General features: G+C 36.5%; 1 protein-coding gene and 2 long non-coding RNA genes across 8 annotated transcripts; 2 read left to right on the forward strand and 1 right to left on the reverse strand.

The window, feature by feature from the left end:
* Positions 1-10,391: 10,391 nt before the first annotated feature.
* LOC109180697 lies at positions 10,392-16,280 on the reverse strand. Of its 6 annotated transcripts, none has more exons than XR_002054100.1 (15): positions 16,018-16,280; positions 15,757-15,943; positions 15,586-15,637; positions 15,438-15,477; positions 14,764-14,874; positions 13,928-14,040; positions 13,783-13,848; positions 13,555-13,694; positions 13,186-13,288; positions 13,042-13,103; positions 12,048-12,152; positions 11,553-11,628; positions 11,079-11,195; positions 10,898-10,957; positions 10,392-10,780 (listed from the first exon to the last, which is right to left on the reverse strand). XR_002054100.1 is itself a non-coding variant. In XM_019330402.1 (15 exons), the coding sequence occupies exons 1-15, from the start codon at positions 16,103-16,105 to the stop codon at positions 10,678-10,680; spliced, it is 1,419 nt and encodes a 472-aa protein (XP_019185947.1). In that variant the 5' UTR covers positions 16,106-16,279; the 3' UTR covers positions 10,392-10,677. The 6 variants fall into 6 exon arrangements, 5 of the variants coding, with proteins under 5 accessions (XP_019185947.1, XP_019185948.1, XP_019185949.1 ...); XM_019330402.1 differs by having other exon boundaries at positions 11,079-11,191; positions 16,018-16,279; XM_019330403.1 differs by having other exon boundaries at positions 11,079-11,191; positions 14,782-14,874; positions 16,018-16,278.
* On the forward strand, positions 15,457-22,934 carry LOC109180699. The gene is made up of 3 exons (XR_002054101.1): positions 15,457-15,533; positions 16,617-16,619; positions 22,923-22,934. It is a non-coding gene; the product is annotated as an uncharacterized LOC109180699 (long non-coding RNA).
* Positions 22,935-56,621: 33,687 nt separating this feature from the next.
* LOC109180777 lies at positions 56,622-57,704 on the forward strand. Its single transcript, XR_002054117.1, has 3 exons — positions 56,622-56,744; positions 56,957-56,992; positions 57,072-57,704. It is a non-coding gene; the product is annotated as an uncharacterized LOC109180777 (long non-coding RNA).
* The last annotated feature ends 14,385 nt before the right edge of the window (positions 57,705-72,089 follow it).

Consider the following 72,089-nt stretch of genomic DNA (forward strand, 5'->3'; position numbering starts at 1 on the left):
AACTCGACAGAAATTGACGAATTAACTCGGCGTAATCGGCTGAGTTAGGCGCTAGGCGGCCGCTCTCCTAGGCGGGAGCCTAGGGAGGAAATCGCCACGGCCTAGGGGCGCCTAGCGCCTAGGCGCCGATTACTCGGTGCCTAGGCGAGATTTTTGCAACCCTGATATATATATATATATATATATATATATATATATATATATATATATATATATATATATATATATATATATATACACACACACACACACACATAATATATATACATAATATGACATATATATACACCCGTAGACTAGTTTGATACGTTGAATCTTTAGATGATTGAAGTATTTGAGCATTTCATATTTGAGTATTTTTAATTTTTAATATTGTTTTGATGTTATGACTTATGAATTATCATTATTTTATTTATTTGGAGGTGTTATTTGATTTAATGTTGAAGATTTAAAATTGTCAAATTGCAAGTCTGCCACTGTTTTTTTGGCTCCCGCCTAGGGCCGTCTAGATTCCACCTAGGCACCGCCTAAGCGCTAGGCGCTGCCCGAGCGCCTAGCGCCTACTGCAACCATGGTGTCACCATTATAATAACCTATTAAAATGTTTAGCTACATTGTGACCCACTACCATGGTTGCAAATCGCGCCTAGGCGCTAGGCAGCCGCCGGTCGCCGCGAGGAAGGCCGGAATCGGCCTCCTCCGCGGCCGGCCGGCTAGGCGGTCTAGGCGGCCGGTTCGGCGATTTATTTTATTTTATTTTATTTGCGTTGTAAAGTGTTACAAGTTCGGGAAGGCGGTTTGGCCCTCTAATTTCTCCAAAAAATGCTTATTTTGCTCTTATTTTTATTTTATTTTTATTTATTTAGATGGTTTCAACAATATTCAAAACGATTTTACAACCACTTACGTAAATAATTTGTAAGAAAAAACTAGAGGAACCTTATGTTTTATTAGTGAATTTTACAATTTTTAATTTAATTTTTTTTAAAAAAATTAAAAAATTTAAAAAATTTAAAAAATTTTAAAAAAATAATAATAAATCGGCGCCTAGGGGGCGCTTAACGTTTTTTGCAACCTTGGCCACTACCTTTCTTCAAATTGGAAATGTAAATTAAAACAAAAGGCAATTCGTACATACACCACCGGGGCATACCCTTGACCACGGACGAAATGTAAATACTAAAGTCAAATGTGGAAATGGGTAGAACTTTTGGGATGAGGTTTGGAGGATTGCTTAAGTTTGAGCAGGAGCAAACACTTGGGCTAAGAGCTAAGGTTTGAGCTTGAAGGAGCAAATACTTGGGCTAAGAGCTAAGGTTTGTGCTTGAAGAAGAAAAGCTTAAGCTTAAGCAAGAGCAGATCGGAAATGCTTGCTCATTCTTAGGCTTGAGAAGGAGCAAGGGGAAATGCCTGCTCATTCTTAAGAAAGAGCAAAGGAAAATGCCTACTCATTCTTAAGAAAGAGCAAGGGGAATTTGCAAGAGTGGGTTTGCTATAAATAGACAACTCCTCTTCATTGTAATCTCATCCCATTCCACCAGGAATCATCCCATTAGCATAGCAAAAATATAGAAAGTAGAATAGAGAGTTATACTTATAATTCCTATTGTAATATCATTTTGCCAATACAGAAAATCCTTCTTCAAATTGCCTTTATTTTGTGTATGATTTATTTTAAATCTTACACTAGAAATATTCTCATTATTTTTAGTCAAAGTTGCTATTGTATTTTGGTGTTGTGAATCGTGTCGATCCTAACACCTAAACCACCCAAAACGACTGAAAAAATCAAGGATAGTTGGAGAGATTAAAGGAACCACCCAATACCATCTCCAACTCAATCCAAACTCCAGACGCCATTTCAGATTAGTAATAGTAATATACAGAAACAGGGGTCAAGCAAAATGGAGCAACACACGCCGGACGCATGCCTTTCACCGGAAAGAACTCCCGACGCTAGAAAACGGCGGGAGGAGACACCACCAGAAACTGTGAACCCACCATTGCATACAACAATCATGTTAACTGGAGAGTCTCGTTTGAGAAGCCTAGAAAAAAAGACAAAAATGCAGTCTCATAAATCATTTTTAATTCGAACAACCAAAGCAATGAATTTTAAAAACAGAAGAAATCAGATTAAAGCCAAAATATGAAACTTCATAATGTAAACAATATTCATTGTTTAGTGGAGAAGCACGACAAAAGAGCACATATATAGTGGTATGACACTCTAGAGAAAAGTCAAAGAATTATATTCTTTCTACAAAGAGAAACACTCTAGTCATACTAAGCACTATGATCTACCCAAACTATCCTTTCTTTTCTTTTCTTTTTTATATACATGCACCAATGCTTTTTCTTGTTACTAACCTAATTCTATCCTATTAGTACAATGGTAATGTTTTAGCTTCACCATAACCACCTATCATCTATAGAATTACTTTCCAAGTTTTGAGTCTTTGACTAACTTGCTTCACATTTTTCCCTTATGTTTCTACTCTTTCAAAGAATATAATACTATAGGTATATTCTAACAGTAAATATTTAATTAGATATATGCTTGAGAAATTGACTAGCTAACTATATTTTTTTAAAAATCTTACACTATATACTCCTCTGTCCCATTTTATGACTTTGATTCAGTTAATGAGACTTGATTGAAGTTATTTTTAATTCAAGATTTCATAATATTAAGTTAAGTATTAATATATAAAATTTATATATTTAGAAACTACATTAAGGCTCTGTTTGGCAAACCTAGCTGAAAAGCTATAAGCTAGGAGCTGAAAGCTGAAAAGCTATAAGCTCGGAGGTGAAAACTGAAGAGCTGTTAAGCTAACTGTTATGATTGAAAGTGTTTGGCAAAATTAACTTTTTGATAAGCGGATAAATGTAAAAAGACTAAAAAGGACATCTTCATAAAATTTAAATTAGTTTGTTTACATATTACAATTTAACATTTTGAAATAAAACTATTAGCATAATCATGATCTAGCATCTCATAATGAAGTAGCAATATTGTTACAAATCTCATAATAATAATAATAATAATAATAATAATAATAATAATAATAATAATAATAATAATAATAATAATAATAATAATAATAATAATAATATTTGCGGTGAAAGTTGCGGATAAAGGAGAAGAGAAAAGGGTTTTAATTGGGAATGATAAATTATGTCATTTCTTTAAAATAATAAGGATAAAGATGAAAAAAAAGTTAGGAAGCTAGAAACTTATTTTGAAACGCTACCTAAGGTAGCATTCCAAAATAAGATCTTATTTTAAGCTAGGAGCTTATTTTGGGAGAATTACCAAATAGAGCTTATAGCTTATTAGTAGCTTAAAAGAAGCTATGAGCTCTGCCAAACAGAGCCTAAAAGTATTATTAAATGCAAAAAATTTAAAAAATAATAAAGAAAGTAAATAAAGAAAAAAGAATTGGTTTGACCAATAAATAGTAAATAAGATATAGATGGATAGAGTATACTAGAAAAGAAGGTACTTCAAGGATGAGATAGAAAAGCTTGTACAAATCTGAAAATAATAATAATAATAAGGGAAAAGGGTCAAATAGACCCTCAAACTATTGCTCAAAAGTCAATTAGGCCCTCCAACTTTTTTAAGAGGCAATTACACCCCTGAACAATGTATTTTGATGCAATGAAGCCCAAATACATGTAAATGACCTGCTATCCCAGGTCATTACAAATCCGGCGACATTCCGACATATTTTCAGGCAAAAAAAAGTGACCGGCGACCGGAAATCCCTCCCGGAGAAGGCCACCCAAATCTGGGTTGCCTTCTCCGGTTGAGAAGGCCACAACAGTGGTGGCCTTCTCGCCGGAGAAGGCAACCCAAATCTGGGTGCCTTCTCCGGCGAGAAGGCCACCACACTGGTGGCCTTCTCGACTGGAGAAGGCAACCCAGATTTGGGTTGCCTTCAGTGGCCTTCTCAACCGGAGAAGGCAACCCAGATTTGGGTTGCCTTCTCCGGCGGGTGGCCTTCTCCGAGAGGGATTTCAGTGACCGGCGACCGATCGTCGGTCACTTTTTTTGCCTGAAAATATGTCGGATTTGTAATGACCTGGGATAACAGGTCATTTACCTGTATTTGGGCTTCATTGCATCAAAATACATTGTTCAGGGGTGTAATTGCCTCTTAAAAAAGTTGGAGGATCTAATTGACTTTTGAGCAATAGTTTGAGGGTCTATTTGACCCTTTTCTCTAATAATAATAATTCCTGACCAACTTAGCGTGTAAATCTTCATACGTTTTAAGCCTCAAAATTGCTCTATTATGAATTCCACCTCAAGATAAAAGAAAATCAAAATGATACAAATAACAGTTCTAAGCCTCGAAAGAGTGAAAAGTCACAATTCAAAAAATGTAAATTAAAATCTGCTTTGGAGCTGTTTGCATCCTGCAAGCATGTTGCACGTACAGATAGCATATGCTACTAAATTATTCAAAGATAGAATAAAGATTCAATTTATAAATTACAGAACAAAATGCTATGATATAAAGGTTACTGATAATAAAGGATAGTAAATAGACTCCATAATCAAGTTCTTCACGTACTCAAACTACTCACTGTGGCACCTATTGTTGGGAAAAGACATTCAAATTAGAAGTCAACATTCTTGTCCTAACTTCTAGGCTCCACATACTCCTTGTCCACAAAAGTGGTGTGAACGTGGGTATGACAAAGTAGAGTAATAGTCTAAGGATTCCATTATTTGCGTGAGTGTATGTGGTCATGGTTAGAGCTCCTTGACTATAAATATAGTATCCTTCACGATTCATCAATACACTCAAAAAGGAAGTTTCCTTTTTTGGCTTTTCTTCACTTCGTGCATACCCTCTAGTCTGAACATATATATAGTCAGGTCGCCTACGTGGTTGCTAGTGCAAGCAATCCGTAGTAGGTCTATGTAGCCTGTCGAAAGCGTGCCAGGGTTCTAACTGCACCGTTACCGGGCAAATAACGCTTTTAAGGTAGTGTTATTATAACACGGCACATATTTCCTTCTACCATACACCCGTTGTGTCCGTGCTTCTTAAAAGGTTTCCCGCTCGCGCGTTGACGTTGCGAATATTCTCCAACAGTTAAAAGCGTTATTTTAGCAACAGTCAACTACTCGAATCATGAAGAAGATTATAATAATTTTCTGGCGACATGATGGTGCAACAACAACAGAGATTAGAAGTGGAAGGCAGCAGCTTCATAAAGAACAATACTGGTGAAGCACACTGTTTCGGCTTATGTGTAACCTTTAAGCAAGGGATTACAACAAAAATAATTATTGGGTTCATATCGGAGCTTTGACCATACTCCGATGAGGTTTGTCTTCTCATATTTTAATATGACACATGCATATTTATATGATAATAGACTATCATATGCAAATGATTATTTTGAGCACAAGTAGTCATATATTATTGGGCATTGACCATATTCCCTTAAAATTATCATAATGGCATAATTTAGAAGATGGTTTGCCTATATCTTTGCATCCATTCGATTATTATGTTGAGAGCATTTGAAACGTGAAATATATATATTGTGACAAGCATTTTGGAAATCATGCTTTTATATTTTATATGGTGAGTGCTTTGAATATTATAGAGAAAATTAACAACGGTGTACACAAGGATAAGTTAATTGTTATTTTTCACGTGGATGAGCTTTATTATTTTGTTGTGTCAGAAGTGTTGAATTAACACTACTGGAAAGTGATTAAATCATCAATCTGACTAAAAGCTTATAAATTGTGTACTTATGCACATATTGAATTTATAACATTATGTGTTATATTGTGGATATGTTACAAACTTTGCTCTATTTGATGAGATACATATATGCTTTACAGTCACTTAATCTTAAATATCTAAATTGTGTATTGAGACTAAATTCCAAGGCTTTACTCAAATTGTGGTGGTAGCATAGAAAAGTCATCCATCTTGAATACTCTGTCTAGGAAGATGGTTTTTAAGTAAACTTCGGTTTCACCACTCGACCTGGGAGTTTTTAAGAAGTAGGGTGTTGATCATGCAGGCTAGTTAGAGCGTCACTTGATCTTTACCTGAAATGAGGTTGACTTTCATATGTTGCTGAACAATCAAAGCCTTGCAATAGAAATTGTTGAAGTACTGCAATAGTAATATTGATCTGCATCATGTGAATGCTTTATATGAGTCTCAATCTCCTCAAGTGAAGGAAGAGTTGTGCAGGTGGCAACTTTGAGTGTTAAAATTATACTTGTTGAATTCACCTTGTTGAGAGATATTTCCTAATAAATGTTAGTTTGAACATATCATTTGCGTATGAGATTAATTTCTTGTAAAAATATGATGTGAAATTTGTGATTATGTTGTCCAACTTGAAGTAGCATACAGACAACATTATCTCTATGGCTTACTAACAATGAGCATTTGTATATATATTATTTAAATTCTTGGTTGAGTCATCTTGAAAGACCTCTAATACCTGTTTAAAAGGGTAATTATGATGGATTGAGATAACCAATTTTGTTGAAATATATTCAACTATTGAGTATGTATCAGGCAAAGTGCGAAGCTACTATAATGCTCCACAAAGAAAATCGACAAAACTCAGTCTACAAAGGAGCTAATGTTGGGCACCAAAGAGCAGTCTGGGTAAGAGATCAAACACATTTGATAAAGATATTTGTAAGTGTTGCATTGTGGGGGTGATTAACTCCTTATATTTTCACCAAAAGTTTCTCTGTGGTATTGAGAATAATGATGAAAGAGGATGTTTCATGTTAAGCATGAAAATCTCAAGGGATTATTTACGAGTAAACAAAGTACTTGTCAAAGTGCATGTAAGTTTGATCAAGTGAATAAACTTACTTGAGGGCTAATTATGAGGATTAGTCGCTGACTCATTGGAAGGACTTAAAGTCCAAGTGGTAATGAATTCGTGGTGGATCCCACTTCTGTGGTCAAACGAAGCCATGAAAAGAGTTACAAAATAGTACACTAGTTGGTCATTCCGACAGTGTGTGTACTTGTGAGGTTGAGCTACAGCTCTTAATGAATTCATAACTCTTTGAGAAAGGGTGGTTTTGTTGAGACAAACCTAATGAATTCACCGCATAATGACTTGAGTACAAAAGTGCTCTTAGTGACTTATACTCAATTGGGGTGGTCTATTTTGAGGTAGACCTAACAAGATCCCTGACTTGAGTGAAAAGGGGTTAACTGCCTCTTATGAAAGATATTGGGGGTATCCCAATAAGCTGAGTGGCTAAGAAATATGTTGATAAACGTGGAGTTGTGGGGGTGTCTAGCTAACACCTTCACTACATATACATTGTGATTCACGAATTGTCGTTTGTATTGCCAAAGACAGTGTCGTCTATGATAGAAAGAAAAAACTTACAACTGATTTATGTCTTTAACTATTCTATAAGCCTTAATGGTGGTCTATACTGAGATAGACCTGATAGAGTTAAAAGTCTGTATTGAGATGGACTTCACAAGACGTAAAAATCTATAATGTTGTAAGACTTGTCAGAGTTAAAAGTCTATGTTGTGATAGACTTTGACAGGGTATAGTAGAAGTCTATATTTGAGACAGACGTAACATTCCTTAATACTAAGGGTGTTCATAAGAAGTCAAAGAGTTTGACTTTTGTAGGACCTGCCTTTTGAGTTGGTGTGTGCATTCGAGTTCAAAATTTATCTAACCGGTGAGTTCAAGATTCACATCACTCCCGGGAAGAAAATTACTCAGTGTCACTACGTGTCAGTTCAAGTTCTCAAACACTGACATTAAGATCAACTCATTTGTATTGCTAAGACATTGTTTCCTTCTAGCCTTCAACTTGGAACGTGTGGGAGATTGTTGGGAAAAGACATTCAAATTAGAAGTCAACATTCTTGTCCTAACTTCTAGGCTCCACATACTCCTTGTCCACAAAAGTGGTGTGAACGTGGGTATGACAAAGTAGAGTAATGGTCTAAGGATTCCATTATTTGCGTGAGTGTATGTGGTCATGGTTAGAGCTCCTTGACTATAAATATAGTATCCTTCACGATTCATCAATACACTCAAAAAGGAAGTTTCCTTTTTTGGCTTTTCTTCACTTCGTGCATACCCTCTAGTCTGAGCATATATATAGTCAGGTTCGCCTAAGTGGTTGCTAGTGCAAGCAATCCGTAGTAGGTCTGTGTAGCCTGTCGAAAGCGTGCCAGGGTTCTAACTGCACCGTTACCGGGCAAATAACGCTTTTAAGGTAGTGTTATTATAACACGGCACATATTTCCTTCTACCATACACCCGTTGTGTCCGTGCTTCTTAAAAGGTTTCCCGCTCGCGCGTTGACGTTGCGAATATTCTCCAACACCTATAACTTTATTCATAATCAACACATAAACATATGATCCATGTACATATTAGATTGTGTAGTATTGGATTTTATACACTGCTCTGAAATCTTCAAGGATCCAGAGTTCAAGACCATTATTATAATAATAGTAACAGATTGTCACTTTTATCTCGTCATCTCTATTATTTGTAACAGCTCAAGTATTTGAAAGTGCAGAAGTTTTAAAGTAAGCATAGTGTATATAATATAAAGTTATAAAGTAATGTAATTCTTTTTCCTCTTTGATTTTTGTTGATCAAAACACAAGTAATTCAAACTTTTGTTCTTTACTTGCCATGTCTAAGAGTAAATGAATATTTAATTTATTTCGTTTCTCGTCTCAACTCTATGATTTTTTTTTATTTTTTTTTGTGTGTTTTAAATATTTTCAGAAACACCAATACTTTATTGTCTTAAATCTAATTTTGTTCTATTAGTACAATGAGTAATGGTATAGGCACATCGTCGATCATCTACAAAAAATTTTCCCATGTTTTGGTTAACTGCTTTGTACATACTGTGTTTTTTCCTCCTGTTTCTACTTCTTCAAAGAGTATTACTATAGGAATATTCTTATAATAAATATTTGATTGGATATGATACATGAAAATAACTAACCAATCGAACAAATAGCCTATAATTTGTTCAATATACGAAGTAATAAAGTAATAGTGTATATATAATAAAGTAATATTGATGGAGAAAATAGAATTCTCCATAAAGAAGAAGAATGATAATAAGGTGATTGCAGTGAACCAATAAACAATAACACAACAATTTAACATGGAAACTAAAACGGTAAAAATCACGGGTCATGACCACAGGCCGGAGCTGTCCCCCTCCCCCCATATATTATAAAAATAGATAAATATTGACAAGAAATAAGGTAGATTAGATGGTAAAACACTTGTGCAAATTTTAAGTAAAGTTAAGGGTTCGAATCCTGACTTCTATTTAGTATTGTGGACAAGGTTTAAATTTTTTGATTTCCACGTTAAATATCTTTGTATACTTATTTTTTCTTCTTCCTCTAACACTTTATTTTATTTGGAGAATTCTATTTTCTCCATCAAATATAATTCAAATTTCTGTTCTTTACTTGTCATGTCTAAGAGTAAATGAATCTTTATTTTGTTCTTTCTTACATCTCAATTATAGAAAATGCCAATATTTTATTTGTTTTTTACTTAATTCCATCATATTAGTACAATGAGTAATGCTATAGGTATGCCACCCATCATCTAAAAAATTGCTTTCCAAACTTTACTCTTGTGAGTAATACTATGTACATTCTTATAATAAATATTTGATTGGATATGCAACTTGAAATTGCCTAGCTAATTATTTGATCAAAGAGCTCTATAATTCAACCGTTAATTAGTTATAACGCATTACAAGAAGTATGTTTTTATGATCAAGAATTATTTCACCATTTTCTTTTGGCAAATTCAAGACTACAAAAATAAACGTGGAGAAAGTTGGGTTTAATCCATAGTAATAACATTTTTTCACACATATTTTGATATTATAGCTCAGTCAGTCTAAATCCACCTAAATCTTAAAGCATCTACAATAGGAATGGTTTTTTTGTGATTTTTGAGGTATCAACTCGGAGAGAGATGAAGTAAAGAAAAAAAGGAAAAAAAAAAAAAAACATGATCTTGTCAGGCAAAAAATAAAAATAAAAAAGGGGCATTAACGCGCCCAGAGGGGTGCGCAGAGTGTTTTTCACGCAAAAACAGAGAAAGATTTAACCAACAAAAAAAAAAAAAAATACCCACAAAAAACTTTAAATACTACAAATATATTTAAGGATATTTTCATCTCTCTCCTCCACATCATGCCCTTTTTCCTCCATGTCACCAAAAAAACCATTAAAATTCACTAATAGTGTTGCGGTGTTGCTGTTGCCTTTAGTTAACTCTATAAATTCACTAGTACCATAATGAATATCAATAGTTGTAAAAACACTTCCCTTCAAAAAAAATAGTTGTAAAAACACTTGTGTATAAACTTTAGTGTGCAAATAAAAATATTTCCTTGCAATAATATCATCAGCAAACAAAGAGGATATCATACTCTCCAGTCGCATACAAAAGGATATTCCATCACCAATTAGACTTCAAAATTCAAATCTCGGTGCATACAATGCATGTCGGATCCGGTGGCTTCCTCGGAATGTAGCCCTCAAACTAGAAGTCCATTCATTCTTTCCTTTTTCCCCAAAAGGTTGAATCCCCAACCCAAGAGCCCGGCAGCTGCTTGTCATTACATCTTCAAAAGATGAAGTCACTCAAGGCACAGTTGTCATTTGGGGAGTGTTTCTTAATGATGTATGCACTATCTTCGACGCCAGCATTTAAGCAATTTATCCTGTGCCTGGAGCATTGGGAGTCATCGATTAGGTCATTGGTGTCCAATATTTTAACTCTAAGTAACAACGATTAGGTCATTGGTGTCCAATATTTTAACTCTAAGTAACTGATGCATACGTACCATTCAAAATGGTCTTCACAGCAAATAGAACCCCATATAATTGAAAATCCTGCACCCTTCCTGCAATTGTGAATCCATTTTACACATAGCAACAATGATGGGCAACCTTTTGCGAATAGGACCAAACTTGGTAATACTTTCAACTTTGCAAATGGGAAAAAAAAGGGGGAAATTTACATACCAGGTCGCAGTGTACATATCATAGTACTTGTCAAATGCTTTATTCAAACAATGGTGGCAAGCCAAAAGATCCTGGATATCAGTCACTTTGCATGTTGACTTACAGCATTTCACCTGTCTCCAGTGTAAAATGGTACTATTAACACAAAAGGACACATTTCCATAAGACAATATATGAAGCTACATTTAATCAAATTACAATATATTATATTTAACCACAGAGAATGATCTCATTAGAGCTATATTAAATTAATTTGTGATGTGGAGTTTATTTAGCTCTTGTCAAGCTTGTACAGTTGAGTATGATATATTTCACTATTTACTCTCTCAACCACCTCTATATTATAGATTTATAATGGATCACAGCAGGTACCCTGCCTCCCGATAATATAATCCTGGGAGAGGGGTTCTGACTGAGCTGCTATTTAAACAAAGTTTTCTCAAACGAACACCAAATAGCCAAGTGAAACCTTACCAAACGATTGAGCTTATAGGAATAGTACTGTTGATGAGAGGGGTGCGTGCTGATATGCTTGCTCAAATGACCTGCACTAAAATTACAATAAGTTCAGTTAGGTTAGATCAGATTTACTTTACTACACACACTTTCAACACAACTGTTTTCTGAAATCAGTAAAAAACTACAAGAGATTACAAATCGAGTTTCCTTCACTAAGATCCTTTTTAATGGAAAACTACATTGTCTAAAAGATTTTTGCACCTAATGACCTACATTGCATAGCATTGAGCTACAACATTTGTTGTACAGGAAAATGGAGGATGGGGGGAGTATGTAGAAGCAGTGTACTAGCAACCCAAGTTTCCCTTAACAAGCCTCATCCATCTTCAGTACAGTATAGTAGTATACAGAAACTGATTTGAAATAATCAATACTAGCAGACATACACAAAACATGATTATTCATCAATGATAACTACATCGCTGAATTGGTGAAAAGCACCAAATATACCTGTCACAAAAGGTATTACTACATCTAAGACATGTGGCCAAAGATGTAGACCTACGGCAAGAATCGCATTGTGCTGAAAGTGATTTTTTTCTAATTTCACGGCATCTGCAAATAGAAAAAAGAAAGGGTAGTTTTAAATGAATAACTTCAATTTTTATATTTAAACACAATATCAATGGATTAATTGTAGCATCTAAAACTAAAATTGCCAGTGTACCACATTGTATAAAAGAGTTGAAATTCAATGAAGAATAACTAACTGCTAATAATGGGTCAGTTAATTGTTCTTACAGTATGGAAAAAAAATTATAGATTAGAGTTACATCAGTGTTCTTGTTTAATAGTGTCAATGATCAGGATATACATACTGAAGAAAATTGATAGGTTATCTGGAAGGTCCAAGTACAAGAATAACTTTGGAAGAAAAAAAGTACCAAAAAAATTAAGAAGAAAAAAAAAAAAAAAAAAAGAGAACCCAAAAAAAAAAAAAAACAAAACAAAACAAAACAAAAGGGCATAAACATGAACCCACTGCCACACAAATGATACCATAACACTTTGAAGCTACAATAAAATTCATCAGAACTGTTCAAATTGGTGAAAATAAAAAATGGAGTAAAACCACCTTGCATCAAATGCTACTGTGTTGTTCCACATTACTCTCTTTAACTTATACCATATTTAGTTATTTACATGTTGCCAGCTCTTTCATTGATTGTTAGGTAATTGATAGGGGCCCTAAAAATTGAAAATTTCTCTTAAGAAGAAAATTAATGTTGGGTACATCTTTGATCTTCCTTCTATATAGACTTGCATGATGCAGAAGCCTTGTACAGAGGATCATGCCTTCATTTAACTTTTGTGGGAAGAGAGGAAAGAAGATGAGGGTGATCATCCACTTACAGAGAATATACACTTGAAATAAAGTATGCATTTATGCAATGAAAAAAAAAAAAAAAAAAAAAAAAAGTGAAGTAAACAATGCACACTACACCTTTTATATAATTCGAGAAGATCTCTGGATATAGAACAGGATTTACTTGGAAACACTGCAACCTGTACGAAAGGGATGGGTATAATAAGCTTCATTTTGCCACTGGCATATCTTAAGTTTCACTGCACACAAAGAAACTAATACCTGGTTTCTCGTTTCACCTGATTGACCAGATGGATGAGATTGATTTGCAGATGCCATAACCAAACAATCATCAGGAAGATGCCCAGGCCTTTGACATTTCCAACTACAGAAGTAAAAGCATAATTATGTAAAAAAACAAACACATAACAAAAAAGTTTTGCATTAACTTTTCTCTCCTAAAACATGGTTCTCAAGCACCAAGCAACAATTGGTCTAACTGGAGTTTAGTAGCATAAACTTGCATTGACTGCTCCACTCATTTCTCATTTTCTTTTTGACATGCATAGGGTTAGGCCACTGTGCTAAAGACCTTGGGGTTGAGGAGACATGTCATCAGTCATTACCAAATAGATTATGATGAATACCTACCATTCATAAGCACAAAGACCAGATCTCTTCTTGGACCACCGATGATTCTCATAATCCCAGATGTCCCCTCCAGATTCAGGAACTTCTGAGTAGCATTTATTGCCAAAGGGCTCTACTGGGGATTGAGCATTTAAGGGCCCCTGAAGCATCCTCGAAAAATTGTTGAGTTAAAGAAACAGAAAGGAGCTGAAGAGCTTAGGAAATGACCGGATGGAAGTGCAAAAATACCTGTTGCGGCTTAAGGTTTTCAAGAAGCTCAGATTTGCAATCAATGCTGCATATGTCATCTTCAGTCTGCAAGCAAAAGATATATGGTTGTTAGGTTACACAGAGACTATAATGGAAAAATTGTTACATGTCCCAGATAACCCACCTCATTGCAAATGTACTCCCCATACTTCCCACACACCACACAAACAGGCTCTCCAGGAAGAGGGGACCGCTGCTCACTCCAGGTCTTAACTCTATCATCTTCATTTGTACTACCTGAAGTACCAATGAAATAAATTGCAAAACAAAGAAACAGTCAGTGATAAGCTTGAGAAAATCAAAGAATATAATCTGTAAACTTTATAGTGAATAACAGATATTCACATGTTAGGTGACAATGTGACATTTGGATTAACCAGAACATAACCCAAGTCTAGGCATCAAGCTACATTGTTTATAATAGTTATTACTTTGCCATGTGGAAAACAAACGAAATTAAAGAAAATTTACAGCTCCATTAATTTCCCAAATGGCATAACATGCAGTTAGGTAAAGCATGATTTCTAATCCAGAATATATGTAGAGCGTAGAATGTTTAACGGGCTTTACTCTCTGTTGTTTTTCCTTGTTTGTGCAGAGCAGGGTATTGATTCTTGCTAGAAGAGTCAGGTTTGGTTGAGAGATAACATAAATACATACTTTACACACTTTACATTACAATTCTTAAAAAATGGCCTAACAAAATTCATCTAGTGGAATTAATTCATCGAAGCAGTTGGTTTATAATGTCCAGATCCTGGCTTTCAATTTGTTTGATGAGTCAAGGATAAAGGTTGGTGGACTTATGTATATCCTTAATCTGTTCACAAATTAAATGCCAACAAGTATCACAGAAAAGTAGTTCATTCATGGTTAATCATCTGTAAGTTTGGATAGGCAAGATGTAAAGGATTAAATGCAACTATCTAACAATTGAGTAAATAAACAAGACAAGAATACAAGAATTAAGAAAGAAACCAAGTGGCTGGGAACTCTGATTTTCAGCTAGCATGCTAGAGTTGGTACGACAGTGCTTGTTTTCACATTCTGATGAACTACTTGAAGTTGAACCTGAAATTTTAAGAATTGCGTTTCAGGTGAGCCAAAAAATAAAAATATAAAAAACTATCGTAGTCTTTCCTCACTCAAGGGAAGTTGATAATATAAGAAGAAAAGAAAAACAGAGAATGTGCAGCTACAGAACCAGGTTTATAAGATAGACCAGATAACACAAGTGAAACATACACGTTCATACATTATAGGAGTTCACCAATTTCATATAAGTATCTTACCCTATACAATATTTTCACATTAGCTACCAAAACTCGCATAAAATGCATTGGAATCATGAAAATGATTATAATTAGACTAAACCTGAATTAGCAACCCCCTTTTTTCACTCTACCAATTTGCACAACTGAATCTTCTCATATGCAACCTTCTTTACACAAAATGCCAAAACTTGCATCAAACACATTGCAATTGTTTTGTTTTTTGGGGCTTACATTTGAGGTGAGTGGGGATTGAACAAATGACCTCCTACAAATTATCACTGGCTGCTAAACTACAAGGCCTTTGACAAACACATTGCATTTTTTACAATAATTATAATTACACTAAAATAACAAACTCACTTTCATACTCTACCAACTGCATAACTGAAGTCGATGTTTCCTGCAGCAAAACTCACCCCCATAAGCTTATTCAAGAAGTGCGGAATCAAATAAAAAGTTTAAAACTTGTTACAGGTTTACAGCACACAGTTAAGCAATTACTCCATACCAATACATCCGCACTCAATTCTTCATAAGGACGACTTGAAGCAACTTCCTTCCTGTTTCAATCACTCACCGATTAACATTACTATTCCAAACTTTAAAAAAAAAAAAAAAAAAAAAAGAGAGAGAGAGACCAAAATCTTCCCCAAAAAGCGTGGTAGTAATTCAAATTCACCTTCTTTCTTCAATGTAGTCCTGGTGAGACATAGGCTTATCATTCACTTTCACCTCAATTTCATTGTTCCGTAGAGGTTGTCGTCTCTCCATCCTTCGGCGTTTATGGTGTCCGATATCATTATTGTCGGAATCCGGCTTGACGGTGGAAGGAGCCGTGGAAACATTGCCGGTGACGACATTGTAAGCTGAAAGTTTAAGAAATTGAGCTTTAAAAATTGGCGGAAAAAAATTAAATTGAGAAATAAATTGTGCAGATCACCATTGAGATTCTGAAGAACGGAGTTAAGATTGAAGGATTTGTTGTAGACAAAGGAAGGATTCTTGTACAAGTTGCTCCTTGTTCCCATCTTTCCCCAACTTTTTTGATCGATGAACGAATTGGTTGTGCTCTGTTTTAAGAAAAGTGGCCCTCAACAATTATTTTGGAAAAATACTACTCCGTATTTGTAAAACCATATGCACCATTTACTACTTGAATTTGGTTAATTTCAAACTTAGATTTTTATTTGGTGTGCATCGGCCACTAGGTGCTCAATATCTACACGAATTTAGCTATTTAAGAGAAGAGACCAAGATTTAACTTCAATGATTTCAACTTTAAGCATAGCAGGTTATTATTATTATTATTATTAAAAAGAAGAGATTAGATGATGATGGTTATGGTGATGGTAATTATTATTATTATTATTATTATTATTATTATTATTATTATTATTATTATTTGCACCCGTACGATACACGGTCATAAATATAATTAGTATAATATATAGTATTATATTAAAAAAATCCAAAAAAGTGAATTTTATTAGACATTATTAAAGACTTCTTTATATACGACATTTGTAGTCGTATTTTTAGATTGTTTTCAGGCTGACGGTGTGCGTTTACTAAAATAAAAATAATTAATAATCTATCATCTATTATTAAACACTAAGTAGCTAAGTGACTAAAAAAACAGAAATGAAAATATTTTACCATTTGATATATCTTGTAGAGGTTCTCTTGTGATTTTTGTCAGTTGTACGTTACTTTTTACATAGAATTTTATGAAAATTCAAAAATATTCTTTGAATAGGTTATTAGAAATGCCAAAATCATGGTATTAAATATTAAGTACGATGTAAACTAATTAATTGAACTAACCAGTAGATATTGCGCTTGTTCCCGTAGGTAAAAAAGGGCTTCTTGTTCCTAATACAAACTTGTTACATTTGTTTTTGCTTGTTGAATATTCCATGTTAGGGGTACTTAGATAAGTTAGATGTATACTAAAAGAGTCGTGTTTGACTACAAATAACAAAAATAAATATTAGAAAAGTTTTTAAATAATTAAATGAAAATAAATATTAACATATATCAAACTAATTAAAATGTATCCATTTACCGTTAATAACGACACTCTTTGGTGTATCATTTGTATTAGAATCTAACATTGGTGTACATCTCGTGTATGAATTAGTTTGATTTTCTTTCCCAATACCATTGCAATTTTTTTCAACCGTTGAATTTTCAACATTTTCTGCAACTCAAAAAAAAAATCATATACAATAAAAAAAAAAAAGTTTAGTAAGTAATTACATAATTAGATATTTCTTTCGTAAAAAAAGAATCATAAAAACTAAAACCAATCTATTATTATGACCTTTGATGATAGATATGTTAAACAAAAATGTCTTACAATATAACAAATGAAAAAATTACATTACATATAATTTTAATATATGAATTTGTTTGATTTTAGGCCCAAACCAGCCAAGTACTAAAACTACCCAAACCCGGCCCAATTGTTATGCATGGAACCGTGTTCACCATGGATGGTGAACACGGTTCCATACGACACCGTTTTACATGAGTGGTAGTAACGGTGCCCGTAAGTGGCACCGTTAACTCCCACCACTCACATTTTTTTTTTTAAAATTAAACGCGCCATATAGCGTTTCACTTTCCCACTACACCGGTTTCACTTCCTCTCCACGCAACCTCCATCCCTCTGCTCTCTACTCTCGAACTCTCTGCTCTCACTTCGTCTTCCCAAGCGCCATTTCCTGCGATCATTCTCGAACTCTCTGTTCCACAGCCATTCCCTCTACTCTCGTGTTCCATTTCCCCGTTCTCGCATTTCTCGAACAAAACTTCGCGTCCTCCCGTAGTTATCAAAGGAGACAGCCTCTCCATCGCTCATTCTCAACGTTGCTTCACTTGTCTTACAGGTATTTTGTACCTGATGTGTTTATATTTTAGGGTTTTTGTATTCTGTGTACAGATTTTGAAATTTTAAAATGGGGTTTTGAATGTAATGTTATGAACTTATGAATGTATATCTGTAACATTATGTATGTGTAGATTAACCATTATGAATTGATTCGTAGATTGTTTTTACTGCTGTTTATTTACTATCTATGCAAGCTTTGAATGTCCATAATGTCACAACTGTTATTGATACTCTATTCTCTTATGAATTTTCTGTTAAACACTTATGTATTTTATGTCATGCAAATATGTATTCTCTGTGTGAGATTATGAATTTTCTCATATGAGATTATGAATTTTCTATTGTGACTATATGAAATTACGGTTTTGATGTTATGAACTTTGTGATATGAGATTATGTATTTTCTGTGTGAGATTATGAATTTTCTCATATGAGATTATGAATTTTCTATTGTGAGTTATGAATTTTTTGTTCTGCAGTTATGAATTTTCTTTGTGATATTATGAATTTTATGTTATGATATTATGAATTATGTGTGACTGTTATTGATGGACAATATATTCTTTTCGGCAGAGCATGGCTGCATTTATTCGGCACTCCCTTCCCCCCTCTACTAAAATAAAGAATATATTTCCATCAAACTCATGTCAGTTTTGTGCTATATTATATGTTGTATATGAATTACTTGCTTTCTAACATTTTTAATAAAAGCAATGGACACTGCTCAACGCAAGAGAACACGCTCTCAAACAAAGGCAATCTTAAGCTCTCAAGCTGCACAGCCATCACAACCCTCTCAAGCTGCAGATGAACAAAACAAGGTAGTCAAAACTAAGACAAAAACCAAAAGACAACGAACAACAAGGGCCGTACTTGACTCGCAAGCTGCTGAACCATCCCAGCAGCAGCTTGAGGACCTGCTCCAATATGAAGTAATTAGAGAAAAAAGATCAAAACAAATAAATGATAGACAGAGGGGCAAAACAGCCATTGTCCCAAATACTGAAGCAGATGAAGGTGAACATGTAGAAGGGAGTTCTACTCCCTACTTCAGCACACGGATGGGGCCGAAGACCATGTTCAGGCGTGTACAACAACTAACGCCAGAACAAAAACAATCTGTCCGTGATATCGGTTTTGGAGCCCTGTTGGACCTTCAACTGTGTGCAAATGAGTCACAATTAGTACAGTATTTGCTGAACAACTTTGAGCTTTACCAAATACATTTCAAACTGGAGAATGACAAGCTCACTGTTGAAGAAGAGGACATTGAGTACACTCTTGGCATTCCAAGAGGAGAAAGCGTTGTTGTTGAGGCCCCAAAATATGATGAACAGGGAACACCAGAGTACAGGGCTTTCTTGCAAAGCTGGAGGCAAAGGTGGAATATTAAACTTGGTTCCCCAATCACAACCAAGATGGGGGATGTGATAGTTAATAGGGGAGATTATGGTGATGAATTTAAGAGGGACTTCATGGTCTTAACTGTTTCATGCATGATGCGGGGATTTCAGACACGCTACTGCAACAACAGAATCCTCAACTCCTTGATTAATGTTGATGAGATAAAGGAATACAACTGGTGTAGCTACACCTACAACTCTCTGATCAAATCCATTGAGAAGTACAAGAAGAAAAGTAGTAGTTTTTTTACTCGACCAATGACATTCATATTGGTAAATTCTAGTTCCACTTATGAATCTTATGATATTTAGATTGTGAATTATGTGTCAGATTATGAATTTTCCTTTATCAGTTTATGAATTTTCCTTTATGTGATTATGAATTTTCCTCTATGTGATTATGAATTTAAAGTATGTACTTATGAATTTTATGCTATTTAGATTTTAAGAGAATTATATGTGTCAGATTATGAATTTTCCTTTATCAGTTTATGAATTTTCCTTTATGTGATTATGAATTTTCCTCTATGTGATTATGAATTTACAGTATGTACTTACGAATTTTATGCTATTTAGATTTTATGAGAATTATATGTGTCAGATTATGAATTTTCCTTTATTTGATTATGAATGTTCCTTTATGTGATTATGAATTTTCCTTGTTGTCATTATGAATGTTCTTTTAATGTTATGTAATAATGAATTTACATTTATAATTGACAACTATACATTCATAATCTCATAATAGAAAGTTCATAATTGCATAACAGAAAATTCATAATATGGTAGTTGAATATAGTGTTCATATTATGAATATAGTGTTCATATGGATTATGAATTTTCTATTATGGTATTATGAATTTTCTGTAATGTAATTATGAATTTTGTGTTAGGATATTATGAATTTATAGTTATAGAATTATGATTATAACCTTTTTATTTTACCTTTTTCTTGAACATTGTAGCTATTCTACTTTGATCGGGTCCAATTCAAAGGGATGAGGGTTTAGAGAACATATCCAAGCATAACTGCATGGACAAAAAAGCTTGCAAGACAAAGAGTTTCTGCTGAAAAAGGTCGGGTGGATATGGTAAAGGGAAAGTTATCCCGCGTGTTGCAAAGCCTACTGCTGACTGTACCACTCATGCTATTGCTTCTACTTCAAACCAACCTGCTGCTCCTGATGCTCATCATACGGTCCCAACAGTCTCTGTGCCGCCATCCAGTGTTGACAGGGTCACACAAGCGCTACAGTGCCTTGCTGCTGATGTCTTGGAGTTTGGGGAGGCAATGGCTGAAGTTGGCAAACAAAATGCCTCTGTGGATGTTATGAAGGCCGCATTTTCTGGAATTTCTACCATGATTGGCGTGGCAAGTACGATAGACAGACCACCAACCCCAACCTCCTCTCAACTTGATGACATCTTCTTCGCCCAGGAGTCTTTCACAAAGGCCGTTGATGCTTTGGTTGAAGCCTTCCAAAAGACCACCAGGAAAATGGAGTTTCACCCTCCATCGTTTGACTTAGGAATTTCTTATACCCCGGTGCCATTGGTTGAAGAACAACAAGAGCAGGGCGCGTTGGATGAAGATCAATTGGATGCCCTTGTTCAAAACATTGTGAAAGATGCTCCTGGTGCTGCTGATGCTGCTACACTCGCTGCTACTCCTGCTGCTACTCCTGCTGCTACACATGCTGCTACCCTGTTGCTACAACTTCTGAAACCCCTGCTGCTCCAACTTCTGAAACCCAAGAAATAACTCCATTGATTAAGGTGCCATTCCCCAAAGATGTCCCTGGTGCTGCTGATGCTGCTACACCTGCTGCTACACTTGCTGCTAACCTTGATGATATTGATAGGTAAACTAATGAGGTTATGAAATTGTGAATTTTATATTATGTCATTATGAACTTTCTGATATTATATTATGAATTTTTTTCTGAAAGGTTACGAATTTTCACATATGGGATTATGAATTTTCACATATGGGATTATGAATTTTCTATTGTGAGTATGAAATTAAAGTTTTGATATTATGAATTTTCTGATATGCAATTATGTATTTTCAGTTATGCCATTATGAATTTACAGTTATCCAAATATGAATTTTCTGATATGAGATTATGCAATTATGATAATGTTAACTAGCTTCATGTGTTTATAGAGCATTTCTGGACAGCGAATTTGATGTTGAGGATGTCACCGTCTGAAAGAGACCAATCCGAAAATACAAAAACATCCCGCTAAATTTGAGGTCACCTTTCTGGACAAAGAATGCACCGTTTGTCCATAATGCTAGTGTCACAGAGAGGGCCGTATCAAAATATGCCTTCATGGATGCTTCTACAAATCATCCAATAGAGTATGTTTAAATCTGACTATTTAATAAACTTTTTATTTTCATGAATATTTCACATTTATAAACAAGTATTAATTTATTTACTTATTTATCTAACTTTTTTGTTGATGTAGTGAAACTCTATTTAGCTTTGATGATTTCTCTATGACACGGGGAGATTTCCACACCCTAAGCAGCGGTGAAATTTTTAGCACCTTCATTGATGTATGGGCGTTGAGGCTTACACTCTTCAACACAAAACGCGCATTGGGGACGCCAAAATGCATCTATTTTAGCACGTTGGTACATGTAAGTTCAGACCAAAATTTTTTACTCTGTTCTCTTATGAATTTTCTGTTAAACAATTATGTATTTTATGTCATGCAAATATGTATTTTCTGTGTGAGATTATGAATTTTCTCATATGAGATTATGAATTTTCTATTGTGAGTTTATGAAATATGGTTTTGATATTATGAACTTTCTGATGTGAGATTATGTATTTTCTGTGTGAGATTATAAATTTCTCATATGAGATTATGAATTTCTCATATGAGATTATGAATTTTCTATTGTGAGTTATGAAATTACAATTTTGATATTATGAACTTTCTGTTCTGCAGTTATGTATTTTCTTTGTGATATTATGAATTTTATATTATGATATTATGAATTATGTATGACTGTCATTACATATTGCACAACTTATCGTTAATACGTATTTTTTCCCCTTAGCTTCAACTTGACCCGACTGAACAGTGGATGAAGGATCTTCCGCTTCAAAAGTGGAAGGAGAATTTCAATGAGCGGTTACAGTATGAAATTTCCAAATTTGGAAATATTGACATCAATGATGCTGATCTGGTAATTTATAATTACCCACGTTCAACTTTTATTCATTAATGACATATTTCTTCTCTATTCTAACTTCTTCTTCTTTTGACGTTAGATATTTTTCCCCGTGCTTCGACACGGACACTACTTTATTGTCTGCATCAACACCATCACAAAAAGTGTTGAAATCATTGACAACAAGACCCTGCCTACTGGTGTTACCGAAGCTGACAAATATCAAGATTACCCAGTCTACTGGTAACTTAACATTAAACTTGAACTTCCAATCATTTGTTATACATTTTCTATGAATCATTATCACACTAGTTTCATTTTTGTCCAGATGACTGCTTTGAAAGAGTACTTGACTGCAGAAAAATCACCCCTACTACGTAAGATACAAAAGCTTCATGTATCATACTTGGCCCTTCACTGGAAGGAGCTTGACAATGTCATCGACTGTGGCATATATGTCATGCGACACATGGAATCGTACAAGGGGGATATTCAAGATTGGAATAATGGGTTCAAGAGAAACACCCATGTAAATGTAAGAGTATAACATATATTAATTTCAACTTAGATTTACTTTTTTTGTTTTTTAACATCCCATTAAACTGATTGTTTTAATGTTTTTTTTTTTTGAAGGCTGACTTCATTTGGGAACTTAGAGCTAAATATGCGTCAAACATTATCACATGGTGTAGGAACACTGAAAGATCACGGGTTATGAAGGCAGCAAAGGATCTCTCAAAGAATAAATGAAACTATACCGTTTTTGTTGTTTGAAAATGTTGTGAACATGAAGCATTAATTTTGTCAATACTTCATTTTGAAATCTTGACTGTTGGTACCCTAGATTAAGAATCTCTCATTTTGTATTGTGCACAGATATTTTGCACCTGTGAATATACAATCTATTACTCTTAATTCAGATTACATATGGATCATATTGATTTATGAATTTTCAACTACCATATTATGAATTTTCTATTAAGCAATTATGAACTTTCTATTATGAGATTATGAATGTATATTTGTCAATTATAACTGTAAATTCATTATTACAAAACATTAAAGGAACATTCATAATGACAACAAGAAAAATTCATAATCACATAAAGGAATATTCATAATCAAATAAATGAAAATTCATAATATGACACATAATTCTCATAAAATCTAAATAGCATAAAATTCATAAGTACATACTGTAAATTCATAATCACATATAGGAAAATTCATAATCACATAAAGGAAAATTCATAAACTGATAAAGGAAAATTCATAATCTGACACATATAATTCTCAATCTAAATATAATAAGATTCATAAGTACATACTGTAAGTTCATAATGACATAAAGGAAAATTCATAATGACATAAAGGAAAATGCATAATCACATAAATGAAAATTCATAATCTGACACATATAATGCAAAACTGCAGATGTACACATCAAACATATTGCAACTATATAGTTCAAATCTAAATATTTTGCATAGTATTCATCACATCACTGCTAAACATATGAAGTTCTATTAACACAATCTCAATCTATATCTACATTGTGGTCTACATTCTTATTAAAATGAACAAATTGTGAACCCCCAAAGCTTGGATGTACGAGATATCCATCACGAGCAATCTCTGAAATATTTTCCAAGACCAATGATTGGACAGAGCCCTTTGTAATTGAAGCAAGCTTGTTTGCAGCACTCTTTCTCCCCCCTTGCTGCATTGTACTTCTTCTCAATAACACTACTACTCCTTTTATTTCTCACACCTTTACTCCTCCGGCTTGAAGGGTCTTGGACAATACCACTTGACGAAGACACAGCACCCTCCTCAATATTCACATCCCCAATCTCAGCTTCAATGTTTTTCCTTGCATTCTCAACAGCTTCATCACAGAATTGTCTAGCAACACTGTTATCTTGGCTACAAACAATAAGCCTTTGAAATTTCCTACTAATCTCAACAGCCCAAATTGAAGAAGGGACACCACCATTATAAAACACGGATGCAATGTCCACATTTCTACCCTCAACAATCTTTTTAGTCCATCTTTTTAGAATGTATTTATCAGGAATACTAGAAACACAGTGCACATGAAGTATACATAAGCAATGACAGCAAAGTATTCCCAATTCTGAAAACAGCTTGCAACTACAGCATATATCCAAATTGATTGGCTTAAAAGTTACTTCATGCCTTATGATATCTATGTCTGGTCGCCATACGTGATACTTGCACTTACATCCATCATTCAACACCATTTCTTGATAACAAGAACTACCTTTCATAAATTGTTCCTCGAACAAAAAATATATCTCAATCGTATAAACCTCTCTAGCATGTGAAAGGAGTTTCACATGATCCATCATCATGGCAGGTACTCCTTGAGAACACCGGAAATCCTCACCATTTTCCTTACTTCTCCATTCAGAAATAACACTCACAAAGGATGAATAAAAATCACATAAACCAGCAGTCTTGGACAACCTCCTAGAAATTGAATGATTTGTAGTTTCACTCCTTTAAGAAGATAAAATACCCCCGGAGAAATAATCCTTGTTGAACGCAGGACACCACTTCTCCCTACAGTCATAAAGCCTCTCTAGCCATGTATTCTTATGACACTTATATTTTGTAACCATCATGAAAAAGTTAAAACACATGTTTACTAAGCATATTCTGAAAATTCATAATCTCATATTACAAAGTTCATAATCATATAACAAAAAATACATAATGACATAACAGAAAATTCAGAATTGTATAACTGTGAATTCATAATCTCATATTAGAAAGTTCATAATCATATAACAGAAAATACATAATGACATAACAGAAAATTCAGAATTATATAATGTAAATTCATAATTTTTATCCCCTGTTGAATACACAGAATAAATGACTAAACATACCAAAATATGATACTGTACCCAATGAACAAAGTAAATAATAACATACCTTGTCCAATAAACTTCAAACTCAGCTTCAGTCTCGGTGTATTTCAACACACAATTGAACATATCCAGAAAATCCTTATGATTCCTTAATGCCTTGATATGCTTCTTCGAATTCTCACCAATATGCCATATGCAAAGACGGTGGCGTGATGTAGGAAACACCATAGAAATGTCAGCAGCCATAGCTGAACATTGATCCGTCATGATAGTCTGTGGACACTTGCCATCCATGGTTCTTAAAAACGCTCTAAACAACCACGTAAATGACTCTATCCTCTCATTCATCAAAAACCCACATCCAAACATTACATTCATGCAATGATGGTTCATCCCTACAAAAGGACCACAAATCATATCATATTTGTTAGTGCGATATGTTGTATCAGGCACTAACAAATCACCAAACACCTCATAATCCCTTCTCATTTGACCATCCCTCCAAAAAAAACTACACAATCTTCCATCCAAATCAACTTCAAAATCAAAAAAGAAATCAGCCTCATTAGATTGCCTCCTCTTGAATATTTCAATCAAAGAATTGGAATCAGTTCCATCCAAACACTTCAAACTCTCAGAAGCCATCGAATTGTAAGCATCGCGGTTGGTAAAGCCAACCAATGGAGAACCCCCTGACTGATGTTTCAAAAACCTCATACCATCCGCCAATGCAACACCACTATTCTTCATATCTTTTAAATATTCAAGATGATTATTTCCCACTCTTCTATGCGAACGGAGCATATGACTCTTGCCAAATGAACATAACTCATGATTGTGCTCTTTCACATGTTTTGTAACTGTCCACATCCCATCACCCCCCACATCAAACTGAACAAGTGCACCACAACCAGTCCTTATATCAATTTTTGAATAAAGCTTAACACCACTATTTGGTTTCTCCTTATACCCAGCCTTAGCACAGAAGAACCTCTTCATCTGAAATGACTTAGTAGATGCCTTATAACGTTGTTAGCCTTTCCTCACACTAAAACCCACTCTGTGTGCATATCCATTATATAACTCAAAAGCTTCATCACCATTGCTTACTACAACTCCAACCAAGTATTCATCAACTGCAATTGCAACAAAAATATAACCACACATATACCAACTACTAAAATATGAATGTGCAGTTCACCTATAATGAATATAATATGCTACAATAGAAAATTCATAATCTCATGTGAGAAAATTCAAAATCACACAGAATAAAATTCATAATATCATATCAGAAAGTTCATAACAGAGACAGAGTATCAATAACATTTGTGACATTATGGACATTCAAAGCTGCATAGATAGTGAATAATATCATAACAGAAATAAGTTTGATGGAAATATATTCTTCATTTAAGTAGAGGGGAGACGAGGAATGCCGAATAAATCCAGCCATGCTCTACATAAGAAGAACATATTGTCCATCAATAACAGATACACATAATTCATATGCTCATAGCATAAAATTCATAATCTCATAACATAAAATTCATAATCTCATATAGAAAATTCATAATAACATAACAGAAAATTCATAACCTCAAAACTGTAAATTCATAACATGAACAGAGTATTAATACCAATCACAACATTACTGACATTCAAATTGCATATAATCACCATGAATCAGTACCTACAACTACCAGAAACCACATTCATGATACACAAACTAATAAAAAGAACCTGGACTTGAAGACGAGCCAGCAATGTCAATGTTTAACCCTGCTTGATCAGTGCTTATTGAATCACCAACAAAGTCTTCATTCACTGAGTATATGCAAACAGTGTAACATACCAGTTAATATGTCATGAACATAGTACTATTACATTATGAATATTCATACCACATGCATGAATAGAGTATCAAAATTCATAATTGCGTAACAGAAAATACATAATCTCATATTGTAAAATTCATAACAGAAACATGGTACTAATACATAATTACGACATTATGAACATTCAAACTGCATAGATACTGAACAAATACCAATAAAAACAACTAAATCTTCAACATGCTATATCTCATAAATCAAACGAAATCAAACGCATAAAATCGAACGAACCTGGAATCGCAGAAATCAGATCGGTGGAATCTTCTCCTCGAACCGCCGTCTCCTCCATCGCGAATAGGAAAGAATCGCGAATGTCGGATCGAATCAACCGCAAAGAATTGTGAAACTGCCAAATCAGAACTGCCGTCAAACTCGGTGCTAACGCCGTTAATAGAACAATAACGTATTTTTTTTTAATTTTTTTTAAAAAAAATACACCAAAAACGACGTCGTTTGGAAACGTGTTCACCAAGCATGGTGAACACGTTTCCACTTGGTGAACACGTTTCCACGGCATAATTTGCGAACCCGGCCTGGGGAGATGTTTTGTTTGACTAACTCTAACTCTCTCGAACATTGTTGACCGCCATTTCCGATTGTCTCTCTATGGATCTCTCTGTGTCTGTGTATTCTCTCTTCTCGTCTTAGCTCGTATAATCTATGCTTTCCAATCCGATTTCCTTGTCTACAACCTTCATCCTAAATACTTAAATCCACGAAATTGATTTCTACATATATTTGTTGTTATTTATTACCCAGCGATGATCATAAGATTTTGCTGATTACAAAAACCTAGTTGCAATCGGCAGATGGGCATAGTTTTAGACCTTCGATCTTCGTTTTTAGTTACAGATCTGGTGTTTTACCCATAGATCTTCGTCTAAACTGCTACTAAGAGATGTGGATTCTTCACCGTTCTCATCAACTATAAAGTATAAGGTAAAATTTCTACACAAATTTGTTTCTATATACTTATCTGTGTGCATGTATCAATTTCACTGTACGCAATCTTAAAGTTTCATATACTTAGTATGGTTCCGATTTGTTAAGGTATTTTTTGTGCAATTTACAGTGCCATTTTTTCTTTGTTAAACTAAAAAGTAGGGTTCTGATAATTTATCTGTAAAAGCATCAGAAATGTAAACATATATATGTTTGGAATTAGCACGGGTTTAAACATTTATGTTATTTGTTTGAATTTCAGGGATCTATTATTCATATGTATACAAATGTAATCAAGTTTGCAAGTGAAGCATGCATGAAAGCTTTAAAACAGGTATACATACTGTACAGGTAAACCTTCAATTACAGTATTTAATTTGGGTATGGTACCTTGGCTCTGAAGTGGCTTCTTCCTTTTGCTCCCTATAATTGTAGAAGCCAGTATTTTCCTCATGTCTGCTGTGTGTAATTAGTTTGTGGGAATAGGAAAACTGGCAAAGTGGTGGTAGTTGTAGCTTATATATAAGCTCTTAGGTGTTGGTTTTTCTTGGTTGCATAAAAATAACACTTTTTTTTTTTGAAAAGTTAATGATCTATAATCATTAAAATGACTATTCAGTTTTAATTGAGAAATCCACAATTTCAGTTGATTTGTATGTAAATGATTTTAGTTTTTTGTTTTATTTATTTATTTATATTTACTAACATTTTTATTTAAGGGTTTGGCAAATGATGAATTGGTTATTTCTGATGCCCTTTTTGTAAGTGAAGTCCTTGAGTTGTCATTAAAATGATTACATTTTGAATATGTCAATATTTGTTCTTTATATGGGGATGATGTCCTCCTTTTGCCTGCAAATGAAGATATATAAAATCAGATGCTGCTTTTTGATTTAGTTCTTTAACAGAGTTTTGGATTATTTGTGATCTTAAGATGCTTAAGATGTGATGCCAAAAAGTGTGTGAATTCTATGAATTTAGTTTATCCCTTGGGTCATATGAAAGCTGTAATTGTAAACAATAGTCCATAGTGATCGCAAAGGGAGCATTTAATATATCATTTTAGTTTAGTTTTGCAGTTAAATGATGACCTTGAAAGTCTGATGCCAAATTGCGTGTTTCATTACAGTCTGATGCCAAATTGGCTGTTTCATTATATAAATTAGAAAGCTATTATTATTTACATTTATAATTTTGCAGAAAATGGTTTGAGGCTTTAAAATCTGCCTCCAAAATTTGAATCATTATTATATGTTTAGTTTAGTTCTTTCATCTCAAAGTTCTGATTGTACACATGAGTTAATTTGATAGGCAAATGATGATATATAAAATCTGATGCCAAAATTACTTTGAATTTCAAAAATGTAGTTTAGTCATTTGACAGTAAAGGACTGATTGTACATAGCAGTTTTTTTGCCAGGCAAATGATGATATTTTCAATCTGATGCCAAAAATAGTTTCAATTTCATGAATTGAGTTCAGTGATTTCACAATAAATCACTGATTGTACACAGCATTTCATTTGGGATGCAAATGATGAAATTTAAATTTTGATAGCCAAATTGCTATTGAAGGTGTAATTAAGATTGTTATAGTTAATTTTTTTAGTACTATCTTTTATTTGTCAAGGTTACAAATATATATCTAAAACTGTAATTTAACTATTGTTTTTGTAAATTAGGATTGTTTATAATTGCAATGATTTAAAAACCATTTCAGTAAGTAAAGAAATCTATGAGAATATGTTTTTTAGGAGTTGTGTGATTTTGGTGTTTTTAGATGCATGTTATAAGGCATTTAGCTGGTAGAAATATTAAAATGTGTTATTTGAATAGCCAATAAAAATTTTACAATATTAATAAACACTTGTACAATACATTCTACTTTAGACTACATAGTTGTTAGACACTAATTTCATTGTATTCCTTCCCTTTTCTTGCTACATCTTGCTTGTTTCTGCTTCATTGACAAAGTTGCTTCTGCTTCATTGACAAAGTTCCTTGTCTGGCTGATTATTGATAAATCCTGTTTGCATTTAGACATATAATAACAAAATATAAAAACTGTCAGCCTGACAGCACTAACACAGTCATCTGATAGTGATCACTGATTCCATATCATCAGCATCTGCTCCTTCATCTCCTCAGTATCATCGTCCACAAAAACCAATAGTCTAACATTGGAAAATAGAAAAGAAACCAAACATGAATATATAGTAGTAATTGAACAAAACAAAAACTGAATAATTAGTAGATAATATAGGTGAGAATAGAAATGTTTCCAGAAAACTATGCTACCAATTTTGTCTGTCCACATGCATAATCCAAAAAAAATCTCAATACAATTTTCAAAAAAAAAAAAACAAACAAACAAATGTGCAGGTGTTCTCACCGTAATCTTCAAGCAACTGTGTTTTATCAATACTGAGATGGCAGTGGCAGGTGGCAGGTGGCAGGTGTTCTCACCGTAATCGCAACTGTGTTTAATCAATATTGAGATGACATAGTATCTTTGCCCAGATATTTGGTTATTTGTTTGCGTATTTGCAAGTGGTTCGAACTGGAGAGATGGTTTACTTGTGAGTGAATATTGATATCAAGGGAGCTTTATATAGAGGCTGAGATTTGTTTTTCAATTTTGAATATTGTCTTGGAACTATGAATGCTGCTTGAAATGTTTCAAAGCTCAAGATTACATTCAATAGATTATTTTTTCGAAGCATTTTCTCGTATATAGATGTGTAATAGCTGTATGTGTATATCTGTATCTTTATATATGTAAATAAATGTAGATTATAGGTTAGCTTCTCAATGTAATTAGAACTTTTTTGACTATTAGAAGTCTTTATTTACATCGGTAATAGACTATTAGCCACTGATGGAATAATATAATATGCCTGCCATATTATTATTATTATTATTATTATTATTATTATTATTATTATGTATAATAATAATAATAATAATGATATTAATTAGTCAAAGAGAAGAGGTCATCATGGCAAGAAAATAGGGAAGGCTACGGGAAGTTACAACTGATGACATTATATAAAGATTCCGGGATGCAGACAAAAGGGGGGGCCAGTCTCAAATATAAACATCTCTTATACATACTCTTTCTCTCAACCAATTCCATGGCTATGGCCATCTATGTACATGTACTACTCCTACAACCTAGTGAATTTCGGCTTGGCTTAGCCCAAAAAGGCTCGTGGTTTTCACCGTATTGGTTTCCACGTTAAATATCTTTGTGTCCTGCATATTTAATTCTTATTTATTGATTCCCTGCCATCCTTTTATCATTCATATTTTTTCCATGGAGATGTTTATTCATTAATTGGATTAATTAACACGGACCCCCGGGTTAATTAATTCCATCAATGGTTCTCTTGTTGAGAGCGGCTATACAAGCTTAAGCGTGCTCTCTCTCCTATCTATCCCTAGCTGATTAAACACTCAAGTTTAATTTCTTCTCCATTCATATCTCACAGCAAGATATGTTATTCGTCTTTACATCTTTTGTAACCAAACCTTATTTCACTTACTCCATCCAGTACATTTATCTCCAATATACATGCAAATAATACAAGTTTCTTAAGATACATTCTATCCTTTCATACCACTCTCAATCTCCCTTTTAAGGAAAAAAAAAAAAACAAACAAAAAACAAAAAAACTCAAATAATTATTGAAAATGGAGTCTAGAATCATCTTCTTCTTCCTGGCGTCATTCTCCATTCTGGTGTGGAGTTGCAGTGCCTTCAATGTGACCACCATGCTTGACAAGTACCCGAATTTCAGCAACTTCAACCAGTACTTGACGGAGACCCATCTCGCCGGCGAGATCAACTCGCGGGGAACCATCACGGTTTTACCGGTGGACAACGGCGGCACGAGGGCTCTGTCGGGGAAGTCCAAGGACGTGATCAAGAATGTCATGGCGGTTCATATCGTTCCTGAATGTCATGGCGGTTCATATCGTTCCTGATTACTACGACAATCTAGCCATCCAGTGGTTGTATGCTATTTAAAGTTGAAGACAATCCACTGATATAGTGATTGTATGCTATTTGAAGTCGAAGGCTTTAGGTTGTCATGATTCTTTGCGTGAGAATTTATCTCCCCCTCCTGAAGATAAGTGTTATTATTATTATTATTATTATTATTATTATTATTATTAGTCGAATTGTGAGTGTGACCCACTCCCAATTTATTCGAAAATTGTTGTTGTCATTTACATAACGTAATATGGTAAGCTCTGTGCTACCAATTATATTGCGAGGCAAGCCCTGCGCTGCCACCACCGAAATTTTACGGTAAGCTCAGCGCTACCTCTTAAATTTCACGGCAGCTCCGCACTACCTCTTACAACAACAATCCCGAACAATAAGTTTGGTGTTGGTCGCAATAAATTAAAAGGAAGATAGAGGATTCTGAACCTATCTTCTATTTTAATTTTATATTTAAATCAATACTAGTGGCATGACCCACTAATCATGTGTTATTTAGCATGCAGGGAACAACTTTCGTGACTCTTGGGTAGTGCTTCGTGCATCTAACCGTAACTTCCATATGGTCTTCAATGCACTGAGCGAGGAAGGTCACAACTTTGGTGCTCCGTGCACAAACAAACTTTGGTGCTCCGCGCACTAACACGCAGTCCTGACTACATTGCTCATTAATGATGCACTCCGAGTGTTATCATTTTCATTCGGTGAACATTTGTTTTTCTACTTTCTTATACCGAAAAATACTTGCGGTTAAGAAAGTGGGGGACTCATGATGGAATAATATAATATGCCTGCCAATATTATTATTATTATTATTATTATTATTATTATTATTATTATTATTATTATTATTATTATTATGTATAATAATAATGATATTAATTAGTCAAAGAGAAGAGGTCATCATGGCAAGAAAATAGGGAAGGCTACGGGAAGTTACAACTGATGACATTATATAAAGATTCCGGGATGCAGACAAAAGGGGGTCCAGTCTCAAATATAAACATCTCTTATACATACTCTTTCTCTCAACCAATTCCATGGCTATGGCCATCTATGTACATGTACTACTCCTACAACCTAGTGAATTTCGGCTTGGCTTAGCCCAAAAAGGCTCGTGGTTTTCACCGTATTGGTTTCCACGTTAAATATCTTTGTGTCCTGCATATTTATTTCTTATTTATTGATTCCCTGCAATCCTTTTATCATTCATATTTTCTCCATGGAGATGTTTATTCATTAATTGGATTAATTAACACGGACCCCCGGGTTAATTAATTCCATCAATTAATTTGACTGTTGAGTTATCTTATTAAAACGACGCCGGTTAGTGTGGGCGGGAAAATGTTTTAGGCCAAAAGTTACTGCTTTATTATAATGATAGATTATTATTAGGGAAAAGGGTCAAATAGCCCCCTGAACTATACGCGAGAAGTCAATTAGGCCCTCAAACTATCAAATGTTGCAATTAAATACACAAACTCTTCGTTTTAAATCATCGAAGTCCTATGACTGGTTAGTTCCCGGTAATTGTCTGTAAATGCCTCCGTGGCAGCTGACTGGATAATATACTTATTATTTTTTAATTGCCACATAAGCAAACTAAAAACAAACAAATAAATAAAATTAAAGGAATTTATAAATGTCATCGTCCCTGTGCTTTCACGATGAAATCAGTTCGTTCGCCCTAGTTGCTTCCTCTTTCAACACAGATTCTTCAAGCTCTTCTTCTCTTCAAGTTCTTCTTCTCCTCCTTCTCCACCTTCTCCTCCTCCTCCTCCTTCTTTTCCTACGTTTGTCTCATCTTTTCTATTCTTGGAGATGGCATCTTCATCTTCTTCTTCTCCTTGTATTGTCATTGTGGATTGAAATCACCACTATGTGTATCACGAGACAATGGACAACAATTTTTTGGGTGTCAACGGTGGAAGGTACAAGTATTTATAAATTTTTAGATTTTAAAATTTTATGAGTTATTGTTTTATAAATTTTAGGTTATTGTTTTAAATTTGTTTGGATTTTCAACATTTTCGTTGTTTTCAAATTTATGATTCTCTTGAATGGTTCAATTTTTCAAGGAAGGTGGTTGTGGGTATTTTGTGGAAAAGTGTATTATGGAAGGATGATGAGCTTGAATCTGATTTGAATATGAAGATTAAATTAGAGTTGAAGAAAATGAAGTATGAAGTTATGGAAGAAATTCAGCGATTACGAAATGATGTTGAGAAGGCTATTCAAACTGAAGTTGAAAGCAAAAGAAGACATAGAAATACAATAATTTGTTTAGTAATTGTTGTAGTAATAGTCGTGTATGTAAATTTGCAGCAAAGGGCAATACCATACCCATATGAAGCTATGTTGCCTTTGTTGTAGTTTAATATAATGTTTTTTGTTAACATATAATCAATGTTGTTGATCTAGTTTGTATTGGCTTTGTTATTGCCAATTCAAGTATAATTTACGATTTATTTAGTGTTTTAATGATTAATCTTCTATTTATGTTTTTAATATGAAAAAGATCACAAGATTGTACATTGATTTATTCTCATTATTGAACATAAAAAGCTGCCAAAAAAGCACAAGATTAAAATTCATAATCTACACAAGATTGAATACACCAATAGAGAAGCCATACATTTTCATTAACATGTTTGCCAAAGCAGAGTCAATGTACACATTTGTCAAAGACATAATTCAACATCTACGTACATACAACTTAAGTCAACTGCTAAACTATACCAAAAAAGCAGTTTGTAATGGCAGTGTTATACTGTTATGTTCCAAAAACTATCTATTGGCAAACAGTACCAAAAACCAACTACAAAATTCTACTTTCTAAATGCAGCTGTGTGCTATGTCACTTCATTGGTGTTTGGTTGAATGACTCCAGTAGCAACATGTTGAGCATTCCTTCTACGGCATCTTGTTTTATTATGGCCCGGGTTCTTACACAAAGAACAATGCATTGCTTTTCCCTGTTTTGATACCCTTTTCTTAGCACTGGCAGTGGTAGTAGAAGTTGATTTGTCGCGGCGTGATGGAGCTTCACTTGCCTCACAGTTTCTTTTTCTTTTCGGTCTCCCAGTCATTTTTTTTTGGGATTGGAGCAAGTATCTCCTCAGATTGTGTCTTTGGCCAGAATAAATCTCCATTCATTGGCTGAAGTGCATGTGCGTAGGTCTTTAGGTACACTTCCTTTGAATAACAGGAGTCAATGTAGTCCTCTGGGTCCCTTCCAGTATCGAATATGGCACAGATAGCGTGTGGACATGGTATACCAGAAAGATCCCATGACCTGCATGAGCAGCTTCTAGCTGCAAGTTTCACTTTGAATTGTTGTCTCCCTTTCTTAATTTCCTAACCATCATCTCCATTGAAAACAACCTATCATGAGATATTAATCAAGGCCACAATTGAGAATTGTGTAGTGATATAATCTAAGTGCATATTTAACACTGTGAGTAACTTAAAATTCAGCAGCTTAAATTGCATAAATATGACGAGTAACATTAAAATTCAGCAGCTTAAAATTCAGCAAATAATCACTGCATAATCTGATTTCAAGAAGAAATATAATTACCTTCCATCCCATACTTTCAACTATATTTGCATTCAGCTTCTTCATTATCAGTGGTCCATAATTTCCTGTCCACCTTTCAACAGCCTTTATTTTTTTTGCAATCATCTTCATTACCCCTACTCGAATGTCTTCCAACGTAGGGATAATGGGCTTTACTCTTGCTTTCACCAAAGTGCCATTAAAAGCCTCACACAAATTATTATCTACAATGTCACACTTGACAGTTGTCCTAAAGAAAGCCTTACACCACAACCTTGGAGGGTACCTTAACACACATAGACACACATATACTTTAAATTATTGCACAAAACCTGTATGAATCATAAATATGTAATTGCTTACCTTTCTAAATCAGTTTTTGTTGTGATGCCAATGACACCCGCTTTGGTTCATTATTCACATAGTGAATATTCCTCTTCGAGTACACTGCATAATTGAACATTGCGTTCTTGAATTGCTTCCCATCATCGTATAGAGTCCCTACTTCAAGCTCAATTGGCTGAACATTGGGATTATACGAAGTGTTTTTAAATCTACTTGTTGCCTTCTTGGACTGCTCAAATGGTGCTTCATCATTGTCTTGTTCAAAATGATAGCTTGGGGGGTCTTCAGAGTCATAATACTCACTCTGCACTTTTTCATTCACACCCCTATCCAAATTTTCAGTTTCAACCTCTACCCTTGCACTTTTAGCCCTTCTATTTTCCTCCTCATCATTAGACGAGGCAATATCGCACTCAACATCAACAAAGGCATCTTCATTCCCTTCCAAATCATCCCCAACCATGCATTCATCTTCATCATCATCATTGTATTCATCTTCTTCCCCTTCCCAAAGCATCAAAGCATCACCAACTAACTGATTTTCATCACCTTGTTTTTCCAAATCATCACATCGATTTTCATTCTCTGGCTGTGTAACCACCCCAGGATCTTCTACAATGGAATGCATTCTTAAAATAAATAAATAAATAAATATTTTAGAGGTTGAAGGTAGTACACTGCCACACTGGTCAACATATTTAGTTCAAAAAGCATCAAATTACAGCTTTCTCATAGCATAGCATACATTTAAGTATTTATACACAACACACTTCAGACAAACAACATGTGCAATGGGACCACAACAAAACAATTGTTGAAATGTAGTACAAGTACATTAAACTAAAATGCATTCAAGTGACCCACACCAACCCAATTGGTCTCCATTGTTAACTATATATGGGACCCAAATCACAAAGCTTCTAAATTCACACCATCCAGTTGAAAATTTTCACTGTCAGAATATCAAATATACAAATACACATATCTCAATTATCAAATATACAAATACCCATATCTCCACTTTCAAATGTAGAAAACCCATATCTCAAAAAGCTTATTACAATTAGCTACCAATTATCTAAACAATTTAGTTCCTAAAAAGTAAAAGCAGTATACTTTTAAGGTTTGATAATAGGAAAGATTCGGTCCAGCAAGGGATAGTTCATGGAAAGCTAAGGTTACCTCTCTACAGAAACGTTTCGCCTGCTCCAGTCTGTTACATACCCTCCTAGTTGGTGAAAAATTTCTTCGAACTGTTACGATAGATGTCTGTCTACTACCAACAATATGGCTTTCAAGCTCACTAGATCTTAGCCTTTGTCTTGCTGCAATGGTTCACCATCACTTCGCTACCCTGAGTTCGCAATTAAGGAATACGCTGAGTTCAGACTTTAATTTGGGTTAGGGTTAGGGGGTTTAAGATTTTAGTTCGTATTTCGTATGTATGTTAATCTTTTAACTTTATTTGTTTTTTTTACTTCTTATTTCACTATCACAACACTGCCACGTTATTATTTATTTTATTATTAATGTTTAAAACTTTTGTTTTTAGTTTGCTCATGTGGCAATTAAAAACTAATAAGTATATTGTCCAGTCAGCTGCCACGGAGACATTTACAGGCAATTATCGGGAACTAACCAGTCATAGGGCTTCGATGATTTAAAATGAAGAGTTTGTGTGTTTAATTGCAACATTTGATAGTTTGAGGGCCTAATTGACTTCTCGCGTATAGTTCAGGGGCCTATTTGACCATTTTCCCTCATTATTATTATTATTATTATTATTATTATTATTAAAAAAGATGGAATTTCACACTTTTTTCACCATCCCACATCGGTGGGAAGCGAGGGAATGGAGTCTTGAAACTCTTTCTATTATTTAAAGAGTTTCTAGGCTCCTTTCAAATTAGCATTTCATTGCTTTGGACAATCATGGATGTTTTAAAAAAATTAAATTAAATTTTTTCCACGATTGCAAAAATCGCTAGGCGCTCCTAGGCGTCCGGGGGCGCTAGCGCCAATTAATCGGTAGGCACCCGATTTTGGTTAAAGGAGTAAAGGATATTTCCCTATACTATACTAACTTTAAGCATAACATTTTCCACCATCATTTTCCTCTGACACATGCCCCATCTTTTCACCCCATCAAGTCTAAACTAACTTTAAGCATACCATTAATTTTCCTCCAGCATTTTCTTCTATCGTCAAATCGATTCTATTGCTGGAGTGCCTAACGGAAAGGCATACAACGAAATCGGCGACCTACTCGGCACCCAACTGGAGTATTCTTTTCTTGGTTTCCTCCTCGGCGACCGCGACTCCTCTAGTGGCGTCATCTTTCCTCGGTTTCCTCTCAACTCTGTCCATCTAGCGTATGGCGGAGGTGGAGCAGAGGCAGAGGCGGAGAACTAATCTGATCTGGTCTGAAGTGTGTAGGAGACTGGAGGGGCCCAGATGGCGGCTTCTAGTCTGAACTCTCAAGTCCCGAAGAATTGCGAATGATCCTTAAAAAAAAAAAAAAACAAAAAAGGGTGGGGGTTGCGACTATTCAGCCAGCTAGGCGGTCTAGGCGCCGCTAATCGGCTGTCCACGAAGGAGGTCGATTTCGGCATTTCTCGACGCGCCTAGGCACTGCCTAGCTCCTAGGCGCGATTTTTGCAACACTGAATTTTATCCAAAATGTCAATTGCAAACGTTTCAAATTGCAACGTTTGCAAAAGCAGAGGCTTTTTAGCGTTTTGAGTTAAAAAATGAAAAATTTGTCAAAAAAATTTGTGGATCTGTCATTTACCAAATATGGCCAATATATTCTTTCTTACTTTCCTATTCCTAATACAATTTTAGATTAAAATTACTAATCGTAATAATACAGTGCATATACTTCCCAACAATACGAAATAAATACCACAATGCAGGTTTAATTTTTTATTTACAAAATTATTTTAATAATGTGTGTTATATGGGGAATCTAACTGCATCACCTACATAGTTGTAATTCCTACTCACAGTGTTCTCATGTACTCATCTACTTCTCCCTATTGTTGATGTTATTTATGGGTTAATTTTGCTGTTATCTTAAATTGTGTATGGATAATAAATAGTCTCATTTAGTTTTTTTTTTTCAAAACATAGTCTCATTTATTTAAACAATTAATCATTGACAATACATAATTTACGCGGTTATATTAGTATAATTACCTAATAATTACATACTACAATTCTACATTAAAATTTCTTTTCGTAATACAATTCTAGAAAATCGGAGACCCTCAAATAAACAACAATATTATTCCGCCAACAACAATACCATATACCACTATTCCAATTCGTATAAAAATACAATACATATACTTCCCTGTTATTCATAAACAACAATATTATTTTTTCGAATCTGCAAATCATAAACAACAACATTTTTCTTTCGATTCTACAAATCGTAAACAACACTATTATTCTTTCACTAATGGGGTCTATTTTTGTCTCTACTTCCGACCTATCCCCCAAGACGAGAAAAAAGTTATATAAAGCTCCGACTAATGCGTTGTTATTTGTCCAAGGAATATCAACATTCCACAGTCAACCAACAGACACTAGAGTGCTTACTCCATGGCTCCCATGTGAATGCTATTATGTTCAACTATGAATGCCTGAGTTCCTCAATTTCAAGGATATGTATTGTGGCAGTTCATCTTTTTCCACTCTATATCATATTTTATTTTAAACGTGTTCGATGATTATGGGTAATCCGTTTAAATCAGTATGTCTAGGTTCTTGACTCCAATACAGAGTATAAGCTCAAGTTCAAGAATCACTAGATCTGTATCATTAGAAGCTTTATCGAGTGAAAATGTCACAATAACTTCTTTGAAGAATATTTATGACAACAATAAGGTAAAAATCACAGGTTTAGAGTTTGTACTGAAATCATTTGAAAAACCACTCTTTATATTTCTCACGTATTGTGTAATTAATTTTTAGGTCGTAGAATTTTGGGTACTTGGAGAAATTTTAGACATAGAAGGTGAATGGTACTTCAGTGCTTGTAAGAGTAAGGGGTGTGGGAAGAAGCTTCAAGACTATATGGGCAAAATATATTGTAAGGCATGCGATAAACATTGGCTAGACGGAATAATTAAGTACAAAGTGGTGATTGTTGTCTTAGACGATGACCAGGATGTCCATCTTCTACTTTGGGACAATGTTTGCTCGACACTGTTAGGAGTTACTGCTAGCGAGTTGAAGGAAAAGTATTTGAAGTACGTGAATCCATATATCTTAGCAATCAATTATTCGGTTTTGAATGTATTAATATTATCCTGTGTATAATATTTTTATCTGTGTTGGTTGACATAGGATTGTTGCATGTCAAATGAAATTGAGGGCTTGATTGGGAAAACAATGATGTTTAGGATTGTCACACGAAAAGACCAATTTAAATATAGTGGAAACGCTGCTTTTACCGTGCTTGGAGTGAAAAAGATGAAGCTATTGTGCAGACACATCAAGCCAAAATAATCAATAAAGGTGATGAAGGAACAGTGGTTAGGAAGCTTGCTGATGAAACTGAGTTCAATGACAATTTAAAACAAGTAAGTCCTCATTAAACATGTTTCTACATCCTTCAATAATGTTTTTGACTTTTTTTCCACCTTACTTTTTTAATTAGTTTCATCCAGCGTATACCACCACGGGAAGGTACATCTTCATCACCCCAGAAGTCATCTTGGTTGATGAGAGCACTTCCGAGCAACAGTCTTTAAAGAAAACAAATGTAGACTGTTCATCATCTTCAAAGGGTATGAAGAAGCCTAAGATCGAGCCCAAAAATTAATTTCCTATTTCCATACCATTAGACTATGTTTTTCTTTTTTCTTTGTTTAAGTGGAGTTGATGGTTTTATTGGGACTAGGTCCACCATAAACCGGGTATAGGAACATAGGACGGGGGTAGGAAAGAGTAACTTTATTACCCAGGGCGCTAGGCCCAAAATAATGCGTACAAAGCCCGAGGTACATGCCCAGAATGGCGGCCCAAATACAAAGAACAAGGCCCACGGGATGGGTTATAGCTAACTATGCTACTGAGATGAATCGAACCAAGGTGGCTGGGTTGAAAGTATAGACCAGAGACCACTAGACCGTAGTGCTTGTTGTGTCTGGGTTACCCTTTGCCAGGAGTCCAGAACCCCTATTTATGCTTGCCCCCTCCCCTTCCAGATTTCCACGTGTCCCACGTTATTCAAACACCACTCCCCATTTTCCCGTACACCACCCCGCACGTTCACCACACCTCCGAAACTCCCGCTCTCCTACACGCACCCCCGCACACACGTGCACCCTCCCAACCCCCAAGCGACCCTCGCCTGGAGACCGCCCCCGCGATGGGGCGCCGAGCCCGCGCCCGACCGCACGCCGAGCCCTTCAGGAGAGCACCCACTCGATCCCCCACGCAGTGGAGGTAGACGAAACACCGGTCGCGGTGTGTTAGAGCCGCCTGCCTCAGTTTGTGCCGAAGACGGGAGACGGGAAAGCGGTGAGCGAGCCAACGTTATCCACGCCGGGCAGCCCCCGTTGGGCCCGCTCGTGGTGCCACGTGGTTAGGAGTCACGAAGGCGTGGCACCCGCGACGAAGGTCTGGATGAAGCCGAGGGCGAAAGCGCATATCGCCCCTCGGGGACGGCGGTCCGGGTCAACCCCCCGACAGAGTGGTTGGACGCGATGAACACCAAGATAGATGAGTTGGTGCGGTGGAAGGAGTATGGTGCTAACGCCGTGGTACCTAGTATTTCCCTCACCCCGCCTTTCACCCCCAATATCATGAATGAACCGCTCCCCCCTAACTTTAAAGCCCCCGACATTAGGAGATATGACGGGACGGATGATCCCCAAGAGCACATCTTGACATACCAGGCGGCCATGATGCTCATGAGGTCGTCGGACGCCCTGATGTGTCGCGCATTTTTCTCCACGCTGTCGGGAGGGGCGCAGCGATGGTTCACAAGCTTGAAGGGTAGCTCGTTAAATTCATTCCAGCACCTGGCCATAGGTTTATCACCCATTTCATGAGGGGAAAAAGGCGCAGGAAGCACTTCACGCACCTTGCCAGCGTCAAACAGGGAAGAGATAAAACTCTTACTGAATTCATCTTGTGGTGGAGGAAAGAAGAGGCCGAGGTCGAAGATATGGATGGCGGATCGGTGATGGCCATGTTCGTTGCGGCGCTCCGCCCCGGAGACTTATACAAGAGCCTACGGCGCAAAACCCCGAGGTCGTACTCGGCATTGATGATGAAGGCAGATCGGTACGCCGAGGCGGAGGAAGCTAATCGCCTAAAGTATCTAGAGGAGGGTGAGGGTGGTAAGAGGCCACGGCTCGAAGGGCCACCAAAAACCTAGGAAAGGGGCCAACCGCCCATCCGGAGGCTTAGATGGAAGAATAAGGTAGCTTGCATAGCTTTACCACTTTACGTTACATCATGCGAATAATAATATCAGTACCCTTTTCCAAAACATGTGCTCCTATGTGCTATGCATGCGTGACCTATGGTTACCTCAACTATGTGCTCCTATGTGCTACGCATGCATGGCCTACGGCCACCTCAATTATGTGCTCCTATCACTACTACAAAAATACCTTTTAACGTCGGTTATTTTAGGCATACGACGTCGGTTATTTACCGACGTAGACCCAGGGGACGTTGTAAATAAATTATACGACGTCGGTCGTATATTATTTTTAATTTTTTAAATAATACATACGACGTCGGTTTTTCCAAAAACCCGACGTTGTATGTTGTTTTTTTTTTAAAAATAGAGATACGACTATCTCATTCTTAAAAAATATATATATATATATATAGATACGACGTCGATTTTTTATACAAATCGACGTCGTATCAATTTTTAATTTAAAAAAAAAAAACTGTAAAAAGAAGCCGACAATCAATTTTTACAAGCAAAGAAGAGATAATTTGAAAAGCAAAGGATTACTAAAACATAAAACAGAAAGAAAAAAATAGATCCAAGCATATAAAATAGAAAAAAAAAATATAGATCCAAGCATAAAACAAAAAAAAAAATTATAGATACAAGCATAAAACAAAAAATCTAAAGCAAGCAGGAGAGAGATAATTTGAGAGGCATCTGATCCACACTCTCTCTAACTCATCTTCATCCACTCTCATAAGCATACAACCAAAAATCAAAAGCATGAATCGAAAAAAAAAAAAACAAAAACAAAAATACAAGTATACGTACGGAGCAATATTTGTAGATCGAAGATTCGAAGCAAGCAACCTCCATGCTGGACCTACTATGCTTGCCGCCTTACAATCGAGGTCGTCGGAGAAAGCTCGTCGCCATACAGTCGTGGTCACCGGAGATAACTCGTCGACACTCCAAGCTGGAAGTTCGTCGTCACCGGAGAACGTAGATCTACATCGAATCGTTGTTGTCCAAGTCGCAAGTTGTTGCTGCTGCTGGACGCTGGTACACCGTGACGAAGAAGATGGTGTACTGTAGGAGCGGATGAAGAAGACCATGGTGAAAGAAGGAATGAAGAACGAAGATGATAGCTTCTTTTTCTTTTCTATTTTATGCTTCTGAGAAATGGATGAAGGAGAGCGAGAAAGAGAGTGTGCGAGAAAGATGGTGTACTGTAGGAGCGGACATATCCAGATCTAGATCTGCATTAAATAAGAAAAATATTTTTTTTTAATTTTATTTAAAGAATACGACGTCGGTTCTCCCGAGAACCGACGTCGTATGTCTTTTTTTTTTTTTTTTAAATAAATTATTTATAATCTACGACGTCGGTCTTTTTGCATAACCGACGTCGTATGTCTTAATATTTAAAAAAAAATATTTACGACCTCGGTTTTTTCGGAGAACCGACGTCGTAACTAATATAAATTACTTTTACTTTATTTTATTGACATATAACGTCGGTCTTTCAAAAACCGACGTTAATTAGGGGACGCAATATCCTTTTTCTGTAGTAGTGTATGTGCTACGCATGCATGGCCTACGGCCACCTCACTTATTTGCTCCTATGTGCTATGCATGCTGGCCCTACGGCCATGGCGGACAGGGCGTGTGGGTTATCGCAACCCACATGCGCGGACTTGCCGCCGGCAAGCCGCATGGTGTTGGCGGATGGGGTGTGTGGGTTATCACAACCCACATGCGCGGACTTGCCCCCGCCAAGCCGCATGGTGTTGGCGGATGGGGCGTGTGAGTTATCGCAATCCACATGCGCGAACTTGCCCCTGGCAAGCCGCATGGTGTTGGGGGATGGAGCGTGTGGGTTATCGCAACCCACATGCGCGAACTTGCCCCCAGCAAGTCGCATGGTGTTGGCGGATGGGGCGTGTGGGTTATCGCAACCCACATGCGTGGACTTTCCCCCAGCAAGCCGCATGGTGTTGGCGGATGGGCATGTGGGTCATCGCAACCCACATGCGTGGACTTGCCCCTAGCAAGCCGCATGGTTTTGATGGAAGGGGCGTGCAGGCATCGCATCTCGCACTGCGCCATCCTACAATCATCAGTTATACTCATCAGTTATATTCCTAACAAAAAAAAAGAGGAGGAAACTTACCCATAGGTTGACTGGTACTGAGTTGGTGGAGCCGGCAAGGATCATGATATCTACGATGGTCATGGGGACCGTCAGCACACAGTCGCGCCCTGTCGACAGCCATACCCGAGTAAGCCGGGGCGTATAAAGAGGAGGGTATTGCAACCACACATTGCTAAATCCCAGCCCAGAAGCATCTGTAGGATAGCAAAGGTACACGAATTTTTCTTTCCAGTTCTTGGGAAGAGATAATAAAGGAGTCACGAAGGAATAGTTAGGGACAGGTTGGAGGTGGAGAAAAGATGACCCGCTCTGACTTACGTTGAAAACATGCAGAAGTAAGGAAAGGGAAGGTGTTACTTTAGCTTCCCGGCATCGGGTGAGAAAACAAGCGATAAAGCGGTAGCCATTTGGGGTCATCTGGCAGGGTGTTATCCCGTGGCAGTCTAGAAATGCCCAAGTAAGGGGGTGTGGAGGAAATTGGAGACCCACTTGAATTGAATGGTAATGAACGGCCACCCGATCGGGTGCGCGTGGATCTGTCTTGGATCGGTCCTCCCCGGGCACAGTGATTTCAACATCCTCACCCAACCACTCGTCTAAAGAAGCAAGTTCGGCTCGTGAAATTTTAGCACGCATGCCGCGGGGAGTGGAAGGATCAAGGTGGCGAACGGAGGAGCCGCTAGTAGGGGCGCGAGGTGACATGGGTGACATAGGAAGCGACCTCTGAGCAGGGCGGAGGGATGGATTAGAGAAGGCAGGAGAATTGTTGGCAATAAGCGGCGAGCGGGTGATACCAAAAACCCCTAGGCCCCGGTTAGGAGGTGAAGTGGATACGGAGCCGGAGGGATGAAGAGTCGGGCGAGGAACCGTCGTGGCTGGGGGCGAGGCTTGAGGTGATGGCTGGCTAGGCCCCGTGGTGAAGGCGGCCGCAAGCAGACCGGTGGGAGGCGTGGTGTGCATGGATCGCGGAGTGGTGTATACTGGGGTGATAGGTAGAAGGCAAGATTAGGTAGTGAGAGTTACTGTGGGAGGGAGGCCAAGATATATGCAGATGATAGGTGGAGAAGATTGCTTTCAATAGGTGGAAAGGGAGGAGTAGTTGAGATTTTTGGGGAAGCCCGTTATCTAATCTGACTTAGGGAAGGACTAAGTAAAACCCTACTTCTACTTCCTTTAGGTATCAAGATACCTAAAAGAAGTGGGGGACTTGTGTGATGGGGATATTGGGTATGGGCTAGAAAATCAAACAGGCTGCGATGTTGGGCCAGGAGTGGAGGGGTTCTCAGGGCCGGGTAGGGTACCACGTCGCCAGGCCGTCCGGCCGCCGGCGACATGGCCGAAAGGATCGCCGGTTGGGGCGCTGGCCCCAGCGGGCGATGGCGCGGCTTTGGCGCCCCCATCGCGGGGACGGGGCGCTGCGTCGCTAGGTTGGCCGTGCCGGTAGGCGATGTGGCCGGAGGAATCGCCGGCTAGGGCGCTGGCCCCAACCGATGACGGCACGGCCAGCGCGCGGCCCCGGCGCCCCCATCGTGGGGACGGGGTGCCACGTCGCCGGACTGGCCAGCGCTAGGCCGCTGGCTGGGGCCAGCGACGGCTCGACCGGCGTGCCCGGCGTGCGGCCGGGCGCGGGGGCGGTCTCCGAGCGAGGGTCGCTTGGGGGTTGGGGGGTGTACGTGTGTGCGGGGGTGCGTGTAGGAGAGCGGGAGTTTTGGAGGTGTGGTGAACGTGCGAGGTGGTGTACGGGAAATGGGGAGTGATGTTTGAATAACGTGGGACACGTAGAAGTCTGGAAGAGGAGGGGGCAAGCTATAAATAGGGGTCATGGACTCCTGGCAAAGGGCAACTCAGACACGACAAGCACTACGGTCTAGTGGTCTCTAGTTTATACTTTTAACCCAGCCACCTGGGTTCGATTCATCTCAGTAGCCTAGTTAGCTATAGCCCATCCAGTGGGCCTTGTTCTTTGTATTTGGGCCGCCATTCTGGGCCTATACCTTGGGCTTTGTACACATTATTTTGGGCCTAGCGCCCCGGGTAATAAAGTTACTCTTTATAAATAAAACTAAACACATACGGGAAGAGTTACAAGCCTTACATCTAGGGACAAACAGCTTTCAAATAATTTGAACTCCATTAATAATTCACAAGCAAATTTATAACTTTGATGCAAAAACACAAAATAGCCAAACAAGCCATAAAACATGTAGAATGGAATAGTACATTAGATAGAAGACAACTGCTTTATAAAAATGTAACGAAGATGATTGTTGAAAGATTTTCAACTGAGGATAAAGCACAACTGCCAACAAACCAAAATTAAAGAAATTAAATCAAATCGAAATGTCCACCCACATAATTTTTATTAATGTATCTTTTATTTTATCTAATTAAAAATTTATAAACAATATTATAAAGTACAAATATTTTGTTGTCTTTCATTAATTATTATAATTTTTATTCTTATTTATCAATTTATAGATGTTAAAATAAGAAATGTTACTATTGTTTGAAAATGTTTAATTAAATAAATAAAATGCATATTAACAAAAATTAAACGAGTATATAACAAAGTATTTTAATTTTTTTCAAATGCTCAGTTAAATAAAATTAAAGAAACATTAATTAAAAGTGGTTATAGTATAATTGTTATAGTTTAAAATTGTAACATATATAACTGTTATTTGGTCTTCTCTTACTATTAACATTTTGATTTTTTAGTATTTATAAAAATAATATTAATGTTGTAGCAATAGCAATGTAAAAATTGATAGTGACAAAATGATGAAAAACTAATGGATAGTAATGAAGCAATGATGAGACTAAAATTATCCCTATTTAAAAAAAATAAGATTTAAAAGTTTTATTGTTAGAGATAAAAATCTTTTAAAATTATTATCTTAAACATTTTGGATGATGGTTTGGATGCCAAGTAAGCCTACCTGCTAAAACAAATAAAAAAATGTCTAATTGTACTTTTTTTTTTCCCTAAATTCAATAATCTCTTTAAAACTTTTTAAATTTAAGGATTCAATTCCACTTTAGTTACAAGTTTGAAAGCTTATATGACTCGTGTATTTCATAATAAAAAATGATTGTGATTTTATAGGCTCACTTATGAATACATCATTACTTCATTACTTCATTTGTTCATTACAAGATTGCCCTTCAAGTTTCAGCGTAAACAATTTCTATTGATGCTCGCATATGCCATGACTATCAACAAAATCTAGGGCCAAACATTAACTCATGTTTGGTTATTGTTATTCATGTTTGGTTATCTCATGTTTGGTTATAAGTATAGGGCCAAATATAGGGCCAAATAACCAAACATGAATAAGTATATCTCATGTTTGGTTATTAACAAAATCTAGGGCCAAATATATAAGTATATCTCATGTTTGGTTATCGCATATTCATGTTTGGTTATTCTTAAATAAGGTAGCTTGCATAGCTTTACCACTTTACGTTACATCATGCGAATAATAATATCAGTACCCTTTTCCAAAACATGTGCTCCTATGTGCTATGCATGCGTGACCTATGGTTACCTCAACTATGTGCTCCTATGTGCTACGCATGCATGGCCTACGGCCACCTCAATTATGTGCTCCTATCACTACTACAAAAATACCTTTTAACGTCGGTTATTTTAGGCATACGACGTCGGTTATTTACCGACGTAGACCCAGGGGACGTTGTAAATAAATTATACGACGTCGGTCGTATATTATTTTTAATTTTTTAAATAATACATACGACGTCGGTTTTTCCAAAAACCCGACGTTGTATGTTGTTTTTTTTTTAAAAAATAGAGATACGACTATCTCATTCTTAAAAAATATATATATATATATAGATACGACGTCGATTTTTTATACAAATCGACGTCGTATCAATTTTTAATTTAAAAAAAAAAAAACTGTAAAAAGAAGCCGACAATCAATTTTTACAAGCAAAGAAGAGATAATTTGAAAAGCAAAGGATTACTAAAACATAAAACAGAAAGAAAAAAATAGATCCAAGCATATAAAATAGAAAAAAAAAATATAGATCCAAGCATAAAACAAAAAAAAAAAATTATAGATACAAGCAAAAAACAAAAAATCTAAAGCAAGCAGGAGAGAGATAATTTGAGAGGCATCTGATCCACACTCTCTCTAACTCATCTTCATCCACTCTCATAAGCATACAACCAAAAATCAAAAGCATGAATCGAAAAAAAAAAAAAACAAAAACAAAAATACAAGTATACGTACGGAGCAATATTTGTAGATCGAAGATTCGAAGCAAGCAACCTCCATGCTGGACCTACTATGCTTGCCGCCTTACAATCGAGGTCGTCGGAGAAAGCTCGTCGCCATACAGTCGTGGTCACCGGAGATAACTCGTCGACACTCCAAGCTGGAAGTTCGTCGTCACCGGAGAACGTAGATCTACATCGAATCGTTGTTGTCCAAGTCGCAAGTTGTTGCTGCTGCTGGACGCTGGTACACCGTGACGAAGAAGATGGTGTACTGTAGGAGCGGATGAAGAAGACCATGGTGAAAGAAGGAATGAAGAACGAAGATGATAGCTTCTTTTTCTTTTCTATTTTATGCTTCTGAGAAATGGATGAAGGAGAGCGAGAAAGAGAGTGTGCGAGAAAGATGGTGTACTGTAGGAGCGGACATATCCAGATCTAGATCTGCATTAAATAAGAAAAATATTTTTTTTTAATTTTATTTAAAGAATACGACGTCGGTTCTCCCGAGAACCGACGTCGTTTGTCTTTTTTTTTTTTTTTTTAAATAAATTATTTATAATCTACGACGTCGGTCTTTTTGCATAACCGACGTCGTATGTCTTAATATTTAAAAAAAAATATTTACGACCTCGGTTTTTTCGGAGAACCGACGTCGTAACTAATATAAATTACTTTTACTTTATTTTATTGACATATAACGTCGGTCTTTCAAAAACCGACGTTAATTAGGGGACGCAATATCCTTTTTCTGTAGTAGTGTATGTGCTACGCATGCATGGCCTACGGCCACCTCACTTATTTGCTCCTATGTGCTATGCATGCTGGCCCTACGGCCATGGCGGACAGGGCGTGTGGGTTATCGCAACCCACATGCGCGGACTTGCCGCCGGCAAGCCGCATGGTGTTGGCGGATGGGGTGTGTGGGTTATCACAACCCACATGCGCGGACTTGCCCCCGCCAAGCCGCATGGTGTTGGCGGATGGGGCGTGTGAGTTATCGCAATCCACATGCGCGAACTTGCCCCTGGCAAGCCGCATGGTGTTGGGGGATGGAGCGTGTGGGTTATCGCAACCCACATGCGCGAACTTGCCCCCAGCAAGTCGCATGGTGTTGGCGGATGGGGCGTGTGGGTTATCGCAACCCACATGCGTGGACTTTCCCCCAGCAAGCCGCATGGTGTTGGCGGATGGGCATGTGGGTCATCGCAACCCACATGCGTGGACTTGCCCCTAGCAAGCCGCATGGTTTTGATGGAAGGGGCGTGCAGGCATCGCATCTCGCACTGCGCCATCCTACAATCATCAGTTATACTCATCAGTTATATTCCTAACAAAAAAAAGAGGAGGAAACTTACCCATAGGTTGACTGGTACTGAGTTGGTGGAGCCGGCAAGGATCATGATATCTACGATGGTCATGGGGACCGTCAGCACACAGTCGCGCCCTGTCGACAGCCATACCCGAGTAAGCCGGGGCGTATAAAGAGGAGGGTATTGCAACCACACATTGCTAAATCCCAGCCCAGAAGCATCTGTAGGATAGCAAAGGTACACGAATTTTTCTTTCCAGTTCTTGGGAAGAGATAATAAAGGAGTCACGAAGGAATAGTTAGGGACAGGTTGGAGGTGGAGAAAAGATGACCCGCTCTGACTTACGTTGAAAACATGCAGAAGTAAGGAAAGGGAAGGTGTTACTTTAGCTTCCCGGCATCGGGTGAGAAAACAAGCGATAAAGCGGTAGCCATTTGGGGTCATCTGGCAGGGTGTTATCCCGTGGCAGTCTAGAAATGCCCAAGTAAGGGGGTGTGGAGGAAATTGGAGACCCACTTGAATTGAATGGTAATGAACGGCCACCCGATCGGGTGCGCGTGGATCTGTCTTGGATCGGTCCTCCCCGGGCACAGTGATTTCAACATCCTCACCCAACCACTCGTCTAAAGAAGCAAGTTCGGCTCGTGAAATTTTAGCACGCATGCCGCGGGGAGTGGAAGGATCAAGGTGGCGAACGGAGGAGCCGCTAGTAGGGGGCGCGAGGTGACATGGGTGACATAGGAAGCGACCTCTGAGCAGGGCGGAGGGATGGATTAGAGAAGGCAGGAGAATTGTTGGCAATAAGCGGCGAGCGGGTGATACCAAAAACCCCTAGGCCCCGGTTAGGAGGTGAAGTGGATACGGAGCCGGAGGGATGAAGAGTCGGGCGAGGAACCGTCGTGGCTGGGGGCGAGGCTTGAGGTGATGGCTGGCTAGGCCCCGTGGTGAAGGCGGCCGCAAGCAGACCGGTGGGAGGCGTGGTGTGCATGGATCGCGGAGTGGTGTATACTGGGGTGATAGGTAGAAGGCAAGATTAGGTAGTGAGAGTTACTGTGGGAGGGAGGCCAAGATATATGCAGATGATAGGTGGAGAAGATTGCTTTCAATAGGTGGAAAGGGAGGAGTAGTTGAGATTTTTGGGGAAGCCCGTTATCTAATCTGACTTAGGGAAGGACTAAGTAAAACCCTACTTCTACTTCCTTTAGGTATCAAGATACCTAAAAGAAGTGGGGGACTTGTGTGATGGGGATATTGGGTATGGGCTAGAAAATCAAACAGGCTGCGATGTTGGGCCAGGAGTGGAGGGGTTCTCAGGGCCGGGTAGGGTACCACGTCGCCAGGCCGTCCGGCCGCCGGCGACATGGCCGAAAGGATCGCCGGTTGGGGCGCTGGCCCCAGCGGGCGATGGCGCGGCTTTGGCGCCCCCATCGCGGGGACGGGGCGCTGCGTCGCTAGGTTGGCCGTGCCGGTAGGCGATGTGGCCGGAGGAATCGCCGGCTAGGGCGCTGGCCCCAACCGATGACGGCACGGCCAGCGCGCGGCCCCGGCGCCCCCATCGTGGGGACGGGGTGCCACGTCGCCGGACTGGCCAGCGCTAGGCCGCTGGCTGGGGCCAGCGACGGCTCGACCGGCGTGCCCGGCGTGCGGCCGGGCGCGGGGGCGGTCTCCGAGCGAGGGTCGCTTGGGGGTTGGGGGGTGTACGTGTGTGCGGGGGTGCGTGTAGGAGAGCGGGAGTTTTGGAGGTGTGGTGAACGTGCGAGGTGGTGTACGGGAAATGGGGAGTGATGTTTGAATAACGTGGGACACGTAGAAGTCTGGAAGAGGAGGGGGCAAGCTATAAATAGGGGTCATGGACTCCTGGCAAAGGGCAACTCAGACACGACAAGCACTACGGTCTAGTGGTCTCTAGTTTATACTTTTAACCCAGCCACCTGGGTTCGATTCATCTCAGTAGCCTAGTTAGCTATAGCCCATCCAGTGGGCCTTGTTCTTTGTATTTGGGCCGCCATTCTGGGCCTATACCTTGGGCTTTGTACACATTATTTTGGGCCTAGCGCCCCGGGTAATAAAGTTACTCTTTATAAATAAAACTAAACACATACGGGAAGAGTTACAAGCCTTACATCTAGGGACAAACAGCTTTCAAATAATTTGAACTCCATTAATAATTCACAAGCAAATTTATAACTTTGATGCAAAAACACAAAATAGCCAAACAAGCCATAAAACATGTAGAATGGAATAGTACATTAGATAGAAGACAACTGCTTTATAAAAATGTAACGAAGATGATTGTTGAAAGATTTTCAACTGAGGATAAAGCACAACTGCCAACAAACCAAAATTAAAGAAATTAAATCAAATCGAAATGTCCACCCACATAATTTTTATTAATGTATCTTTTATTTTATCTAATTAAAAATTTATAAACAATATTATAAAGTACAAATATTTTGTTGTCTTTCATTAATTATTATAATTTTTATTCTTATTTATCAATTTATAGATGTTAAAATAAGAAATGTTACTATTGTTTGAAAATGTTTAATTAAATAAATAAAATGCATATTAACAAAAATTAAACGAGTATATAACAAAGTATTTTAATTTTTTTCAAATGCTCAGTTAAATAAAATTAAAGAAACATTAATTAAAAGTGGTTATAGTATAATTGTTATAGTTTAAAATTGTAACATATATAACTGTTATTTGGTCTTCTCTTACTATTAACATTTTGATTTTTTAGTATTTATAAAAATAATATTAATGTTGTAGCAATAGCAATGTAAAAATTGATAGTGACAAAATGATGAAAAACTAATGGATAGTAATGAAGCAATGATGAGACTAAAATTATCCCTATTTAAAAAAAATAAGATTTAAAAGTTTTATTGTTAGAGATAAAAATCTTTTAAAATTATTATCTTAAACATTTTGGATGATGGTTTGGATGCCAAGTAAGCCTACCTGCTAAAACAAATAAAAAAATGTCTAATTGTACTTTTTTTTTCCCTAAATTCAATAATCTCTTTAAAACTTTTTAAATTTAAGGATTCAATTCCACTTTAGTTACAAGTTTGAAAGCTTATATGACTCGTGTATTTCATAATAAAAAATGATTGTGATTTTATAGGCTCACTTATGAATACATCATTACTTCATTACTTCATTTGTTCATTACAAGATTGCCCTTCAAGTTTCAGCGTAAACAATTTCTATTGATGCTCGCATATGCCATGACTATCAACAAAATCTAGGGCCAAACATTAACTCATGTTTGGTTATTGCTGAAAAAATCGATGTTTAGTCACTATCAATTGTACGTGGCTTTTTCCCGAGTCACCCATCTTGATGGCCTGAAGGTGTTAGCTCTAGACGAGGATGAACAAGATTATGTTACTACTACCAATGTCGTCTACAAAGAGGTTTTCAATAATGTGTAATTCGAACAGGTGATATTATATATTCTTTTCAAATAGCACATTTGCTCAAGTTATACAAATGCTAAACACTAATATATAAAATCCCAAAGTTTCAACACCGGATGCTTACATCTACACATTAGCTATTAATTCAATAATTATTATGTCGAACTCAAGCAAGGATAACAGTACAAAACATAATTAATCCAAACCATCTTTTCAATTGCACTATATAATATTTGATGTTATCTACTATATATATACTAATAAGAGCTCAAGAGAGTTAGGCCTATAATGGGTAGAAAAAATGGCGGTCAAATTTTTTAATTCAAATGAATGACTCAGATTGATTAGATTTTAATTTTCCCTTAAGATTTCCTAATTTATCCTTGATGAATATGATTATCCGTTAACTTTTTCGTTAAATATTATCTTTTCTGTTAATTTCTGTTAGTTCACCGTTAACTTACTCATTGATTTCAATAAAAAGATCTTAGGTTCGAACCACATCCCAATCAAAGTTGACATAATTAGTACTCTATTTTACGTACTCTTATTAAATTAAACTAGTTTTTTTTTTCGCGCTTTGCGCGAATGAGATAATGCCCAATGATTATTTTTAAATAAGTATTTCAAAGTATATCAATGTAATATTATATAGGAGATGTTTATGCATAGGTAAATAAATGTTGAATTTGTTTATTTAAATAGGTAATTTAAAGTATATAAATGCAAGATAATATATGAGAGTTTGATTATAATTGTCACTAAAATAAATGTTTGCAACTTTGTAATAATAACTCTAGTCTAAATATTTAGTCTTAAAGCGATAGTCTAAATAAATACTACTTTTAGTTTAAATTTCTCTAATTCATCGTAATTTTCTTTTGTATAGCATTGACATTGTTTTCATCTTCAGTACATGTCATCTCTTTTTTTAATTTTTTGTTGGTAGTGTGTCATGTGTCATTAGGTTACTGGTGGCAGCATAGAGGGATTCATCATGGAAAGAGATTATGGTGTAGGAAGTTTTAGATTTGCATTGCTTTGTATATGACTGAGATTTTAGTTGTAATATGAACTCTTTATCTTACAAACACCTATTGATATTTAGTAGTAGTAGTTCCCCCCTACATGTTTCATGTGTTGTGAGATGTGTGTCGTTGGTCATCATGTAAAAGTATTGAACAAAATATTAATATTTATTATATTTGTATAAAATACTTGGTAAATAAAAATATATAACATGTTTTGTATTATAACTTTGATATTTAATTACAAGATAATGTAAAAAGAGGACATTGGACAATGTAGTGAATATAATAAATTAATAAATTTGAAGGTAAGGAATCTTTGAATTGTAGAAAATAAAGATAATATAACTAATGAAATTATATTTCTTTTAAATTTTTTTATAATGAATAATTTTTTTTAAAATAAAGCATTATAGATATCTAATCCTAAATTAATTAAATGCATATGTATTTTCAAAAAAAAAAAAATTAAATGCATATGTATTATTTTTTGTTGTAGCTACTAATTTATTTAATTTAATAAGAGTAATAAAGTGTCGTACATACTTTTCATCAACAATAATGAAATCAATGATTTTTTTTTAAATTTCCATTTCTTGTTGAGACAAATTGTTTTGAGAGTTTGTCAATGACAATTGCTACAATTGTTGTGAATAGAGGATGATAATAAATAATTCAAAATATATGGTTACAATAGATATTGTTATAATGATATAGTAAAAATTAACTTACAAATTTCTTTAGAAATTTTCATGCATTGATAAAATTCTGATATGTAAACTTGTTCAATTGGAGTAGAATGTTAACATTGTCAATTATTTGAAAAATGGTCCTACCATTTTAGAGTTCATGTGTAATTGTATTTATGATCAACAACTTTGTAGTTAGGCCGCGCAAGTCTGACAATGATGTAAGAACAATTTTGTCCGATAAAAAAATAATAGTATAATATTTGTAAAGTAATGTACAATTGTACCATTATAAAAAAATACAAAAAAATATTAATACCATAATGACCTAAATCATTCCAATATTGCAAAAGCATAATTGAAATATTAAGTTTGTTCTAAATAATCAAAAGAAGATTAATTAAACGTTAAAAAAAACTTAACCTAAATTTGTTTTTTTTTTTTTTAAAAAAAAAAAATTCAAGAAAATCAAATGATTTTTAAAGTTCCTGATTTATAATCTTTTATGCTCAAGTAGAATGCTATGTATTTAGTCGGGCTAATTATTTGACCAAAGTTTATATTAAATTTTATATTATATATATTTTTTAATACATTTAATTTTAACATAGTCATAGTATATGTTTAACAATTATGTCAACTCTAATTGGGATGAGGTTCGAACCTAAGACCTTTCTTATATAAATTAATGAGTATGTTAAGAATAATAAATAGTTAACGGAATATTTCATTACTAAATTTTATACTAACGGAATTTAGGGTTATTTTAGGGAAGAAAATAATATAATAGATGGTAAATAAGGAAAATCATTAAAAATTACTAAACTCAAAATAATATTAAGGCAGATGGGTCAAATAGCCTCATCTACTACTTCAAAGTGCTCAATTCCCCCATCATCTCAAATATAATGTAATTAGACACACTTACATCTAAAAATTGTTCAATTAGCATTTTTTGCAGGTTACCTCCGATTTTGTGATGACTTGGCCCGGTTAGGATTAGGTGGCATTGCTTACATGGCATTAAAATAACAAAATTAGGATTAGGTGGCATTGCTTACATGTCATTAAAACAACAAAAATAACAAAAACAATTTGCAACACATCGACTCGGAGGAAGAGGAGGACGGCGGCGGCGAGATTCCGGTGGCGCATCCCATCACTGCTATTGAGATCTCAAATGTTGTCGGCAATTCCATCAAATCCAAGATCTCGAAATTGACTCAGTTTTCATTCTGTTCTTCGCATTGTATTCTAGGTCAGAACTCAGAGCACATTATTATCTTATTTCTCTATAATCTTTGGTTGAAATTTTTGTCAAAATTCTTAGAAATATCATCTGTTTAGTTGAAATTTCATGTCGTGCCTGAAAGTTTTCACTTCTCTTTGCTCTTTTTAGATGAGTTTTACTTGTTTCTGGTGTATGTGTGTGTGTGCAAAGACTTGGTTTTCAGCTGGTTCGATTTACAGGAAGAGATAGCAGGGGTGTATTAATGAATGATTACGGTGTTGATCTCAAACGTTGTCGGCAATTACGGTGTTGATCTCAAACGCTATTGATCTCAAACGTTGTCAATAATTACAGGAATGATTACGGTGTTTTGCTCTCTGATTCTCTTGAGATTCGCGCTGCGATGAAGATGATTGGGTGCAAATCTCCGTTTCCTGGAGGCGTTTTTGGGGAAGAAGAAAAACAAAAGGTGATTTCTCTCGATGGTGGTCTTCTTCTGGTACTGTATATTTGTACCAGTATGTATTGAAATTTCTGGATGTAGCGGTAATTTCTGGTCCAAAAACTTCGCAATTCTCATCGATTAAACAGCAGCAATCCTGCATAAATCGCGATCATTTCCAAGTTCCTCTGAAACGCAGATTACAATGCTGAAAGCAGAGCCAGAGAGACGGGTAGGTTTTCCTATGTTTGAGAGTGCGTGTATCCGCTAAAGCTTTCTCTCTCTAAATTTTCCGACGAATTGTTAAAGTGAGGCGTTAATGTGTAATTTTCATCAAGCTTCATGTAATGGTGTGTAGTTTGCAGACATTAAGGTTTCCAGCTTCCAATAATGGTGTGAATGAGCCGCCAGATTGGGCATCAAGTGAGTCAGTGTTGAGTTTTGATTATCGTCTTCTCGGACTTCGAGATGAAGATTGTTTGGTTTGGACAAGGGTTCTTGCTGTCAAGAAGTAATTTCCACCTCACCATACACTTTTATTCTAATAAAATTACATCTCAGCAATTTGATTGGCAACCTGTAAAAAAAACTAATCAAACAATTTTAGGAAGTAAGTGTGTCTAATTAGACTATATTTTAATTCGTGATGGGAATTGAGCAGATGAGCCTATTTGACACTTCTGCCTAATATTAACCATTCATTTTAAGAAACAACTACTACCAACATTTTTTTTTCCAGTTATGGGCCTAACATTATTGACTCTTATTAAATTTGTAGATAATAATTTAGTAGCTACAACAAAAAATAATACATATGCATTTCTTTAATTTAGAATTATGTGTCTACAATGTCTTTATTCAAAAAAAAAAAAAATATTCATTATCAATAAATTAAATAAGAGAAATAATTTCATTAGTTATTGTCTTTATTTTTCTCCAATATAAAAATTCTTTACATTCAAATTCATCAATTGATTATATTTGTTACATTGTCCCTACAATGTATTTATTAAAAAAAATAGTCATTATCAATAAATTAATTTAGAGAAATAATTTTATTATTTATATTGTCTTTATATTTCTCCAATTTACAAATTCTTTACATTCAAATTCATCATTTGATTATATTCACTACATTGTCTACTATCTTTTTTTGGGCACTATTTTTTAATTAAATATCAAAGTTATAATACAAAATAATGCTATATATTTATTTACCAAGTATTTTATTAATACCATAAAAAATAAAAAATATATATATAATTAATAAAGTCAATCATATAATTACTTGAGGGATTTGTTGACAAAGAGAGTATTCAAATCACACAACAAATTGAAGTGAGAACTACCTCGCAATGTCCTTGTTTGACAATCAGCAGTTAGCGGTTAGCGTTAGCGGATTTGACTAGCGAATTATATCAACGGTTGGTAAAAAAAATATTTCAAAAAATTAATTGTTTAGATTAACATGTAAAATGAGCTAAAGTACTTACCTTGATATACTTTAAAGTACTTATTTAAAAAAAAAAAATATTGGGCATTATCCCAATCGCGCAATGAGCATAAAAAACTAGTAATTTATATAATTATATATCAATCAAGATATTCTTAAAATATTATAGCTAATCCATTTCGTGCATCGCACGAGTGAAAATACTAGTTAAATATAACAAATATTTAATATTTTGTGATTGAATAATACTAACTTAAATAACAAGCCGAAGAAGTGGTTGAGTTGGCGGTTAACGCCTTGTTAGACCACCTAAAGGGAAATCCGGAGTTAGAAAAAATCTGTCTGAATGAATCTAAGGATGTCCTTATCCCTGCAAACATCTCCCACTCTCAAAAATGGGTCCCACTTCCACATCATCCCATTTGCAAATCATCTACTATTCACACTACATCCCTACAAATCTAATCAATCTTCAAAAGTGGGCCCAATATATTAAAATAACATTATTAATTATATTAAAATATTAAAAAGTACAAAAATCAAATAAAATTTTAAAAAAAAATATACAAAAGCTGCCGCGGCAGCCGCAGTACAGCCGCGGCAGCTTTTTCAGGGTTTGCAAATTTGCAAACCCATTTCATTAAAAAAAAAATAAAAAATGTATATGTGGCTTTGCCACATCACTTTGCAAAGGAGAGTTTGGCTGGGATAAGGACAGCCTAAGACATCCAACTCAAAAAAAAAAAAAAAAAAAAAAAATTGATAGGTTCGGCGTGACCTTAACAGCGCCAATCTATCTATCATTGATTCTCAATCAAAATACTTCGTTTTTGGGTTCCCCGAATGGATTGGATCCCCAGGCGATTGTTTCGGTCGGGTTGCTAGCCCAACATTACGCAATCGATGCGAAGAAAAGTAATGAAACCTGCGATGGCTACTGAAGAACCTCCTTTTACTTTCTCAATAATAAAGCCTTTGACCTTTGTGTTCGTTCGCAAAAGCTCTGCTTTGATCCCGACCACCGGGGATTGTTAAGGGGGTTTTCTTTATTGTTTCTCGGATCAAAGAAGAGTGGGGAACCTCTCGCTGGTTTTTGGAATTCGACATCTGGAAGTGTTTTCACACCATCGTTGGACTCTTTGAGATTTCATCAAATATAAAAAAATCCCCCACACATATCTGCCACCCTTTAGAGGGAATAAAGACACTCCCCCGGAGAGAAGATCCCAAAAGCCGGTCTCTGTGTTCCAATATTAGCGGTAGAGTTGCGACTCTGATGGCGTCCGGCCACTGTCAAAGCCGGTAGGTTTTGGGTTTTTCAAAAAAATCCTTAGTCAAAGATCGGGTAAGCTCCTTGCGCTATGATGCTAAAGAGATGCCCCTGAGACACCGCCCTTGGAATCAATAAGAAAACAAGTGCTAAGTTTCATATTAGTGAATAAACCGAAACGAAGTCCAGATGAATCTTATTCCCACTCTGAACCTTGCTTTCTTGCGAGGATCATTGGCATCAGAGAAGTAATTAGGAATATTTGTTATTTGATCCAAATCCGGACATAAAAAGTCCAACGGGACCAATACTTGAAGCGGCGATCCAGAAAAAAACTCCATGTGGATCATCCAAGGCACATTAGCATGGCGTACTCCTCATGTTCGAACCGGGGTTTGAAACCAGAATCTTTGACAAAGATCCTTCCTTAAGTTTAGCATTCTTGTTTGAGTAGATGTCGGCATTTTCGCTGTTGGTGTTGAGTTCGAAAACGTTGTTCGATTAGAAAAGGCATCCTCGTCGCAGCAAAGCCTGTGTACAATGCCGATCGTATCCGCCTGCAACTCAACGAAATAAGAAAACGCCAAGCGTTCTCTTGCTTTCCCAACCTGATTTTTCTAAAGACTGCCATCTCTCGGCTGGATCTTGGTCCAGCCTACTACGAGAATCGATGGTTGGTGGCTTTCTAGGCTTTGACTTTGATCACGTAACTCAATAGTTCGGGAACGAAGCGAGCATTGGCCTTGGGTTTCCTAATCATGGTATTTGTATTGGCACCTGCAACCTCTACGAGGGAAGTCCTTGGATCGAGTCTTTGTGAGTTCATCCCAAACAAAGCGAACTCAATCGGAACAAAGAAAAATGTGGACACTCTATGCGCCTGGGCGGAGGGGAACCTTAGCCCTTATCATATAATTATAAATGGGCGCCTAGCTAACGGAGTTTACGAGGAACCTACTTTTTTTTAGTGAAGCGAGGGCTCAAACATCAATCCATATCTTACTGAATAATCTGACGTGCTGTGGTTAACTCTGCACTAGGCACTAATGTGTTTGTGGTTAGCTGGGTAAAACGACGCTCAGTTGTTTGCTTTCAAACCGGACAGTCATGACGTTGTTAGGATCTCATTTAGGCCTTTATGGCCCTGACTCGTAAATGGACCCTTATGAGCGTTTAAAATTTCTTTTAGTCCATCGACTCTTTTTTTTTAAAGAAGGTTTAAGTAAGTGTCTGCATCCCCTAGACAATAAAAGAGCAAATCAAATATTCAAATTAAAGGTAAAGAGTGACAAGAAAATTGGATGGCGGGACCAAATGTACGTGATACAAATTACATAATCATGCACTTAATTATAAAATTTTAATAGTCAAGGGCCAAATGTGATTCATGTATAATAGTCAGTGGACTAAAAGTGAAATTTATTTTAATATTTATTCTATATGTCTATAAACATAAGTTGTAATGTCCAAAAATCCTAAACTAAATGCAATTGTTATTCTGTGGAACTGTGTCCACCTTTCTATGTTCATAATTATTGAACTTTATGTTCATAATTTTTGAACTTCATATTCACAATTATTGAACTCTATATTCACAATTACAGAACTCTATGTTCATAATTATAGATCTCTATGTTGATAATTTTTGAACTTTATATTCACAATTATGAACAGTTTTGGAATTTTGTCCACCTTGCAAGGTGGACACGGTTCTACAACATAATTTGCCAACTGAATGTACATCATATGTATTTTCATTCATTTTATAATAGGTTGATAATGTTGTTTCTATATGTTAATAAAAACCAAAGCTTAATGTATATAAATATTACACTAAAGTAATGATTTTATGTACCTATAGATTGATTTAAAAGTAAAAAATGAAAATATATCTAATATTTGAGAAAAATAAACAAGAATTAAGAAATAATCTAAGTGGCTGGGAACTCTGATTTTCAGGTATATATCATGCTAGAGTTGGTAGGATAGTGCTTGTTTCCTCAACTTTTTACTTCACAGCCTTGATAAATTTCTAAAGCTAAGATCCAATACGGAGAATAGCAAGCTTGCATGCACATTCAAATTATTGAATTTCCTAAATCCAAATATTACCGTTATCAAAAACTTTGTTCCCAAGTAATTAAAAACTTATATATATACCGCCCTATCCAGCGCTCCCTCACACTTACTCAATTTCTTCAACCAGCTTTCGCTTTCGATCGCACTCTCACTCGAATCGCTTATTCTTCATTCTTCAATGAAATTCCAAAGGATGATTCCACCCAGGCTTCGCCGACTCAGCGAGTGCCACTCCCTCCGCCAGAGCCACTCCTTTGGGCTACACCAAGTTCACTTTCACGGCAACAATCTCTTGGTCACCGTCACAAAGAGAGCCGCCGAGGTTGATGAATGGGTCAACCACATTCTTTACGATCACTCTCCTTTCCTTCATAGTCACCCCGTCGTCGTCGGCCTCGACATTGAGTGGCACCCCTGCTTTGAAGAAGGGGAACAAAATCCGGCCGCCACACTGCAGCTCTGCGTTGGTGAGAAATGTTTGATTTTTCTACTTTTGCACAAGGATTACATTCCCCGCTCTCTCTTTGCCTTTCTAGCTCATCCGCGCTTCACCTTTGTGGGCGTTGGGGTTCAAGACGATGCCGACAAGCTTCTCCGAGATCACGGGTTGGCGGTGACAACAGTTGTTGATTTGCGGCGTCTGGCTGAGCAGGTTTACGGTTCGAAACATTTTATGAAGATAGGTTTGAAGAAAATGGCGTTGCAAATTCTGGGAAAAGTCATGGAGAAACCCCGGGAAGTCACTCTGAGTGATTGGGATTCTAAGAATCTCACATTTAGCCAAATTGAGTACGGTTCCATAGATGCTTTTGTTTCTTTTCAATTGGGTTTTAATTTGTTGTGTATGGCTTACACTACATACAATACAGTAGTAGTTTAGTTTAGTTTAGTTGTTGATAGAGAAATGATTTTGTACTTGTTGTGCTTACAAATCCTGTTGATAGAAGAATGAGACAACAGTAGTAGTTTAGTTGTTGATAGGTACGGTAGAATTAATGATTTTGTAATTCTTGTGCTTACAATTCTTAGCTTGTTGATATATAGAAGAATGAGACAACAGTTAGTTGCTAAACAGTTTGCATCTTTTTATTGTTCTCTGACTTTAACTCTCTGCACTTTATTTTATACTATGTCTTTGTCACTATATATGTTTTACTAAGAAATATAATGCAGAAAATTGGCTGCTTATTGACCACGAATGTTTTTATACTATGTCTTAAGACTAATTCTGAGTTTGTAAAAAAAATAAAATTGGTTGTCTCCAATTTTGTTATCGAGTTGTCAAGGCTGATAGATTGTTGTTTTGCAAGTGGAGTAGTAGCTTAAATGAGTTGAGTGTGAAGGTCTGAGATTGGTGGCAGTGGGTTATGTGGCTGCTTCTGTGTAGTCTAGTCTTGATGGCCCATGATGAAGGTGAAAGTTGCTTAATTTGCAGAATAGGCAATCTGTTATTGTTAGGCTGAGGGGACTCCAACTGTGGATCTCCTTGGTCTAACAAGTGCTGGAGTTAATTAGATATTAATTTTGCAATTGTTATATCGTGCACCTTGGTCGGGTCTACTCAATTCTCTCACTACCTTAGCTTTATGGTTTGATACACGAACGATCTCTCTGTTTCTGGGTTGTGCTGTAATGCTACACTGCACATGAACTTAAAAGTGGTGTTTTCTTGGATTGAATAGATTGTATAACTCGTGGGAGGACAAGTCTGAAATTGGATTTGTTGTTAGGACAGGGAAATTAATGTGGAGCCATTTTTCTTCAAATTTCTTAAACATTAGTTTTTGGTTTTAAATGTTGAATTGGAAAATTGGCAATGCTCTTATGTTTTCACTTACATTTGCCAATTGCCACAGGGGAGTGATCAAACTTTCTGTTCTGGAGCAGATGATGAAGGTTTGCTTTGCACACTTAATGTATCAAATTCTTGTTTCTGTGTCTCATTTTATCTATCTGTTAATACTTTTTATTTAAGTCTAAGGATTTTCAGCTTCTGGATTTGTTTAAATGCATCTGTAGTAAAGACAGAATATTAATGTATAGATGAAGTGGTATTTTCAATTCTTAGCCACTTATAATAATTTATTTTTCCTTTCAATTTGGATTTTAATTATTTAATTGTTGCATGTCCTGGATAGGCATTATATTGTAATCACACAACTTTGAAACCACGTATATCTGACATTCACTCTTTCATGTATATCCTTAATTGCTTGGTATGATGCATGCTACAAAGACTTAACAATCATCTCTCTGCAGGCCGGGAAGGTTGAGGAATGCAAAATTTAACAATGTTAAGTTCTTACTCGTTTATGGCTATTTCAGTTTTCATTTTCTAAACTTTGAAAATTTTCAAGCTGAACATTCTGTTCTGAACCATTCATTTAGTTCACCTAATACATTGCATTTTTATGGTTGAGACGTTGAAACAGGATTATATGACTTTGTGTAGCCAACTCTTATCTTCGATTGTGACTGGTGCTCCGTCAGGATATGAAGAAGGTAATGGTTGTAGGTGGTGACAACCAACAACGGAAGCTCTTGGCCTTGGCTATGGACTCCCAAACCTTTCTCTTCTCAGAAGCCATCCTCGACGACAGCAACGAAGGTCGCGGCTCTCTGGTTCAGCCAGTTGCGTCGCAATTTTAGCGCCAAGGTTTTCTCCCATGTCCGGAGCTTCAATCGCAAAGGTCTTCTTTGTCTTGTGTTTAGTTCAATATGCGTTTCAACTGTTTGTGTGCTGAAATGGTTATTTTTCTCATTTTGTAGTTTCAGCACAAAATTGGAGTAAAAATGCTAGAGTTGAAGCAAATAGAAGAAATTGGTGGTGCTAGAAAAAGAGGGGATGCTCTGGTACATTTCTTGTTCAATGGCACTTCTCTTTGACATATTGGTTTTTGAGGAAATATATGGAAATGATGATTTGTGTGTGAAGAAATGATCTCTCTGCCTTTACTTTTATATTATGTAGAAAAAGAAAATTCCAATGAATAGGATTTCCAGTATGATGATAGAGTAAAAAGATGAAGGTGATTTGAGCTAGTTCACAGAGGTAACACTACAACTATTTTTTGTCTAACAAAAAATTCCTACACTGAACCTTAATCTCTACACACTACGGGTCACGTCTACAAATAAAATCACATGTTGAAATCTAGACTTTTTGCAAGCTCTTCTGTAGATCTGTGTCACTGTATGCTGTATTCCTGTAGCTGTTGTTTTGTTAAAATATCTTTATCGTATTACTGCTTCAGTGCTTGTTTTCAGACTTTACTTTTGAGCATTTTATCTCTGGGTTTTGTTTGTATAAACAATTATAAAATGAACAAATGGAAAAGGACCCCAATGTGCCTCACTTATCACCTTCTATCTTCATGCTATCTTCCAAATTGTCATGATTTTAAGTAGTGTTTGCAGGCATGTGTGAATGGCTCTTCAACATCCTCTATTTTTCTTCATTTTATCCTAGAAGAAGAAGATGAAGAAGAAGATGTAGATGTGTGGAGGTGTTGGGGCTTCTGGGAGAAAAGGGTCTGCTCAAGGGCTGCCTATACTTTTTTGAATGGATGAGGTTGAATGAGCCTTCACTCCTTACACCTCGGGCATGTACAGTTCTGTTTCCAATACTTGGGAGGGCTGGGATGGGCAATGAGTTAATACTTCTATTCAGAAGCTTGCCAAATCACAAGCTATTTCCGGGCTTTTGAGCTCTCGTCGGTAATATTTCTATTGCATTTCTGCTGTGCACTATGTCATGCGGTTAACTTAGGAAAAACCGCAAAATCCCATTATTTTTTATTTAGTTTTCTTAGTGATATTTTTGCTGCATTTACTAATTTATCTACATTTTATTTAAACAAAAACTTTGCATTTGTGGAATGCAAGTAACATCAGCACTCAGCTGAGCAGTTTCTTGCATATGGCATTTTAACCTAGTGACTTATAGTTAGACCATCATATCCCTAGAAACTGAGTTGGACTTTCTCTTGTTTTAGTCATAGGTACAATGATGCCTGGGGAATCTATGAGATGATGCAAACGAATAATGTTGAACCGGATCGTGTGACCTGTTCCATACTTATTACAGTAATGAGGAAAATGGGAAGCACTGCCAAGGAAGCTTGGCAGATCTTTGAGAAATTGAATAATAAAGGGGCCATGTGGAGTCTTTAAGCCGTAGGTGCTTTGGTTAAATCATTTTGTGATGAGGGGCTTAAGAGGGAAGCTCTAATTATCCAATCTGAAATGGAGAAAAGGGGGATCTCTTCAAATGCTATTGTTGTATATAATACTATAATGGATGCTTATAGTAAATCAAACCAAATTGAAGAAGCCGAGGGTCTGTTGGCTGAGATGAAGATGAAAGGAATATCACCCACATCAGCCACTTATAACATTTTAATGGATACATATAGCAGAAGGATGCAGCCTGATGTAGTTGAGAAGCTACTAGAAGAGATGGAAAATACCGGGTTGGAGCCAAATGTAAAATCCTATACATGCCTCATTTAATGGATGCATATAACTTGTTTTATCCGTTGTGTCTTATAAACCTGGTTATCTAGCTGCAAATTCTCAGCTTTTGTTTTCCATATATTGTCATCTTTCCTTGAGTGAGGAAAGACTAGGATTTCTTGAAATTTCAAGTTCAACTTCATCAGAATGTGAAGACAAGCTAGCGCAGCCCTTATAGCAGAAACTGAGCATTTGGTTTCTTTCTTAAATCTTTATATTCCTTCATGTCTTGTTTATTTTACTCAATATTTAGTTGGTGGCCTTTGTTCTATGGCTTTAAACTATATATGTTTTTTCACTTATCTGCAGCCTAGTTTCTACCAAGTGGTTGACATTAATATAATGTTTATTGTGTGGAGTTGGGAACTGGAGTTATCTTCTCAGTTCCGAATTGAAGTTGGAATTGCAGTTAGTTGAATTAACTGTCAATATTAGCATTAGTTGAATTAATATATATCATTTCTTCTGCATTCAAAATATATATATATATATATATATATATATCATTTCTTCTTCTAATCTGCCACCATTATATTGTTGTTTTAATTTGTTGCTTTGACTACTTAATTATTCAACATCCATTTTATTAATACTATATTGTTGAATATATAGCAGCTTAGCCAAATCCAGTCCGGCAGGGGAGATATTTGGCTCAAAGGCAGTTTTGGGCTGTGAACTGAGAGCAAACCAAGTGGTGTTAGGGATAACATTGAGTGAGTGGGCATGGAAGCAAATTAAGCCATTGTAAAGTGGTGTTAGTTTGCAGTTTCATGAGGGGTTGGATGGCAGGTGAATTTAACATACACTGGAGGAGTTACATTTCCAGTTTAGTTGCAGGACAATCTGCTGCAAAGCAGCCTCAATTATACACTTGAGAATGTTACATTTCCAGTTTAGCTCTGATTTGTGATGATGAAGGTGAAGGTTGCTTAATTTGCAGAATAGGCAATCTGTTCTGCAGTTTCATTGCAGATAGAGGAGTATTGGTTTATTGGTAGTTGTTGGCAGCAGTATCTAATGATTGATTGCAGTTGTAGGCAGGGCAGGGGAATTTGTTGATTGAATGAATCAGTAGCTTGGATTGATCATATTTCCTTGAGTGAGGAAATGCTAGGATTTCTCGAAATTTCAAGTTCAACTTCATCAAAATGTGAAGACAAGCTAGTGCAGCCCTTCTAGCAGGAATTGAGCATTTGGTTTCTTTCTTAAATTTTCTATTCCCTCATGTCTTGTTTATTTTACTCAATATTAAATTAAATTTAGTTGGTGGCCTTTGTTCTCTGGCTTTAAACTATGTTTTTTCACTCATCTGCACCCTAGTTTCTACCAAGTAATGTTTGTGTGGAGTTGGGAACTGGAGTTATCTTCTCAGGATTAGCTAGCAGTACAGTTCCGAATTGAACTTGGAATTGATAAGAATGATGGAAAGGCAAACTCAAATGATGTTGAGAAGTAGTCAATCATTTGAATTGCAGGGATATGATTCAGTCTATTAGGAACAATTGCTTCAGAGGCAAAATATGAACTTCCTCAATGATGAAAAAGAAGAGCAGTGCATTGCATTGCATTGTGTGAGATGGTTGTGATAACAAGCATTGAAAAAGAAAAATTGTATATGTTTTTGATGATTTACAATGAAAGATGATACATGAATTCATAGGTGAATATTTTTGGTTATTCAAGGAAACAGAATAAATTTTAAGGCTGTAAATGAGTTGTAATATCTCATCTATTATTTACTATGATATGATGAATTAGCTAATCCTTGCAATTGCTCATATGGTTATTCTTTTTCCTTTTTAACACTCCCCCTCAAGTTGAGTAGTGGGATTTCCGATACTTAACTTGACCAGACAGTTGTTGAAAATCCTGCCATTAACTACTTTTGTCAATATATCTGCTAATTGGTCTTCAGATCGAACAAATGGTAACTCTATTATCCTTGCTTCCAGCTTCTCTTTGATGAAGTGTCTATCAACCTCTACGTGCTTTGTACGATCATGTTGTACTGGGTTTTCTGAGATTTGGATTGCTGCCTCATTATCACACATGATCTTGATAGTTTCGGTTGGGGGAAAACCGATCTCAGTTAGAAGTTCCATATCCATAATATTTTTGCTAAGCCTCTTGCCACCCCACGGAACTCAGCTTCTGCACTAGATAGAGCAACCACTTTTTGTTTTTTTGCTTCACCACGTAACCAGATTTCCACCCACCAGAGTAAAATATCCTGATGTTGATCTTCGATCTCCTTTATCTCCTGCCCAGTCTGCATCCGTATACCCTAGGATTTTCAGATGCCCGTTTGGTTTGAAGAGAACTCCATCGCCAGTTGTTCCCTTGAGATATCTAATAATCCTCCACACTGCTTCCATGTGTGTTACTTGGGGTTGATGCATGAATTGACTAACAACACCTACTACGTATGCTATGTCTGGGCGAGTATGTGAGAGATAAATTAGTTTTCCCACTAGCCGTTGATATCTTTCTTTGTTTGCTAACTCGGCTCCTTCCACCATTTGAAGCCTATGACTCACCATCATTGGGGTATCTGCAGGTTTGCAATCAATCATTCCTGTTTCGGCTAATAGATCTAGAACATAATTTTTCTGACAGACAAAGATCCCTTGTTTAGATCTTAGTACTTCTATTCCAATAAAGTACTTAAGTCTTCCCAAGTCCTTCATCTCGAATTCCGTGAACAAATTCTTCTTTAGTTCTGTCATTTCCTCCTTATCATTTCCTGTAATGATCATGTCATCAACATATATAATCAGACAGGTTACAAGACTACCTCTTCGTTTGAGGAACGGAGTATGATCTGAGTTACTCTGTTTAAATCCATATCTTTTCATTGCTAGAGTAAATCTGCCAAACCAAGCTCGGGGAGACTGTTTTAGCCCATAGAGAGATTTCTTTAACCGGCAAACTTCACCTATCTTGAAGTCTCCCGCAAATCTGGGAGGTGCTTCCATATATACTTATTCTTTTAATTCTCCATGCAGGAAAGCGTTCTTTACATCAAACTGATAAAGTGGACATCCTTCATTTGCAGCTATCGAGAAAAGAACTCGGATCGTGTCAATCTTGGCTACTGGAGAGAAAGTCTCTGAGTAGTCAATCCCATATGTCTGAGTGTAACCTTTAGCTACTAACCGAGCCTTATACCTTTCAATAGTCCCATCTGAATTATGTTTGATAGTAAAAACCCAACGACATCCCACCAGTTTTTTTCTTAACGGAAGTGCACACTTCTCCCATGTGTCATTTTTCATCAATGCCTCCATCTCCGTTTCCATTGCATCTTTCCAGTTCTTTGATTCCAAGGCTTGTTTCACAGTAGCTAGAGTTTCTTCAGAATATAGTGATGAAACAAAAGCCCTAGCTTCTTTAGATAAGTTTCCTTTGGCTATGTTGGTCACTGGATTCTTTGATTCTCGAGTCTCTTTTTCTTGAGAGTACCGTTTAGGTGGAATTCCTTTGTTCGCCCTAGGAGGTAACACATATCTTTCTGGTGTTTCTTCTTGTGGTAGTTCACCGTGCTCTACCATTTCTTCCCGTACTGGTTCAACCTGTTCTGTTGTTTTCTCACCAAGGTCAAAAGAAATAAATGGACTTCCAGAAGATTCAATATGTTCAGGGGAGTGAGCATTAGAAGAGTGAGTATTACTCACCTCAGGCATCAGGTTGGGAGGAGCATTTTCAGTGGCACTAACGATTGGTTCCGCAGATTGTGAGGGAGTATCAAGTGACTCATCTTTGGTACTGTGATTAATCTCCTCTGATGATGAAACATATTTCAACCAACTCAGTGTGTCTAAGCATCCCTTCTCCCCCTGACCACTGTGTTGGGAGTTGTAGTAATACTCAGTTTCAAGAAAGTCACAGTTCATGGTGGTGAACATTTGACGTGTCTTTGGATTATAACACCTGTAACCTTTTTGGTTCACTCCATAACCAACGAATACACACTTCTCAGCACAAGGGCCAAGTTTGGTTCGATTCGTTTTGGGTATATGGACAAAAACAGAACAACCAAAGATTCGTGGTTGAAAAGTAAGAGCAGGCGGTACTTTGGTAAATTCTGATAGAGTTTGTAATGGAGTTTTTAGTTTGAGGATGTTAGTTGGGAGTCGATTGATAAGGTAAGTGGCTATGGCAATAGCTTCAGGCCAAAAAGATTTAGGAACTCGTGACTCAATCAGAAGAGCCCGAGTTATTTCTAACCAGGGTTCTAAAAATCGGTCTAGGTGCCTGCCTAGGCGCTAGGCGTCTCTAGACCGTGGCGATTTCCCCCCTAGGCGCCCGTCTAGGTTACCGACCGCCTAGGCGTCCGCCTAGCGCCTAATTCGGCCGATTTGACCGCCTAGCGTCTAAGTTAGTCGAGTTAACTCGTCCATTTCGGTCGAGTTAACCCGATCGGCTCGGTCTATTTTTTTTATTATATATATATATATATATATATATATATATATATATATATATATATATATATATATATATGTGTGTGTGTGTGTGTGTGTGTGTGTGTGTGTGTGTGTGTGTGTGTGTGTGCGCGCGCGCGCATACATATATATAATATGACATATATACATGCGTAGACTAGTTTGATACTTTGAATTTTTGGATGATTGAAGTATTTGAGTATTTCATATTTGAGTATTTTTAATTTTTAATATTTTCTTAATGTATTTTTTTTTTTTTTTGAAAACCATTGTTTTGATGTTATGACTTATGAATTATCATTAATTTATTTATTTAGATGTGTTATTTGATTAAATGTTGAAAACAACCTCATTAAAATTGTCAAATTGCAAGTCTACCACTATTTTTTTTGCGCCCGCCTAGCGTCGCCTAGGCGCTAGGCGTTGTCCGGGCGCCCGACTAGCGCCTAGCGCCTACTGCAACCATGTTTCTAACAGAATACGATTTTTTCGTTCAACGAAACCATTCTGTTCTGGAGTATGTGGGCAAGTAGTTTGATGAATTATCCCCTTGGTTTGAAAAAATTGTTGCATATGGGTGTTAACAAATTCCCCTCCATTATCAGATCAAAAAAATTGAATATTCTTTTGGAACTGGGTTTGAATCATGGCATAGAACATGGTGAATTTATCAAAAACTTCTGACTTGTGTTTCAGGAAGTAAACCCAGGTCATTCGAGTGCAATCATCCACAAATATTAAGAAAAAAAGAAAGTTTTGTCCCCCAATAATCGAAGCCGGACCCCAAACATCAGAGTGGATCAATGAAAAAGGTAAATCAACCCTTGTGTTATTTGGTTTAAAGGTTTGTCTATGGCTTTTAGCTAACACACACGTCTCACATTTTGACATACTATTGGAGGGAAATAATTTTGGGAATAAAATATGTAAATACACATTAGATGGTCCAAGTCTCCTATGCCATAACCAGGCTTCACGATCTATAGTTTGATGAGCCAGCATCACAGTACCTCGTTGAGTCACTTCGTCCACGTAGTACAACCCTTGGCGTTCAGTGCCACGCCCAATGATCACCCCTGTCCTGATATCCTGTAAGACACAAAAAGTAAGATGCATTAGAACCATGCAGTTGAGCTCCTTTGTCACATGACTGATTGATAGCAATTTA

This window comes from Ipomoea nil, unplaced genomic scaffold (assembly GCF_001879475.1).
Source record: "Ipomoea nil cultivar Tokyo-kokei standard unplaced genomic scaffold, Asagao_1.1 scaffold1034, whole genome shotgun sequence".
Lineage (NCBI taxonomy): Eukaryota > Viridiplantae > Streptophyta > Magnoliopsida > Solanales > Convolvulaceae > Ipomoea > Ipomoea nil.

Excerpts from the sequence above, each read along its gene's own strand:
- LOC109180697 (XM_019330402.1), bottom strand. The coding sequence starts at position 16,105 with ATGGGAACAAGGAGCAACTTGTACAAGAATCCTTCCTTTGTCTACAAC. Across the intron at positions 13,289-13,554 it reads GGTCTTTGTGCTTATGAATG|TTGGAAATGTCAAAGGCCTG; the intron begins GTAGGTATTCAT and ends TTACTTCTGTAG. Across the intron at positions 12,153-13,041 it reads CTTCTCGAATTATATAAAAG|ATGCCGTGAAATTAGAAAAA; the intron begins GTGTAGTGTGCA and ends TTCTATTTGCAG.